General features: G+C 37.8%; 2 protein-coding genes across 6 annotated transcripts; both read left to right on the plus strand.

Annotated features, from left to right (window-relative positions):
* The first annotated feature begins 26,687 nt into the window (after positions 1 to 26,687).
* On the plus strand, positions 26,688 to 49,047 carry LOC110701684 (cellular nucleic acid-binding protein homolog). Of its 5 annotated transcripts, none has more exons than XM_021879312.1 (5): positions 26,698 to 27,067; positions 27,538 to 27,610; positions 27,751 to 27,854; positions 37,017 to 37,109; positions 48,208 to 49,040. In XM_021879312.1, the coding sequence occupies exons 3-5, from the start codon at positions 27,763 to 27,765 to the stop codon at positions 48,791 to 48,793; spliced, it is 771 nt and encodes a 256-aa protein (XP_021735004.1). In that variant the 5' UTR covers positions 26,698 to 27,067; positions 27,538 to 27,610; positions 27,751 to 27,762; the 3' UTR covers positions 48,794 to 49,040. The 5 variants fall into 5 exon arrangements, with proteins under 5 accessions (XP_021735005.1, XP_021735004.1, XP_021735002.1 ...); XM_021879310.1 differs by having other exon boundaries at positions 26,699 to 27,067; positions 27,538 to 27,637; positions 27,744 to 27,854; XM_021879311.1 differs by having other exon boundaries at positions 26,699 to 27,067; positions 27,744 to 27,854.
* A 9,871-nt stretch (positions 49,048 to 58,918) lies between these two features.
* LOC110701661 lies at positions 58,919 to 60,238 on the plus strand. Its single transcript, XM_021879275.1, has 2 exons — positions 58,919 to 59,536; positions 59,840 to 60,238. Exons 1-2 carry the CDS (start codon positions 58,919 to 58,921, stop codon positions 60,236 to 60,238), a joined length of 1,017 nt encoding a protein of 338 aa, XP_021734967.1.
* Positions 60,239 to 60,948: the final 710 nt, after the last annotated feature.

A 60,948-nucleotide genomic window follows, 5' to 3' on the forward strand; every position in this document is an offset into this window, starting at 1 on the left:
TAAGAAAAATAAAAATAAAAAGAGAAGAGAGAGAGTGAAAGATGTACCATACGAACATGAGAACCTCCCCCCAAGCTAAATCAGACAATATCCTCATTGTCTTAAAGGGAAGCTAGTAGCCAAGGTGACTACTCTTCATCATCACCACATTAATTTCACCAAAGCCTCGAGGATTTCAATGCATCTCTTTGGAAAAAAAATTGGGCAAGAAAGAAACAAAGTGTTAGTGGGAAAAAGTTCAAATTTGAGTCAGGTGCACTATTCTGATCATAACGTTTGATATATAAATGATAATACAGTGATTCTAATTGCATTGAAAAATAGACTTGAATATCTTTCCAACGACAGGTCACATGTAAAACTTGGATAAGAATCGCAAAAGTTATGGCCTGTCGAAGTTGACAAAGTTTGCTGACGCGAACCCGCGCCCGACCGGGCGAGCTTAGCCGATCGAATGCGAGTGCAATTCAGCTTGTTCTTCTCCTTTTAAATCAGCCTTCTAGATCAAAATCTACACAAAAATAAACTCCCACAAGCATAAGATACATTCTCCTTACCTCTCTAAAACAAAAAACGAAAACACACAACAAAAAGAAAAGACTAAACTAAAAAAAACAATAAAATACGGGTTGCCTCCCGCAAAGCGCTAGTTTATCAAGGTCCCGCTCGACCATATTCCTCCTCTCAATCGGAGGAATTCAACGCCTTGAGTAACTTATCAAATGCTCCTGCAAACATTTCATTAAGCACTATATAGGACTTAATTGCAAGCACATTAATCCCTACAAAGACAAGGTTAGGAGCACATAAAGAGAACTCAAGGTAGAAGGAAAGATCAAAAGAAAGAGATGAAAATACACCACAACCTTCTACTTCCTCCGCTAAAAATTTAGAATTTATAGAACGAACATGGAGGTAGTCATTGTCTTTATCATCCAATAATGACTTGAAAATTTTACCCTCACAAATAACCTCATCATCAACAAAGGAATTTTCAACCACCATTTCTACAACTAATGATTTTTCAATCACCGATTCGTCAACCAATGATTTTTCAACCACAAATTCTATAACCAATGGTTCTTCATCCTCAATAACATTCTATTATTATAGTGTCCATAGACTTTTTCATCAAGAGTCTTCCAATAACTTTCATTAGCAACTAATCATTTTCGAATATGATCATATGTATATGGAAAGACTCTAAAATCATTAGGAGCACGCACGAAAAACTCATTATAAGGGCATTCAGGATTTTCATGACAAAGACGTTGACAACTACAGTAGTTAGGTGCTGCATAAAAATTATATAATTCTTGTAGTGACGAAGCATGGATATTTTCAACTCAAAAAAAAAATAATTAAAAATTAAAAAAAAATTAAAAATAATCTAGACTCTAATAATAATTAGAAATAAAAATAAACTCACTATAATAAAACTTGCCTAACTTCTACGTACTACTATTGCCTCCTTTTATAAGGAGTCAACTTCTAACCCCTAATCCCACTAAAACTCAAATTACTACTCCTCTAAACAATGTAAACCGAGTAAGTCAGCAAACAAAACTCAAACAACCGGCCCAATTTTTAGCCCATTAATTACTAACGCTGATGCGAGATCGGGCCCAGTCAGTCTTCAGTTTTCACGGCTAACAGCTTTAGGAGATTGGATCTTTCCCTTGAATTGGGCTTCTTAAGATTCAGGTCCAAAATACTTCTACTCACTACTTGATTCATGTTAGTTAATTGGACTTTCATAGCTTAGTCACTTAATCGAGTCCATAATCACCCAACCAAATTCCTTTAACTTGGTCTTGCACTTCAAATATACAGTCATAAATAACGTTCAAACTCCAATATCTTCGTAGTGGTTTAATAAGCTCGGTAATTTTCATAATTCTGCAAATTCCTACAAAATAATATCAACTTTACAAAAACACTAGAAAACGTATATTAGTAATAAAAATAGCTCTGCAGAGCTCAAGTAAGCTTAAATATGAGCATGGGACAAGGAATAAAAATATATATAAAATAGACTTATCAATACTATTATGAAGATGATGAAGGTTACAATGAACACTCTAGATTGGATGCTCTAGAAAGGAAGTTTGATAGACTTCTTGAGGCCTTGGAGAAAAGAAGAAGTCCTAGAAGGAGGAGAAGCCCTAGTGAAGAAGATGATTCTCACTCTCCTCACCGGAGAAGGGAACACCGCCAACGACACCATGAGGACAACCGTAACCGAGACATCAAGTTGGAATTTTCGGATTTTGAAGGTAATCTTGATCCTAATGAATTTCTTAATTGGGTTAGGAGTATGGAGAATATCTTTGAATAAAGGGGTTATAATGATGAAAAACGTTTCAAATTAGCATCCTTAAGCTTAAAAAACATGTTTTTTTGTGGTATGAGAACTTAAATAATCATAGGAGGAAAGATGGAAAATAAAAAATCACTTCTTGGGAGAAATTAAAAAAAACATATGAATAAGGCTTTTGTGCCTAGAGATTATTTGCAAGATGCTTATCTTAAGTTGAATTCTCCTAAGCAGGGGACTATGTCGGTAGAGAAGTAAACTAGGAAGTTTGAAAAACTCTCTATTATAAGTGGAATTGAAGAAGCACCGGAGCATAAGATTGCTAGGTATATTGGTGGTCTTGAGAGAAAGCTTGAGCAAAAGGTTGATGTGCATGCCCATGGAATTTTTGATCAAGTGGTGAAAAAGAATTTGAATTTTGAGAAGTATGACAAGATGAGTAGTGCTAGTGGGTATCCTAAACCTACCTTCAAGAATTCTTTTGCTCCAAAGGGTGAGATAAGCAAGCCCATTGCCAAGGATGACAAAGGCAAGGCTCCCATGCATTCTTCTAGCAAAGATGATCACAACAAGATGAGCAATAGGAAGACTTTCTACAAGTGTAGAGGCTATGGAAATTTTGCTAATGAGTGTCCAAATAGTAGAGCTATGATGATTCGTGAAGTGGATGATGATGAGTACGAAGATGAGAAGAAGGATTTAGGGACCCTATATATGATGAGGAAGATGAGATTTTAGTTGAAGCCGATGAGGGTCAAATCCTTGTTGGGAGAAGGGCACTTCACTCCATTTCCACCCCTTTAGCGAAGGAGAAAAGGGAAAACATTTTCCAAACTTGTTGCACCATCAAGGATCGAGTTTACAACCTTCTCATTGATAGTGCCTCTTTCACTATTGTGGCTTCAACAACATTAGTGAGAAAGATTAATCTTGAAACTACCGATCATCCTACTCCCTCTACAAGCTTCAATGGGGTGAAGGTAACAAAACAAGCTTTTCTTTTTTCTTCAGTTGGCAAACTATATAAGGATGAGGTGCTTTGTGATGTATTGCATATGGATGCTTGTCATGTATTACTTGGAAGACCTTGGAAATTTGATAGATATGTATTGCATGATGGAAGAAAGAACACTTATTAATTCGTGATGGACAAGAAAAAGATTGTACTCAACCCCTTGTCCCCCACAATTAAACACAAACAACCCTTGGGTACGGGAAACACAATCAAAGAGAACCTTCTCATTGGGGAAAATGAGATGGGAAAGGAGATATATCAAGGACACATTGTCTTTATTTATCTTCTTAGGGAAACATAAGAGAGTGAGCGAGAGAACCCAATCCACCCCCTTTACAAGGAAGTATTAGTTGAGTACCATGATGTTTTCCCCGATGATCTCCCACCCGGTTTGCCACCTATTAAGGCAATTTTAGCATCGAATTGATCTTATTCCTGGATCTCAACTCCCTAATAGACCGGCTTATAGGTGTACCCCCGATGAAGCAAGAGAGCTTCAAAAACAAGTTGGTGAGTTGATAGCAAGAGGATTCGTGAAGGAATCCCTTAGCCCTTGTTCGATTCCAGCTCTTTTGGTTCCAAAAAAGGATGGTACGTGGAGGATGTGTGTGGATAGTAGGGCCATCAATAACATCACCATCAAGTATCGCTTCCCTATTCCTCGACTTGATGATATGCTTGATGAGTTACATGGTTCCAAGGAGTTTTCAAAGATTGACTTGAGGATGGGGTACCATTAAATTTGCATGCGTGAAGGAGATGAGTGGAAGACCGCTTTCAAGACAAAGCAAGGCTTGTATGAGTGGCTAGTTATTCCATTTGGGCTCTCTAATGCTCCTAGCACTTTCATGAGACTCATGAACGATGTACTTCACCCTTTCATTGGTAAATTTGTTGTTATTTATTTTCATGACATAATTATTTATAGCAAATGTGAACTTGATCATGTGAAACATTTGAGGCAAGTATTTGAAACATTAAGGAGTAGGCGGCTTTTTGCCAAGTTAGAAAAATGTACTTTTATGGTGGATAGTATTGTTTTTCTTGGCTATGTGATTTCGAATGTAGGGATCTCAATGGACCCTAGTAAGGTGGAAGCCATTCAATCTTGGCCTACTCCTACCACTCTCACTCAAGTTAGGAGTTTCCATGGCCTAGCTTCTTTCTATCGGAGATTTGTGAAGAATTTTAGCACTATTTTGGCTCCGGTAACCGAATGCATGAAGAAGGGTACTTTTGAGTGGACACCATCGGCTCAAAGGGCTTTTGAGACTCTCAAGAAAAAGTTGTGTGAAGCTCCAGTCTTGGCTATTCCGAATTTTGATCAACCCTTTGAGGTTGAATGTGATGCTAGTGGGGTTGGAGTTGGGGCGGTTCTTGTTCAAGGATGGAGACCGGTAGCTTATTTTAGTGAGAATCTTGGTGGGGCAAGAATGAGATATAGCACCTATGGCAAGGAGTTCTATGCCATTGTGAGGGCTCTTGATCATTGGTCACATTACTTGAGGCCTAGACCATTTGTACTACATTCCGATCATGAATCTCTCAAGTACATCAATGGTTCTCATAAACTCAATGCAAGGCATGCCAAATGGGTTGAATTCCTCCAATCATTCACTTTCTCTTCTAAATACAAGGAAGGGAAGAGCAATGTTGTGGCCGATGCTCTTTCTAGGAAGCATTGTATGATTACTATTCTTGATGCAAAATTTTTAGGGTTTGAATTACTCAAAGAGTTGTATGGTGATTATGAGGATTTTGGTAGGTTGATGAAGAAGTGTGAGGAAGGGGTCGATGGCTCTTTTATGGTGCAAGAAGGTTTCCTTTTCAAGGGAAACAAGCTTTGTGTTTCGAAATGCTCTCATCGACGGTTACTTGTTAAAGAAGCTCATCAAGGAGGCCTAGCCGGAAACTTTGGGGTTGCAAAAACTTATGACATCCTTCGAGAACATTTTTATTGGCCTGAGATGTTTGGTGATGTGCAAAATGTAATAGCTCGTTGTGGGGCTTGTCACAAGGCTAAGAGTCAATTCCGTGAAGGACTCTACTCTCCTCTTCCGGTTCCTAGTCACCCACGGGATGATCTTAGTATGGATTTTGTGGTTGCTCTCCCTCGCACCCAAGGCAAAATGATTTCGTGTTTGTTGTGGTTGATCGTTTTAGTAAGATGGCTCACTTCATTCCTTGCCACAAGACCGATGACGCTTCTCATGTGGCTACCTTGTTCTTTAGAGAAGTGGTGAAGCTTCATAGCATTCCAAAAAGTATTGTGTCGGATCGAGATCCTAAGTTCTTGAGCTACTTTTGGAAGACCTTGTGGAAGTTAGTGAACCAAGATCTTATTTAGTACCTGTAGTCACCCTCAAACCGACGGCCAAACCGGGGTAACCAATCGTACGTCCACCGTTCTCCGAGCTATCATTAGCAAACACATGAAAGATTGAAATCTTAAACTTCCTCAAGTTGAATTTTCTTACAACCGCTCTCATTGCATATCTAATGGGAAAACACCATTTGAAGTAGTATATGGTTTCAATCCGCGCCTACCACTTGACTTGTTGCCTAGTATTCCTCAAGAGGAATTGAGCTTTAAGGCAAAAGATAGAGTTGAAACAATGAAAAAGCTTCATGAAGATGTCAAGAAGAGAATTGAGAAAGCAAATGAGAGTTATAAGGCAAGGGCGAACAAATTCAAGAAGTGAAGGGAATTCAACACTAGGTGAAAAAACAAAATTGGCACCAGTTCAAAACCCCTCGATGCCACCGGTTTTGAACCGGTGCCAATTTGGGGGGTGCCAATTAGTGTATGAAAAAGCCATCGGTTTGAACTGGTGGCAAAACTCGGAATTGGCTCCGGTTAACCGCTGCCAAAAAAGCCCAATTAAAATAAATTCAATGTTTCTGGCACCGGTTAACCGGTGCCAAAAATGTCCAAAAAATCAATTTTTTTTTGTCTTTTTTTCACTTTAGAATTAAATCTACTTAAATAAATAAGAACAACAAAATATAAATCGAATATCAATCAATATAATCGAGAATTTACAATATAAAATAAAAATAAATTACAATATAGATCAATTTCAACATATAGATAAAAAAAAATTACAACATCACAATAAAAAAAAACCCCGTACAACATCTAAATCAATATTCTTGCATCTTGATTCTTTGATTTAAGATCTAAATCCATATACCCGCACCAATTAAAAAAAACCAAAATAAATCGATTAAAATAAATTAGTTGCGAAAAAAATATAAAAAAAAACCCAGAAAATAAAAAAAAAAACCAGAAACTCAGTTAAAAAGAAGAAAAAAAACTCAGAAAAAAAAAATCAAAAAAAATATAAAAAAACCCAGAAAAAAAATCGATTAAAATAAAAACCAAAACCGAAAATCAGAAAAAAAAAATTAAAAATAATAAAAAAAAGCCCAGAAATTTAAAAAATCGATTAAAGTGGGCTAAAAAGATTAAAATAAATTAAAAACCTAGAAAATAAAAAAAAAATTGAATTAAAATAAGTTAAAAAATCGATTAAAACAAACCAGAAAATCAAAAATCACTTTTAAAAAATCAAATTAAAATTGATTAAAATAAAAAATAAATCGGTTAAAATAAAAAGAAAATTCGAAAATCAGTTAAAAACCCAGAAAAATAAAAAAATTGAATTAAAATCAAGAAATTATACCCTAACCTGGAATAATTTTGGATTAAACCCTAACATTGCTCATGCATGTGTTTGTGGTGGATTAAACCAAAAAAATTTCGATGAAACCCGTAAAAAATTTCAAAGACACCCAGAAAAATCAATTAAATCCAAAAATTACGAAGAAACCCATAAAAAATTTCAAAGAAACCCAGAAAAATCAATTAAATAAACCCAAAAATTTCGAAGAAACCCATAAAAAATTTCGAAGAAACCCGGCAAAATCAATTAAACCCAAAAATTTCGAGAGAATGAAAGATCAGATGAAAGAGAAAAGGATGAGAGAGAGAATAAGAGAGCAGCGAGAATTAAAGTGAGAAAGTGAATGAGTTAAGGTTTGAGTGATTTTATAAATGGATTCACTTACAACCCGTTTTTTTAAAAAAAAAAGGATTGGCACCGGTTCAAACCGGTGGGCTTTATTTTTTGCCACGAGTTTTAATTGAACCGGTACCATATTTCCTGGTTCATTAGGCAGCCAATTTTTTAGCCCATTTTTGCCACCGGTTTGGACTAAACTGGTTGCAATTAAGGGGTGCCTTTTTTATTTTTCTACTAGTGCAATGTAGGTGATCTTGTGTGGCTCCATCTTCGGAAGGAGAGATTTCCGGCTAAGAGAAAGAACAAACTCATGCCATGATCCGAAGGCCCCTTTAAAGTTGTGGAGAGGGTTGGACCTAATGCTTACAAGCTCAAATTACCAGGAGACTTTGGAGTTCATGCTACCTTTAATGTTGGTGATCTTGCTCCTTTTCTTTTTGAAGATGATATTGGTGTTGATGATCCGGAATTGAGGGCAATTCCTTTTGAAGAGGAGGGGTTTGACGCGGGTGCATAGAACTTGGTGGAAGAAGTGGAAGATGTGCCACGTAGTCGGGCCAAGCTCCTTGGTGGTCACCTCTCGTGGTTGACTATCATTACACTTGAAGATCGGAAGATTTGAAGTGGTGCGGCCGAACCAAGGAAGTCCGACCGAACTTCCTAGGCATTAGCAAACCAGATTTCAGCATTTTTGCAGGAGAGGTTGAACTCCAAAAGTTCGACCGAACCAGGAGTAGGGAAGTTCGATCGAACCTACCCTTGGTTTGACCGACCCTACCCAGTAATCCGACAGAAACAGGAGTAGGGAAGTTTGACCGAACCTGCCCTTGGTTTGACCGAACCTACCCAGTAGTCCGACCGAACCTACCCAGTGTTCGGCCGAACCTTTTCTCGTTTTTCAGTCAGTTATGTACAGACTATTTAAGTTTCTTTTGAGAACGTTTTGCATTAATTTTCATTTTGAACTTTTCTTGATTTTGTAATCAATGAGACTTTCTCTCTCTACCCATAATCTTTGTGATTATTTGCTTTCTTTGTGATTGCTATCTTGTAATATTTGTGGTTACACCTTAATCATAGGTTTATCTTGTTTTGTTGATTTGATATTGTTATTACTTGATTTCTCCTCCCCTTTTGTTTTTTTTCCTTGGTTATTTCATATCATGTCCCCTGGAAATAGCGACGCTGAGCGGTGTATTGCACAGCAAGCGCAGAAACGTCAAAATCGGCCCACAGCCAAAACTCTATGGTCGGCTCCTACAAAATGCATACTCATAAGATAAAATCCTACTAAAGGTAAAAAATAGGAGAGTATCTGAAGAACATAACGAGAGGATCAAATCTGGAATGCACCTAGAAGTGACGTCTCCACTGTGACGACCTCCCTAACCGACATCAATGGGGAGCTCGCGAGGTGACGGTCTCGTCGACGCAAGAGATGGAAAGTACTTGTAAAACCAGATCTACGAAAAATAAAGAAATGTCAACAAATGCCAAAGCAGATCTAGAGCTAACTTTAAAAAAAATAATAAATAAAGTGTACCTCTACGACTCTCCAAAAGCTGGAAAGCGCAATGTCTCCCTTAAAGGAGCTATGACGACTAGTAAGTCGCAACCCGAATAGGAAGTCCGCATATGCCAAGTTGGCCCAATCATATGACCTGACTGAAGCAAGGTCGCGAACAGCAGGCAGGTAGTATAGTAGCACTCGACTACCTCTGTCAGGTGAAAAGGTCCCTGACAACAAGATAGGAGCAAAAATGTGCACCTACTGCTCTGGGGTGGTCGTATGGTCCTGAAATGTTGTCGCAAGCGTGCTCCAGCGAATGCATCTAGTACTAAGCCGCGTCGGATCAGCCTCAGCACGAGCCCGAATAGTGATAGGGCCTAACGGCTCTAGTACCACTGGAGAAAAGACCGTGATCTCGCCGTCGAAAGGGAGCGGGACTGAAGTGAACTCCAATCTCGTAATGAGACTGAAGTTAGTGGGGGTAACGATCATCTCACCCCAAGGAAAATGGAAGGTGTTGGTGGTGTCCCAAAAGAACTCCACCAAAGCTCGGACTACGTAGTGGCTCTGTTCGAAAGAGTACATAGCCTGAGTGGCTCGCAGCAAAGGAGTCAAGCCACATGACTCCCACAGAAGATGTAGACCGGCATGGTCGCAGAAGTATGTATCATATAAAGAGTCGATGGTCATGTTGCCGGAACCATGGCTATGGACCCTCAGAATCCCTCGACGAACGCACTCTGAAATGTGAAACTCTGGCGCGAAATACAGAGTGTGCTCGTTCAACTTTGGAAACCTTCCTAGAGAAAAGGAGGTGCCTATGGGATCGTCCTCCCGATGAGCCTCCCTAGAACGAGAACGAGAACCCGAGCCTCGTCGTCTAGCCATGCTATATTATGCAAAATACCAGAAAATTAAGGTTCTAAAGTATCTAAGGTTCGCCTAACCGCATGATACTATGTTTGAAAAAACAGAGTACGTAGTACTAAAATAGAGTATAATTTCAATCCTAGCATAAATAGCAAATTTCAGCAGTCAAACAATTTCTTGCAATACTATAATAAATATTGTGAAAAATTTTGACAAAAATGGCTAGCAAAAACCCGAAGAACAGGTCACATTGTTCTCACGAACTTAAGGGGTTCAACAATGGCAATTTGCACATTTCTTCACCAAATTAAGTAAAAAAAGTCTCAAAGTGCTCTAAACATCATATATAAACATAATCCAGCAATTTCAAGGCATAAAATTCAATAAACAAAGCGAATTAGGCATAATTGGGTTCGATTTTTTCGAATACCCACGCGAAAATATCTTTGAATTCAGCAAAAATCGAGTTAAGTTTGGAAAAAAAACCTACATGGATCGGGAAAATAAATGAGACAAGCTTTGATTTGCAACAAATTTGAGCAAATTTGGTGGACAAACGAGCAAGAACGGTCGATTCAAAGTTTCGAGCGACAACAAGCATGTAGTAGCAGCAGTCGACAAGTAATGAGCCAGGTGCTGGTCTTCGTCGCCTGGCGATAGAGTAGAATTTCGGCGACAGTGCTTTCCAGCATGCGCTGGTGCGGCGACGGAATGTGTGGCCCTCATAAATGACTATGTGGACCTTATGCAGCAAATTTCGGGTTCCTTGGTGTGCCAGCTAGCCCCTGTAAGCAATTTGACATGATAAAGTAATCGGCTCGATTACAATCACAATAGGTGATCGGCCTGATAAAAGATCGTCTCACTTAGCTTAAAGCGCCTAAACATTGGCTCATCGTAAAGGCACCAACATAATGGTTCGTAAGCAGCCAAAGGCACCGACATAATGGTTCATAAGTAGCAGAAGGCACCGACGTAATTGTTCACAAACTGCAAAATGCGCCGACGTACTGGCACCGCAGAAATTTCAGCAAATATAGCAGCAGCAAAGTTCTAGCGAGCTTTAAGGATAGACAAGCGTTGGTCTTCAGTAATCTTCTTTGGAATATTATCATGACAGCTGAAGATGGCTGCAAGTGGAGTTATCTTCGACGGCGTTCCCTAGCTTGTGGAGAGTTGTCACAAATAATTGAGGATGGCTTCAAGCGAAGTGGTCTTTGACGGTGTTCCCTAGGATGTGGAAGGTTGTCAAAAGCAGGAGGTGATTTCAAGCGAAGTTATCTGTGATCGTGTTCCCTAGCTTGCGAAAGACGGTCAAAAAACGGTAGAAGGTCGTTTCAAGCGGAGCAATCTTTGATAGTGTTCCCTAGCTTGCGGATTATCACGGCGAAAATTCGAGATAGCTGCAAGCATGGTAGTCTTCAGGCGGTATCCCCTATCTTGAGGAAGATCGTCAAACAAACAAATCGGTTACTTTAGAGACGTGTGCTCGATGGTGCAAGATATGCGTTTCTAAACTCTTTTATCTGTTTTAACTAACGCTAGTTTGCAGGTATCAGCGTTACAAGAATGATTTAGGATCGCAGAACGTTCTGAATCATTCTCTGTCCCTATTGTTACTTTGACTTTTGTTTTCGGAACTTGCGTTTCTCCAAACTCAGTCAGAGTGGGGGCTTCTATAAACACCCAAATGTGTCTCCCCAAAACCAAACTCAGTGATGAATACCTTTCACGTCATTTGATTATCGAACGAAGTGAAAGTCTGGAAAGTCTAATGATGAGGATGTCTTTATTAAAATATTTCTCTCTCTGTTTTCAAAAAATATTTCTTTTCTTACCTTATTTATGAAAAATAGCCAGTCCAATTTCGTTTGGTCCATAATAAGGGTCCAATATTAGTGTAGTTGGATTGAGCTCGAAAAAAGCTTTCCAATGATATATTATAAGCCCAATTATGATGAATTATGAGGAAGTTATGGATTAAATTAAATTAGGCCCATTGTTTTAAAGGTGGCCCAATGATCTAGAGGAGGGCCTATTAATTATTATTCCTAAAGTGATTAGGATTGTTTTTAGTCTTCTAGGAATATCTAGAAGGTTCTCTATAATTCTAATAAGATTAGGATTGATAATTGTATTTTTAAGATGTTTTATTTAGAATAAAATATATTAAATCTGATTTTAAAGCTGCTTGGACGCATAATTACCTACAACCGGTTTGAAAGGTAATTACACGTGTAAAAGCACGTTGACTTTTGAACTAGCGCGAGACGATAGAGTCGTCGCCAGGCGCTGACTTTCGTCGTCAAGCGCTGACCTTCGTCGTCTGGCGCTGACTCATGTCGTTTGCGACAGGAGGTATTTTATTCCGAATATGATTTTCTTCGATCTCGTGCTATTTTTCCTATAAATAGGGGTCGTATCTCCCTGTTTTGAAATCATCAACACCCAGAATTCTCTATCTCTCTCTCTCTCTAAAAGCTAGAAGCTTTCTCTCTCTTTTCTTTTCTAAACCTTCCCTCTCTCAAAATTCCTCACTCATTAGCTCTAGAAACACCTAGCCAAGTTCGAAGTTGCCTTCGCCCTAGACGTGAAAGGTTTGATATTTCTGAGGGTTTGGTCCCGAATCTTTATTTTAATTATTTAATTTAATCATTTGATTTATTACTTTTCCTTGAAGTTACTAACGCGTGTATTTTGTTATTAGAAAGAGGTACGAGGCATCGAAGTAAGTACTTTAATTGTTTTATTGATCTTTTGATATAGAAATCATGCTTAGATTATTTTGTTGATTCTTAGTATCATGTTAGGATGTTTTATTGCTTCTTAGTATCATGTTTAGGGTAATAACTAAAATTTATAATATCATGTATGTTTTTATGATGCTTCCTATTTCTTTCCTAATATCATGTTTGTATCATGTTAGGGCTAAAGCTTTGATCTTTGATGTTTAGTGACATGCTAGTGTTTGTTATTAATCTTGTTAGTATCATGCCTAGGATCTTACTATTATTATGCTTTAACATAATTATTTTAATTATGATTACTTTGATTATGATTATAATTATTATGATTATTATGTTGCTTTATTTTTATTATTATTGTTGTTGCTTGATCACACCTTTTATGCATGTTCAAAGGGAATTTGTACTTGTAATCATGCTTAATAAGATAATTAATAATCTTGTTTAGGCTAATATGATTATAATTCAAGTGATCGTCAATAATAGTTTTGTTTGTGCATTAATCACTACGTGAAAAAATGAATTTGGCACCGGTTCAAACCCGGCCTAAGGCACCGGTTTGAACCGGTGCCAATGTGGGGGGTGCCAAAAAGGGGTTTAAAAAGGCACCGGTTCAAACCGATGCCATAACTTGAAATAGGCACCGGTTAACCGGTGCCAAAAATGGGTTTAAAAAATTTTGGAATTGTTTTTGGCACCGGTTAACCGGTGCCAAAAGTGCCAAATATTATAATTTTTTTTTTTAGAACATCAAACAATCAAAAATCGACTTAAATTATTTAGAACATCAAAATATAGATCGAATTTCAATCAACATAATAAAAAATTTACAATATATAATCAAAAAAATTTTACACATAGATCAATAAAATAGTAGTTCAATTACAACATATAAAAAAAAATTACAATATAAATAAAATAATAAACTCAATATTCTTCAGTCTTGATTCTTCCATTTAAGATCTAAATCAAGATACCTGCACTAATTAAAGCAAAAAAACGATTAATATAATTAAGCTTCCAAAAAAATTAAACCCAGAAAAAAATTTGAAATCGCCAAAAAATTAAATAAAAAAATACCCAGAAATAAAAAAAAAAACCCAGATAAAAAATACCCAGAAAGGGAAATAAATTGAAATCGAAAAAAAATATCAAAATTGAAATGGAAATAAATTGAAATCGAAAAAAACCCAGATAAAAAATATAAATTAAAAAAACACAGAAATCGAAAAACAAAAAATCAAAAAAAACAAAAAATCAAAATCGAAAAAATGTATTAAAATCGAATAAACAAGAAACAAAAATCAGAAAAAGAAAAAATCAAAATCGAAAACAAAATATATTAAAATTGAATAAACAAAAGCAAAAATCGAAAAAAAATTCAAAATCAAACATAAGAAAAAATATAATCCAGAAATCGAAAAATAAAAAATCAAAAACAAAAACAAAATATATTAAAATCGAATAAACAAAAATAGAAAAATAAATCAAAATTGAAATCAGAAAAAAAAATAACCAAGAAATCGAAAACACAATGTATTAAAATTGAAATAACAAGAAACAAAAATCAGAAAAAAAAAATCAAAATTGAATTCGGAAACAAAATAACCCAGAAATAGAAAACAAAAAAATCGAATTAAAATCAAGAAAATATACCCTAACCTTGCTCATGCATGTGTTCGTGGTGGATTAAACCAAAATATAATTCAAGTGATCGTCAATAATATTCAACCAACATAGATTAAACAGGTTTAGGGTAAATCTATTGATTGTATGTTAGTTAGAAAGCGCACATGAATACGAGACGAATAAAGTAGAGGCCTATTTTAGGGCAAGTTCAATCACTTTTAGGTTGGATTTGTACCTTCATCCCCGAATTTCCAGTCATGGTTCTTGTAGGCATTGCTCAAAGTGCACCTACGTTAAAGCATGTGTGAATATGCTTGGCACTCATAGGAAGTGGGAATTGACATATACAATTAGGGACAAATAAAGTAGGGAGACGCCAACAAGTTTTTAAGGAACTTGTAAACCGTTCACGGATCATTTAAGGCAACCCCGAATAAAGGGACAACAAAGGCAACAACGATTTACCCGTGAAGGTTACACCCCATTCATAATCCATGAGATTACTAACTCCATATGGTTCAAAACCACGAAAGGAGGATTGGGGATGATGGTACGAAGTGAGTCATGGAGTCACATTCGCCGGTATTGGACTCTACTCGATTCTTATAGTGAAAAGTGATTCCTGCAATCTCAAAGGCATGCAAACAAAGATTCAATTTGCTCCAAACTATTATTATGCTAAATTGGTTTAATATTAATGCAACATATAATTCAAAAATATTTGTGATCACTTGATTAAACAACAAGATTAAAAAGGATCCTAAACCGGTTGTCCAAATTATCTTATTAGGCATGATTTTCAATTACATATTCCCTTTAAACATGCAATATCGTGATCATAATAACAATATAATAAACATTAATATTTGAAGAAATTCAACAATAATAACGTTAGTCAAATCAAATAATAATAATAACTCGAATCATGATACTAGCAACAAGAATAAAAATAAAAGTAATTAAGTGAATCAATTACTCACTTTCCGCGTTTCCTTAAATTTCTACATCATGAATAAACCGTTAGTAACTTCAATAAAAATAAATCAAATGGAAATTAAATTCAATAAATGTAGATTTGATTTGGTCTAAACCCTCAATTAATTATACCTTTCACGCCTTGGTTAAAGTATAGAACTTTGGGTATTGTATGAACTCCTTGGAGTGCTTAAGGGAAGTATTTTAAGAGAATAGGGTGGCTAGTGTTTAGGCTAAAGAGAGAGAAGAGAATTATTTGATGATCAAGCTTGTTAATGATTGAAAAAGGGGAGATATGACCTCTATTTATAGAGAAAAAAGAAGGGTCGAAAAAACAAGATATGATCCGAATTAAATCGGAATAAAACTCGATAGACAGCAGTTTTTGCGGTTTTTGTTTTTATCATACCTTTGGATCCAGAAATCGGATTAAGATAAATAAGATATCTTTGGAAATATATTGAAGTCTTCTTTCTAAACCAATTATAATCAGATTAAAATATTTTATAAAATAAAAGATATGGCCGAAATAGTGAAAGGGTGTCAGTTTTAGATAGAGTTTGATATTTTATTCATATCTTTTCCGTTATAGCTCGGAATTGATATTATAATATATCATTGGAAAGATAATTTTAAGGGCTATCCAACCATATAAAATTTGGATAAAAAATATGAGGCACGAAAATCATATCTGACTATCTTTGAATGTTTTTCAATTCGAATAGAATTATGACTTTCAAAAAAAGAAAAGTTTTATTCAATTAAAGGCACGAAAAGAGGAAAATAAGTTATGGGTTGGGGAAATGGGATAGAAGTTGGGTTGGTTTATGAAATGAAAATATGGATTTAAGCACTCCGAGATTAAATACTCAAATCGACCAATAATGGCGGTGAAAGGTTGCTCGTCATCAGGTTTGGTTTTGGGGAGACATTTGTAGGTGTCTACAGAAGCCCCCACTTTGACTGAGTTTGTAGAAACGTCAGTTTCAAAAACGATAGTCAAAGTAGTTGGTAGGGGCAGAGAATGATTTAAGACAATCTGCAATCCTAAATCACTCTGTATACGCCGATACTTGTAGAAAAGTGTTAGTTCCGCATATAAACGAGTAAAGGGATAGAATGCTTATCTGACACCAGTGTATCGGTGACAAATGAGTTTGGTAGTTTCCTATGATTGAAGGAATCCACGGATGACGTTTGTTAAAATGATTTCCATGCCCGAGGAAAGCCGACTGAAGAGTTTGGTAGCTTTCTATGCTTGAAGAAATCTTCTGGATGATACTTTCCATGCTTGAGGAAAGTCGACATATGAATTTGGCGGTTTTCTATGCTTGAAGAAATCCACCGGATAATACTTTCCATGCTTGAGGAAAGCTGACATATGAATTTGGAAGTTTTCTATGCTTGAAGAAACCCACCAGTTGAGATACTTTCCATGCTTGAGGAAAGTCAACATATGATGTAATCGCTGAATTCTTCGCTTTAAGAGATGACAACGACCGACAATTTTCCATTCTCGAGGAAAAACTTGTCTAATAAGATTGCAAGTCTTGTGTATCGAGAACCTTGCGCCATGAAATGATGGTGGTTCGATTGTCCCCGAACGTGGGTTGTAAATGGTTTGCTTGTCCCCAAACGTGGGTTGTAGATGGTCCGCTTGTCCCCGAATGTGGGCTGTAATTGGTTCGTTTGTCCCCGAACGTGGGCTGTAAAAGGTTCGCTTGTCCCCGAACGTGGGATGTAATTGGTTCGCTTGTCCCTGAACGTAGGATGTGGATGGTTCGCTTGTCCCTGGACGTGGGCTACAGATGGTTCGATTATCCCCGAACGTGGGCTGTAGATGGTCCGCTTGTCCCCGGACGTGGGCTGTAATTGAGACCTGCAAAATAAAATTTGCCAAGGGACTCGTATAGACTATGATTGACTTGATCAACTGAATTGACCAAGCCTGACATGACATGTGTATAAATTGTGGTTGTGTGTGTATATGGTGTGTGTGTGTGTGCAAACACAAGCAACAGAAAATGCAAAAGCAAAAAATTTTCGTCATTTTTTTTTCATGAGACGAGTGGAAGGTACTAACTTTCTCCCGAAAAAAGAAAGACGTGAAAAATGAAGTTTTGTTTTCGAACTTCCCTCGATAAAAATTTTGAAATTTTTTTTGAACTTCCCCAAAAGAAAATAATGAAAAAGGGAAGAAGTTTTGAATTTCCTCCTTAAGCAAGACAAAATGAATTGTATGGATTGAATTGCTTGTCTTGAAAATAATGTATGCATGATGAATGTACTTAGGCCATGAGGCTAAGGACAATTACATCATGTGACACGATAAATGAATGAACTTAGGTCATGGAGCTAAGCATCATATATGGTGTAAAGAAGCGATCTTGAACATCACTTAGGTCTGGAAGCTAAGCACGTATATAGATGAAATGATTGATGAGTATTGCATAATGAATGTTTCTTAGGTCAAGGAGCTAAGAACGATATGCTTTGTATGATTAAAAATCATTGGTATATAAATTTTGCTCAGCACATTATGCGATGCATGAAACAATGAATATTGCTCAGGCAGGAAGCTAAGCAAGTATACAATGTTTCTTCTAATGAATGTTATCTTGAAAGATGATGAAGCATACACGGTAGGGAAACAAGATTTCATGATAAAGGGTTCCTAAAGGGAAGGATGATATGGATATGGATGTGTGAGTGAAGTGTGCGAATGTGATACTAAGACTGGCTGCAGGGGTTATGGTGATGGAATTATATATCAGAAGAGTCAAAGATGATGACTCTTTAGGCTGGGAGGCTAAATGATGTGTTTTCAAGCCCCCAATTCTAGCTCTAGATGGGTAAGGGTAAGCATTGGATATTCTTTGACTCGATCATGTATGGATATGAATATGAATGTGGCCGCACCTCAATGTGAGGTTGCCTACGTATCCGTTAGGAATCAGGCCGAACGTAGCTCTAACCAAACTTTGCACAAGTGTATGTACACCTTAAAGAGGTATTTCAAGGGTTGTAATGTGGTTAAGCTGATGGTTTAAGGAAGAAAGGGGTAAAAAGCTCAAGACCCGAGAGAAGCCCCCAAGATGTGTAACTGTGAATTGGACTTTGCAAGTTTTATTTTTAACATTTCTTTTTGCTTTGACTCTTTTTTTTTTAATCAATGTGGGCAATCTCAAATCATGCGGTCCATCACTCACTTAGCATTCATGTTTCTCAGGCACGGTACCAAGCACTCGATGAAAGACGCAATTTGAGACGTGTTCATATCAAAGACATTGGAACACTTGCCCTTAGACATTGTTTTTTTTGTTGCTTTTTTTTTACTTGCCTTTGAATGTTATACAAATTACACACCTTCCCATTCGAGGGCTAGGTGATTGTGGGTTGAATAAATAAGGCCAATCGTTAGACGAGGCTCAAAGTGGTTGATGAAGAAATAGATATGTGATTTAATGGTTAATGGGGAATGAATGGGTTGCAAAGGTACCTCAAATCATTGGTATACCTTGTGTTTAGTTCGACAATTATTTTTTATTTTTTGCGAATGACATGATCAAATGCAAAGGAAAGAAATGCTCGTTGATGGAACATGGCATATAGACATAAGGATAAGGAGAACCTATGCTAGACTTATTAGGGGAAAAGGGTTGAAACGAAAGGAAAAAAAAAAGCATGAAATATTGTATGGGAACTTGTCTTGTGCTTCGTCTTCATGGTTGCCTATGAATTACTTGTTACCGCCAAGAGGAACACGAAGTTTGTTATTGCTGATGCTTTGATTGGAAGAAAAGAAGGAAGGAATGACGTTCCCCTTATTCTTCCAACTCTTAACTAGTGATTCTTGAACTCGAGTACTGTGGAAAAAAATGAGCTCACTTAATGCATCTCCTCAATACTCGGATTGGAAAGGAAGAGTGTATGAAAGAATTTTGAAAACCAATGGGGAATACTCCACCCATTCCTATTACGACGGAAAATGACGCATGCATGGTCCTAGTTTACGATCATAAACAATATAGTGCATTACTCGAAGACAAAGTGTGTGCAACGACTCAACATGTGTGATTAGGTGAGTTTATTAAGACTCGTGGTATGATCGCATGGCTAGACATGAGGACGTTGTGAAAAACAAAGGACCCAATGACCAAATAGCATGGAAGACTAAGAGACAAACTAGCTTGATTAATTTTGCCCAATTTTAATGTTTATGCTATTTACTAGGTGAAACGGTCCATTGGCAATCATTAGTCATAAATAAGATCAACCACAATCAATGACAAAGAACACATGTTAAGGTTAGCACAAAAAATCACAAGAAACTAGGAAGAGGACTAGAATTCTAGAAGAGTTAGGACTCATGGGTATAAAAAAAATCTATAATCCTATGTTATACGAGTTGACACGGATTAAAGGACTTGGCTAAGACTAGCTTGACACGAAAAGATATAAAATAAAATAAAAAAACAAAAGATAGTTGACGCTAAAAAGACACCTAAACTGGACAGGCTGTAGTATATTGGTTATAACTTTTTATCTGTGACTCAGATTAGGATGAATCCTGCTCCAAATGAAAGATAAAACTCAGGGCTACAGATCTATAGGTTCCACGACACGTAACTCTTTCTAGAACTCTAGCTATGACCAAAACAAGTTGACTCTTGTGCAGTATACGAGAATAAAAATCCGGGTGACTCAAAAATTAAAAAAATCTATGGCTCGACTCTAATGAAAAAAAAGGTTTGATAAGAGAAAATAAATAAATAAAAAGTCAAAAAATGCACATATAAGCACATTGTAACGAATGATGCAATGAAATTCGCAACCTAAAGTCAAGTTCTATGTTCGACTATGGTCAAGCTTATTTGGGTGTCAAAGGGTACCATGGTTAAGAGTTTGGACGCGTTAGCAAGGTAGCCTCCCTTGAGGGTGTATTCTAATGGGTGGTTCCGCAAGTTTGTGATGAAATCGAACTTGACTCCATGGTTTGGGTGGATTTGAAAACTCGGATGAACCCTTATTGCCATGAGCGTTTTCGGGTTGATAGAGTTTAAATCCCCCGGGTTAGCCACATACGTAGAACACATACTATTGTGGCAAAATCGGTAACCTAAAAAGAATATGCATATGTGACAATGCCAATTAAATCGCAGGAATACAATTCAAGAATCTTTCAAGTCTCATCCACTCATCTCAATTAAATACCGATCACTCAAATCGATAAATAACCAAGAATCCTCCCCAGTGGAGTCGCCAAATTGTAGGCGTCGCTCGAAGTGGGCATACGTTAAAGCATGTGCGAATATGCTTGGCACACATAGGAACTGGGAATTGACATATACGATTAGGGAAAAATAAAGTAGGGAGCCGCCAACAAGTTTTTAAGGAACTTGTAAACCGTTCACGGATCATTTAAGGAAACCACGAATAAAGGGACAACAAAGGCAACAACGATTGACCTGTGAAGGTTACACCCCATTCATAATCCATGATATTACTAACTCCATATGGTTCGGAACCACAAAAGGAGGATCGGGGATGATGGTACGAAGTGAGTCATGGGGTCACATTCGCCCGTATTGGTGTCTACTCGATTCTTATAGTGAAAAGTGATTCCTGCGATCTCAGAGGCATGTAAACAAAGATTCAATTTGATCCTAACTATTATTATGCTAAATTGCTTTAATATTAATGCAACATATAATTCAAAAATATTTTTGATCACTTGATTAAACAACAAGGTTAAAAAGGATCCTAAACTGGTTGTCCAAATTATCTTATTAGGCGTGATTTTCAATTACATATTCCGTTTAAACATGCAATATGTTGATCATAATAACAATAGAATAAACATTAATATTGGAAGCAATTCAACAATAATAATGTTAGTCAAATCAAATAATAATAATAACCCTAATCATGATATTAGCAACAAGAATAAAAATAAGAGTAATTAAGTGAATCAATTACTCACTTTCCGCGTTTCCTTGAATCACTACATCATGAATAAACTGTTAGTAACTTTAATAAAAATAAATCAAATGGAAATTAAATTAAATAAATGTAGATTTGATTTGGTCCAAACCCTCAGTTAATTATACCTTTCACGCCTTGGTTAAAGTATATAACTTTGGGTATTGTATGAACTCCTTGGAGTGCTTAGGGGAAGTATTTTGAGAGAATAGGGTGGCTAGTGTTAAGGCTAAAGAGAGAGAAGAGAATTATTTTATGATCAAGCTTGTTGATGATTGAAAAGGGGAGATATGGCCTATATTTATAGAGAAAAAAGAAGGGTCGAAAAAACAAGATAAGATCCGAATTAAATCGGAATAAAACTCGATAGACAACAGTTTTTGCGGTTTTTGTTTTTATCATATCTTTTGATCCAGAAATAGGAATAAGATAAATAAGATATATTTGGAAAGCTCTTGAAGTCTACTTTCTAAATCAATTAAAATCAGATTAAAATATTTTGTAGAATAAAAGATATGGCCGAAATAGTGAAACGGTATCAGTTTTGGACAGAGTTTCATAGTTTATTCATATCTTTTCTGTTATAGCTCGGAATTGATATTATAATATATCATTGGAAAGATAATTTTAAGGGCTATCCAACCATATAAAATTTGGATAAAAAATATGAGGCACGAAAATCATATCTGACTATCTTTGAATGTCTTTCAATTCGAATAGAATTATGACTTTCAAAAAAAGAAAAGTTTTATTCAATTTCAAACTCTTTAATCTTATCTTTTCAAAAAGTATAATTAAGATATTTTAGAAACTTATAAAAGCTTATAATTAATCCTAATTGGTTTAGGAATGGGATTAAATAATTTGGACCCTCCACATGATCATTGGGTCGTAGGTAAGGTGGGCTTAGGTTCGGTTTGGGCTCGGCTTAATATTTTGGCTATAACTTATTCGTTATAACTTGGATTTGGGCTTATAATATATCGTTGGAAAGCTCTTTTCAAACACCATCCAAATATTCAATCATTGGACCCATATTATGGACCAAAATAAACTGGAATAAACGTTTTTTATAAAAGGGACATGAAATGAATGATTTTAAAGGACACGAAATGAATTATTTTGTGTTTTAAGGCACGAAAAGAGGAAAATAAGTTATGGTTTGGGGAAATGGGATAGAAGTTGGGTTGGTTTATGAAATGAAAATATGGATTTAAGCACTCTAAGATTAAATACTCAACCCGACCAATAATGACGGTGAAAGGTTGTTCGTCATCGGGTTTGGTTTTGGGGAGACATTTTTAGCTGTCTACAGTTCCAGACTTATTGGAGTTAATGATCTCTTGGATCGTTAAGGGGTGTAACCTTCACCCTGTGGACGGTTTACAAGTTCCTAAAACTTGTTGGCAACTCTTTTGCTCTAACTTCCTTCCCTTTGGACGCCACCATGCTTAAGTGTATGATCACAGTGGGGCTCAAGTGTGGGATGACTTGAAATATTCCCTGCAATAGGGTCCTAGGAAAACGTGTCCTACCCTAGGGTTTGATGACCTAGGGATTAGGGCAGCGCCTTTTTGTGACGCCTCTTAGGATTTGGGTCTTGAAGGCCGCCATTTCCAGGGGCATATTTGAGTGACACGTGTCGTCCATCTGGAGAGTCCATTTGGACGTCTCTCAAAGGGACACGTGTCGCTCTCTTATTGGTCCACTAGGGGTATTAAATACCCCAAATCAAATCCCATTTATGACTTATCCAACAATATGCCATACTTTGACATATCTTTGATGGGAATGGGTACAGAAACAAGTTTATCTTCATGCAATTGCACGTAAACTATGGCACGTGTCACATAACCTTAAATGAAGGAATATTTTTTCACTCTTTTAAGTATTTTACTTTTAAAAAATTATATAAACCTATTTTTCTTAGAGCACCAACCACAACACTTAACTTCATCCCCTACTGCTGCTATTAGGGCTTAGCAAAACTATTTAAAAATTCAAAATCCAATAATCCAATCCACATTTAATCCAAAAAATATGGATATCCGATCAAAAATTCTAATTCGAAAAAAATTGGATATCGAATTTATATATACAATATTGGTGCAGATATCCAGTATCCAAAAAATACATTAGAAAAAAAATCACATACTACATATTTTCCCTCATTTAGAGTTTAGACCCCCACCAAACTGGAAGAGATTCACTTATTTAATTATTTTCTTCATTTAGACCCCACCAAACCCTAAAATTTAGTTTCCCGCATTTAAACTCCCACCCCACCTCTCTTTCTTTTCTCTATTAATCCTAACTTTATCTTTTCTCTTCTCATATCAAATGTCAGCCTCTTAAAGTCTCATATCTCCTCCAACGACAAGCTTCTCATCTTCTTCCTCAATCTTTGCGGTTTCTTCCTCGCATTGGTCATTGGGGGGGTGTAGCAAGTGGGGGCGGTGGAGATTGTGGTTGGAGGAGGTGGCTATTGGGTTGGTTTTGGAGGTGGAGGAGGGAGGAGGTGGTTTCCGGTGGAGCAGGGGAAGAGGGGATGTGACTAGGGAAGAGAAAATGACTTCGATGGTCGGTGCTGGGAATGGGGTGGCAGATTGTTTCTTTTTTTAAGACCAATGAAAGTGTGACAAGGGGCATCTTTAGAATTTAAAAAAAAAAACCTTTTCAGGGATTTTCGAGATTCTTAGAATATAACGGATGTGAAAGTAGGGATTATAGCAGAATAAATGAAAGTTGAGATTATTCAAAACAAATCGACCAAAGTTGGAATTATTAAAGTATATTTATATCCCACAACTTATTATCTCAATAAATGTGAGGATTTGTTCGTTTGATGAGCAATCAGAGAATACATCTTATGTAATCGATTGTATAAAGGCTACTTCTATTAGATGGTGTTGCCTATATGTCATAGTTCACGATTTTTGTTTGGCATCGTTTTTTATTTTTTCTTTTTTAATTAAAAAAATTGGAAAAAAATGTGCTTTCACTTTTCAGTTGTCAATTTTCAAAATCATCGTGTTTTTAATAAGTTTGACTAATTTTTTATTCATTTTATGACATATATCATATGATTTTTATTGAAAAACAAAATACCAAAAAAAAAGTGAACCACAACGATACCAAACGAAAATTTTCATATATTATGACATAATATTTACATATCATGACGTAATATTTTTCTCACTAGACAATAAAATATGAATATAACAATTCAAGATCGCTCGAAATATTAACGATTTGATATTCCACAACGAAATGAAAACATGTACAGAGTGTTATATAACAAGTACATAGCAATCGATTATTTGTATCAACAATTATAATATTTTTTGTTAGCAAATAACAAAATATGGCCCGACTAAGGATGTGACACGTGGGTATAAAATGTGGGTCTCGCATCGCACCCGCCCTAGACCTAGTTGCGATGGGAATGGGTACAAACTTGGTGGGTATGGATACAAAAGCCATACTTACACGTGGGTAGGGGCGTTCAAAAATCGGTCCGGACTAAAAATGGAAAGACCTGCCGGGCTGAATTAATCTATCCGGTCTTTAGGTTGCAAAATTCATTTTTTCGGTCTTCGATTCGGTCTGGTCCAAGACTGGTCCAAAACCCAATAAAAACCGATCTTGGACGGGCCTAATTTTTTACTTAAAATATGCATAAAACCTTTAATAATGATTAAATTATCCTTATTATGCCTAGAAAAAAATTAATTTCATGAGCTTTTTATACTAATCTTACATAAAAAGACGTTACACAAAGTAATATTGTTTCTCCTTTATTTTTTCTAGTTTTCCATAAAAAAATCATAAAATCTTTCCAAAGCGATTGGTCCGGGTTTTGGACCGATTTTTTTCAATCCGGTCTGGGTTCAGCCCCATCTTAATCGGTTCGGTTTTCAGTTCTTAAAATTCTAAATTTCGGTCTTCGGTCTAGTCCGGGTTGGTTCGGTCCAGTCTTGAACCGATGAACAACCCTAATACTGGGTAGGTGGTGGATTTTGAGCTATACCCGCGCTATTATTCACATGACCCGCCCATTACCCCCTATTAACCCGCATAACCCGCCCATTACCCGCCTACTTACCTGCATAACCGCCCAAATACCCACATATTGCCTAGTATCATTATATATTATGCTATTATATATATTCACAACAATTTAAAGTGTATAATGACTAGTTATATAGGAAATATATTAAAAAGAATGTTGAGTTGGCGGGTAAAAGACAGGTGGTGGATATCCACTTAGGTGGTGGAGCAGGTATGAGTTTAGGTTTCTAAATGCTTAGGCGGGTGCGGGTGTTGAAATTTTACCTATCACGGGTGATGGGTATAAAATATTTTGGCAGGTGCGGGTATGGGGGAGGGGGTATCCGCACCCACGCCGCCCAATGAAATTTTATGGTACAATAGCCTGTACCTTGCTTGGTATAGATAAAAAAACCCAGAAAGAACATGTAGTTATTTTATAAAGAACAAATAGTTATTTTAATAAAGAACATATAGCTATTTTGTAAAGAACTTCTAATGTTATGTTTTTTTCTTTTCATTTTTTATATATAAGGAACATTTGTAATATTAATAAAGAACATGAAAATCAAGCCCGTATTTGAGATTTTGGTGGTCTAGGGCGAACATTTAGATTGGGGCCCTAATTAACAAGTATTATAATTTTTTTATATTATTATCATAATTATCGTCATCATCATCATCATCATTATTATTATTATTATTGAGGATTAAGGGTATGCAAAATGAAGATTAGCCTCCTTAAATCTAACTCATAATTACATATCAAATATGAAAACTAAAACACAATGAAAAGCTTGAAAACGTACTAGTTATATTGCGTCAATTGCATCACATTAATTTGTCTTAATTAAAAGCTTATTAAAATGTAGATTGTCCATTACAAATCTTACAAATTTCATATGGTTGAACACGATTTACCAATATTTTATTTTTTGTAAAAAATCAAGATATTAAGTAGATTTTTGAAAGGAAAAATATACAATTTTTTTTAACAAAGTTAGAGCTACGGGTTGTAATTGAAATTTTAGAAATATCAAAAAGGGGATTCATTTAGCAAATAACTACGGAGTACTCCATTAGAAGCAAAAATCAGGAGAATTGGAACCTTTAATTTGCTTTGAAAACTAACGAATTACACAAGATGACAAGACCTAAAATTGCTTTGAAAGCTGACGAATTACACTAGAATTGTATGGAGCATTAAGTAGTTTCAGAAATTTTTATTTTTCTTTTACCAGTAGTAATTTTGCGGCCCTTTTTTAACCAATTTTTGGACTTTACAATATTGGGCCCTGAGCGGTTGTCCCACCTGCCCCGCACCAATTACGGACCTTATGAAAATATTATGTAATGAACATTATTATATATACACCATAATAGGCAAAATTCAAAGAACAATACACAATAAGCAATGAAACATCATATTACAAATAATAGTAAATTACATTGACAATCAAAGAACATGAACATATGTTCTTTTCACTCCTTTTTGGTGCATATATGGTCTTTTTACTTTAGGTATATGTTCATTATATTTTCATAGTTTGTTCTTTTCATTACACTTGTACGTTCTTTACATTTGTACATCATGTTCTTTCCGCGAAACAACGGTAAGATACAAGGTACCCACGCCTGTAGTAACCACACACTGGCCGCCCAATTGCCACCCCTAGGCCCGACGTGCGGGCTCGAAAATTAACCCGATCCAACTTGACTCAACCCAATATGATCCGCCCCGAGCTTAACTTGACCCGATGAATTGTTGACCCAAAACCCAAACTGACTCGTCCCGAACCTGGGTAGTTTGCCAGGTTTACAAGTATGGTTAAAAAAAAAAAAACCGATGAACGTTGACCAAATGTCTTCCTCCTCTCTCTCAATTTCTCATTGAAGCGCACTCCACGTTCTCCATTGATATCTCTATCCTCCATTAAAGCAGCTTCTGAGGTAAGTTATTGTTCCTTTTTGCAATTATCGAATATCAATTTCACAATTTAGGGTTTATTGTTGATCTAATTTAATTTAATTGTCTGTATGAGTATAGTAAATTTAGGGTTCGAATTGGACTATTGGTTCTAATTACTAAGAGGTCTGAAAGGTCATAACGAGCGATTATGTTGCTAGAGAAGAAAATTATGAGCATAATTTGATATTTGAATCAAATATGCCCTTTTTCTCCCTAAAATTATGTGATTTTTGGAGCCTAATTTGATAATTGAATCAAATTTGCCTTTTCTCCTTAAAATTATGTGATTTTACGAGACTAATTTGATAATTGAATTAAATGTGCCTTAAAATTATGTGAATTTTCAAGCCTAATTTGATAATTGAATCAAATGTGCCATTCTCTTTAAATTGTGTGACTTTTCAATCCTAATTTGATAGTTGAATCAAATTTGGTTGCTAATGTATTGCAGAACCTTTCTAGGATTGAACTAGGAAATTGGACCTCTTAGCCTTGGCTGTGAGAATACTAAGAGAAACATTTGTGTAAGACCGCCTTACTAGACCACTTTTGTGAGTCACTACAATTCTATCCCAGGTCAAAAAAAAAAAAAAAACCCCTTCATTTAATAAGCATAGAAATCGGTTCTAATCCATGTTTATTAATTATTTTGGCTAGATTTTAGTCTTGGCGCATTATGGATGCAAACAGAGATTCAGGGGGTAGAATTTTCCGGAACAGAGAGCGGCCATCATATGCTCCATACCAAAAGGATCGTAGAGGTTTTAGGTAACCTCTCTTAATTTTTTTTTTTTTTTTTTTTTTTTTGGAGGGGGGGTGTGTGGGGTGGAGGCTAGCTTGTGTTATACCTTATACGTGTGTACACATACATATGTATTTTAAATTTCATGGTTGAACTTGTTCTAAAATTAGATATATGTAGACCTGGCTAACAGGTCATTCGGGTCGGGTCAATTTAGGTCGGGTCAAGTTCGGGTTAACAAATGTTCGGTTCAGGTTCGGGTCGAGTCGGGTCAATTCGGGTTTTAGCTCAAAATCGGGTCAAGTTCTGGTCGTGTCAATTCGGGTCAGGTCTGTTCGGGTCGGGTCAATTTTTAAGATCAATTTTCGGTTCAATTTCGAGTCGAGTCAAATTCGGATCGAGTCAATTCGGGTCGGGTCTATTCGGGTCAAGTTTGTGTCGGGTCACCAAATAAATTCACTTTTAAAAAATAGTTGGAAAAATAAAGTAAAATCGTTAAAAAAAAAATCATGAGTGCCTATTACGTAGGAAATAAAGAAGCCCAAAACTAAGTAATTCACTATTTCACCCTATTCACTTAGGATTCGGGTCAATTCGGGTCGGGTCACTACGGGTCAGGTCAGGTTAATCAATTTGGGTTAAAATTGGGTCTAGTCACTTCGGGTTTCGGGTCATTTCGGGTCGGGTAAAGTTCGTGTTTCGGGTCAATTTCGGGTCAGGTCATTCGAGTCGGGTCACTTCGGGTCATCGGGTCATGTTCGGGTCAACTCGGGTTCGGGTCGAGTCGGGTTAGTTCGGGTTCGGGTCATTTTCGGGTCAATGATTTCGGGTCAACTTTCGGGTTACGGGTCATGTCATTCGGGTCGGGGGTCAATCAGGTCAGGTCAAGATTGCCAAGTCTAGATATATGGAATTGTTTATATCTTGAGACTTATATAGAGCTGCATAATTAATTTTTCAAGTAAAGTATGCTTGTTACGTCGAGGTACATGAGAATTGACATTTGAATTAAGTGTGATATGTGTCATGTGCTAATGTCATGTTTGTTTGTTTTTTTCTTTAATGTATCATGAGATCAGGTTTTGGGACACACATGATATGTATAACATGCTTTCTTTATTAATTTGATGTCTTGCGTTCATGGCTGGCGCATGCTATGGATGTAATGCTTACATCTCTCAATTATGATGTGTCTTGTTTAGAAGAAATTAATAAAATGTGGAACCACCCTTTGTACCCAATTTTCAATGGTGGCATTACAATTTTGAGATGCTTTGTCCGCCCCCATAAGTGACTATAGAGAACTTTTTCTTTTGAAATTCTGAAAACTTGAATTTATTTGGGAATGAAGGAGCATATGCTAAACAGATTACCTGCTATGCTATCTAAGCAAGATAAAAGAGGGGGAGGGGTAGGGGGTTAGGTACATACTTTAGGCTCCTCTCTAAAGTTTTCTCACCTCCTCATGATAAGCGATTCTGTGACAGCCATTGTATGTAGTTTACAAGCCCTTCCGGTTGGTATGGAGAAATCATCAGCAACTTTAATTAGTATGAGGTTTATATGATAAAGTCTCCTGAAAATGGCAGCGTTAAGCGTGAATGTAATTGGCCTTGGCTAAAGCAGTAGCATAATGTTGCTATTATAGTTTAAAAGGACTGAGATATGATGTGTTCACTAGATGTAAGTTGCTGTCATTCAATGTTGCAGGGGCTTCACTGTTCAATTACCTTTATGTCTTGGTGGGTAGTCTGATGGTTGTTTTCAGTGGTGGATCTTAGTGTTTTTTGAATAATGATCAGCTAGGGCATTTCTTCAGGGGATAACTTTCCCAGGGTTTTTTTTTGTCCCCATTTATTTTTCATTTGTGGAAACAAAGGCAAATTAGGAGCAGTGGAAGAGAAGAACAAGGAGGTTTAGTTTGATGTTTTTTAGCGTACTTTGTGATTTTCTACACAACAGATACTCTTGGCTGTTACTTTGATCATTTTTAGAAGTTATCAACATATATGGACAATCAACTTCTGATTTAGTTCTGTAAGGACTATACTAACGGCCCGATTGGTAGCCGGTAATAAATGGTGGTAATTGAAATGAATTTTAAGTGCGATAATTGGAATGAATTTTAAGTGTAAATTAGGAGTGAAATTAACATTGTAATCTCCATGGTAATGCAATTTCAACATCAGGCATGTGTTCATCATTTTATTTTTCAATTGCCATCCATTACCACTTTAGAGGAGGTGTTAGGTTGAAATGAAAATTTCTAAAGGAAAATGGTCATTTTGGTGTAAGCTAGCATTATCATGGTCATGAACCTTGATTTTCCTTACAATTTTAAATACAAATTCATTTCTATTACCATCATTTATGCCACATACCAAACAGGCCGTAAATTTAATCTGCTGACTTGATTAGAATTGAAGGGGCAGTAAAATTTACAGCCTGAAGCAGCTCTAAGGACTGGAAGTTAATTAGTGGTTTGCCTGATTCTTAAATGGAAAGTGGAAAAGATTGAAGTTCCTTGAGGTTTTATTTTGGAACATAGAGTTGATTATTAGAATTACTAATTGTTCTGGAATGTTAATTTATTCATTTCCATGTCACAAATGTTTGGATAATTGGAAGAAATTTCACAGTTGTTTAATCCAAGTGCACTAATTGAAGAGGAATCAAAGATCAATAGAGTTATAAGATATAGGACAGAGAACATGCAAAGTTTAGGGCATGGGGCAATCAAAGATTTTACCCCTTGTGAACTATCATAAATTCATTATCATCATTTGTCAGCACTTCATTTTTCAAAAGTTACTCATGATTGGAGGGGAGTGGTTTGTGGTGGATTTTTTAGGAGAGTGCTTGAAATTGAATGAGAGTTTAAGTAAAGGTCTAAATTGACGATGTTGAAGCTGTTTTATGGCAAATTAAAAATGTACCCCCCCGGGGGCAGACCGTTAACTAAAAAAGGCGAATTATAACATGAAAGTGGTACATTTCCTTGCCTAATTTAACATATTAGGAAGCAAATTGTGGACTCATACCCAATCTCATATTAGCGAGCTAGGTAACTATGGTTGAAACTCAAATTACTTTAATGTCCCTGAAATATATTCCATTATAAAAACAAACGTTTGTTTGGTTGGCTTAATTTATGTTGCTTATTTGCTTAATATTATTGCTATTGTTACTGTTATTGTTATTATTAAATTGCTATATGTATCTCAGCTATGTGCATAGGCTAATCTCCCTTTTTTTTTCTTTGGTAAGTGAAAAAGCTGATTTTCATGTACAGTAATTGTTTGATATTATAAGATCATTTCATGCATTGTAAAAAATTAGTAAAAGTAGTATAATGATATATTATTTCTATGGCAATTGGACTTTTTGTTTTACATATTAACTACTCCCTCCATCCCTAAATAAAGGTCATAAGTCTTATTTGCCTTTAGCGCAAGTTTTTAGGAAGGTGATTAAAAAAAAGATTGAGGGTTTGGTTGATTAAAGGTGAATACTTAAAAAAAATAGTGTTTTGTTGATTAAAAGTGAATAAAAATAATTAGATAAAGGTGAAGTATGACTTATTTAGGAAAGGATTTTAGGTGAATGGGACTTTTATTTGGGTACAAAGGGAGTTTGCCTTTTATTTATTTTTGAAGAATTTAGTTATAATCATACTATATTTGAAGAATTGTCTTTGAAAGCTAGCTCATAAATTGCTCTAGTCATGGTTTACAACAATTATTTACCTAATTTATGTTTGGGCTATTTAACCGCATTGATTACTTAAAGCCCCAAGTTATCGAAAAAAGGCCATTTTCTTCTTTGATTTGGTTTTTCATTCGAATCTTTGATCAAGCTTATTTGACTTCTTAACAGATCCTCTGCTCCTCTAGTGATGCAAGTCTTGCAACATGGGGGAGTGCACACAATTTTAGATGTTGGATATTTCTAAATCAACAAATATAAACAAGTAAAAGTATATTGAGTATGTTTAGTGTGAAAGTAGATGTATGTTTTCATAAAGTGGGTATATACAAGATAAATGTTGCTATATATATTAGAAATGGATGAAGTATTATCATTCCAAAGTTTTCTTCTACCAAATCTTATGGTTAAATATTATAATCATATTGCATGTATAATAGTTAAGCTTATGTTATATGTACATGGCTAATAAAAGGTATTACGTAATTCGGACCCAAAAAATCTATAAGCTGTGTTTATTTTTTTTATATATACTTTTACTCTAAAATTTGTATAATTGCTAAATTGACATTTTCTTTGTGTCTGATACTTCTTAAATTATTATTGATTCTATCAACCGCCTCAACATGCCTAGTCGAGGGCTATGCCTCTATCATCTCCTCGGTATGCCTAGCCGGGGGATATGCTTCTATTAACCATCTCGGCATGCCTACTTGAGGGTTATGCCTCTATCATCTCCTCGGCCTTCTCGGCATGCCTGGCCGAGGACTATGCCTCTATCATCTCCTCAGCATGCCTAGTCGAAGGCCATGCTTTTATCAAGGCTATGCTTCCATTACCTCCTCAGCATGCTTAGCCGGGGGCTATTCTTCTATCAACCTCCTCGGCATGCCTAGCCGAGGGCTATGCCTCTATCGTCTCCTTGGCATGCCTAGCCGAGGGCTATGCTTCTATCCTTTCCTCGGCAAGCTTTTATCTATTCTCATCATTGCCTAGCCAAGGGATATGCATCTATCAACCCCTCATCATGCCTAGCCGAGGGCTATGCATCTATCAACCCCTCGGCATGTCTAGCCGAGGGATATGCTTCTATCAAGCCCTCGGCATGCCAAGCCGACTTAGCATGCCTACCTAAGGGTAATGCTAAGGTGCAAGCATCCCTCTTGAAGATGAACTTTACAAGATCAAGGAGGTTATTTACTCGAGGGTCTTCCACTCACAAATTCCAAATAGCAAGGCCCTCAGCTATCCTTCCCCATCTATCATGAATATCTACAAGGTGGAGCATGCAACCGATATGCTTGTAATGCGGACTTAAGATGTTGTGTCTAAGCAACTTCTCAAATAACAATGATGCCCTAGGGGCATCAGAGCTTATACTAGAAGATATTTCTTTTAATAGCGCATCACTTTCATTTTTCGGGTTGGTTATCTACATAGCTGCCTAAAGCTCTAAAATCTCGGGAATTCATTATCTTCTTAAAAAGCACCGGGCCTTCCTTCGTACAAGACACCCCGGGTCGCTAACTAACGTTATCAATAACAAATTTGTTCCAATGTTTGGGGCAAGATGCTAGCCTTATTTGAGATAGTGTCCTGGCAAATCGCTTGAATAACAAATGGCTCGTTTAGCCCTCAGCCTATCCCAAAAGATAGGATAGCCTAGCTCTCATACATCTTTAACTTTGGGCTCGATTAGCCCCTCATCCTATCCCAAAAGTTGGGATAGCCTAGCTCATATACATCTATAACTTAGGGTTCGTTCAACTCTCGGCCTATCCCAAAAGTTGGGATAGCCTAACTCTCATGCATATGATTTTGGGATCGTTTAGCTTATCCTAAATATTGGGATATTCTGTCTCTCATACATATATAACAAGGGGCTCGTTTAGCCCTCAGCCTATCCTAAATATTGGGATATTCTAAATATTGGGATATTATAAATATCCTAAATATTGGGATATCCTAAATATTGGGATATTCTAAATATTGGGAAAGCGTACTATTCATTCATTATTTTAACTTAGGGACTTATTCAACTCTCAGCCTATCTCAAGATTTGGGATAGTGTACCATTCACTCATTATCATAACATCAGGCTCGTTTAACCTTCAGCCTCAATGATGGAGATAGCGTATCGCTCATATATTATTATAACTTTGGGGCTCGTTTAACCCTTAGCTCATCTCAATATTTGAGATGAAGCAAGAATCAGCTCTCGCAAGAGGGTTAAATGCTAAAACATTAAGGCCGAAAGATCTCCTCAATGCAAGTCATGCGCACCCCAGGGACAAGTTCCTACAACTTCAACAAAATTCAAAAGTTTGAAATAATCATCAAGCCAAGCCCACATAACATTCAGCATATTTCAATTAGGAGAAAAAGAATTTTTTCTTGGGTTTGTGACAAACTCAAAAGCAAGACATACCCTAGGCTCTAGCGTTGCTATATAAGGCTCAGCTCCCGGCTTATCTATATCAACCCTTAACCTTGGGTTATTTTTAGCAAAGATTATGCATGCCGAGCTCTTGGCTAATTGGCCCGTGAAGCCAGGCCCTTGGCTTAGAGGAGGCTTGACCCTCACCATGACAAGTCAAGCCCTCAACGTCTCTCAACCTAGAGTTGGCTCTTTAGATTACTCCTTTCGCTCGGCCTATTCATCACTCTCTCAGCTTATCCTCCCTCTGCTCGGCTTATTCAATCACTCTCTTAGCATCGCCTCCCTTCGCCTGAGGTATAAAGTTCTTAGGGTTATTTTGAAAGAGTACCTCGGCTCGGGGTATAGAGCTTCTTGACTTTTTATTTCTCAAAGTACTCTCGCTTGGGGGTATTGGTCACTTGGTTTATTTCTCAAGATACCTCCGCCGCCTAGGGGTGTACAATACTTGGTTTATTTCTCAAGATACCAAAGCAATTGGTTTATTTCTCAAGGTACCTTCGCCTAGGGGTATAAAGCACTTGGGTTTGTTGTCAAAGCACCTTCGCTCGGGGTACAAAGTTTCTTAGGTTTTTATTCTCAAAGTTCCTCCCGGGTATAACCTCATCAACACCCAAGATCTTAGTCTATCCGCATAAAAGAAAGAAAACTCTCACCCCTTCGGCACTCGAGTGACCCCCTCGGCTTGTTACCAACCTCTTCAGCACTCGGATAAGCCGAATGCCCTAAGCTTAATAGAACTACAAAATTATCTTCCCTCCACTATTCCGTGTTTAATCCTCAAATTTTTCTTAGTAAAAGGACTTGTCTATTTAAGCACAATTTTCGGCTATGCCTAGCTATACTCGAGCCGAAATTCATGTCCATTGCATTTTCCAAGCCGGCTTACCTTACTCACCTTCGCCTACGGGTAGTAAGCCGGGCTAAGCCCTCGGCGCGCATCGACAACCCCTCGGCCAGGCATGACACCCCCTTGGCTTGACGTGACAACCCCTCGGCTCTCACACTTCAATAAGCTCAAATCTCTCATCTAAATCCTCACCCTCCACTCAGCTTTCTCATTTGCATCCCGTAAGCAAACCCCTTCGGCACATCCTTCAACCCCTCGGCCAGCACCTCCCTCGACTAGCCGAATGCGCTATCCTCGCACATCTACCGCCTCGGACATACCTCACCCTCTCGGCATCTCTCTTACCCAATCAGCATACCACAGCCAAGCAGAACGCTCGGCTTAGTTAAAGCCTCACTCTCTTTGCTCCCTCTGCCTCACTCATCCCTCATCAATCAATTCCCTTGGACTCTCAATGCTCCTCACTCAATCACTCCACCCCGCTTTGCTTCTCTCCTCACAACCCTTCGGCCTATACTACCATATCCCCAGACAATACATTCCCTCGGCCATGAAACCACGACCGAGCTTCAGCACCACAACTATTCTATCCTAGCACTGAAAATTCGACCCAGCTATGCCCCTATGAAATTCAAAAATTCCAAAGTGCGAAATCTAATTAAAACGCATATATAGCCGAAATTCATAGGCCAATCCCAAAATCGAAACACTTGAATTCGAAATTCGGAAAATTGCAAGTACATAAACACATATTCATGCATGCAGATCTACAAAAATCGAATAAAAAGGAACCCTTGGTAAAGATTTGGGCCAGCAAGCATCAAAATAGTGATGATAGCCTTCGGTCACTACGGGTCAGCTTTATCGGAATGTCCAAGCACTCAGTGCATTGTAATTCAAAGATACAAAAAGTAGTTCTTGTCTTCAGATATGCATAGCCACGTTCTCATACAAGCCTAACAAATGAAAGTTGGAATAATTGATGAAGAGCTTTAATTATTGGCATAAAACAAGTAAGACACGTGGGGTTCATGTGAAGGAATTAGAAGACAAGTGAATCACATCAAATCTTAAGCTAAATGGGCTTTATTGCTTACTTGAGCCCAAGTGTAGTAGGCATCACTTATCCTTCGCTTAGCTAACAATCAAGACAAGTCATGCTCTCCGCTAGGCATTGGGCTTACCTCTCATGATACTAAGCTCTCAGTTGTCCATAAGCCATCATTCATCATCCGGCTTAGCCCTCGGATATACTCTCAAAACTGCTCAGTTATATCTACTGAAGTACTTCTAATGCATTGCTTGGGGCTGGTCTTCACCCTTGCAAGTCGCTTTGGGGCTCTTTTTAGCCCCTAGGTACACTTGGGGCTCATTTTAGCCCTCGGGGATATGACAACTTCTATTATACTCATTCCGCATGACATCCGAACTTAATGCGTTCTTGTTCTCACATCACGCGTGGGGCTAAATGTTTGGGCCTAGTCCATTGTCCTAAGCCCATTGACCCTGGAATTACGAAAATACCCCTCCTTGATCCAGCCCATTATTAGTCAGAGCAAAGTATGGATTTACCCCTAATCTGTCCAATTAAGTACAACTTCTGAAAGTACATCTGTAAAAAGCTCTCCAATCATTAATGATGGTAACTTTTTTCTAATTCTCTAACCTTATCTCTCTACTTTCTCTCTCTAAAGTACTCTTTCTCTCTCTACTTTCTATCTCTAGAAAGTGCATTCGCTGACTTAAGCATCGGAGGGGTTTTCCCGGGTCACACCCCCGGGGAGTTAACCTTCTTTCTCTTTTGCAGGCCTAGCTCTCGCACAACAAGGCATAGCTGAGGAGAATTCGGACATTCATTGGACATAGCTCTAGGACATCTTGATTTCATTACCCTAACACCGAGGAGTATTCTGCTTCTAGAAACATTTATTAACAAATTTCAACCTTTATATCATGTGGGATATTTGTTTGTTTTCCACTGTTGCCAATATTTATAATACATATTTAAAAATCTCATATTGGTTGATAAACCCCGTGTGCTAATTAATTGTATGTCTTTCCAACTTTTTAGGATTATTTTTTAAGTCTTTCTTTCTCAGATAAGCTTTCTGCTAATGACTGATTTTTTGTTTTTCCTATCCTTGTTTTTATTCCACCATTACTAGTTACTGCTATTAATATAAATTACTTTTCCAGGCAAAGTTATCTATGTAAGAACTGTAAGCGGCCTGGGCATTTTGCTAAAGAATGTCCAAATGATTCTGTGTGCAACAACTGTGGGCAACCTGGGTAAGTATATGAACCTTTGTTGCATAATGAGTTCAATTTATCTAATAAGGTACATTGGTCATTTGTTTTGTTCTGCTTTAACTGAGTGTGAGATTATCTTTGCAAAAATCATTGTCAAAATAATTGTGCTATGATTTTCTTTTGATTTTTGAATTTTCTATGTCCTTAATCAACAGGAAGAGGGAAAGGGCTAGGGGATGATTAGTTTTGACTTAATATCTGGAAACCCTGTGTCTACCTGTGCGAATGATGCCTCCCGCACATAATCAGAGAACCCTGACTTGACTTTATGGTGTGGAGGGAAATGATCCTTTTTGAAAGTTTGTTGACTGATTTGTCTAGATTTTACAAAACCCTGAAGTCATATGCTTAGTAAGCAATCAGGCCATGATCAGTATTTTGATTCCTGGAATTACTGTTAGAGCTCTTAAAGGTTCGGGTAGGAAACCAATTTATGTATAATTAGGCTAATCTCTGCATGAGGTTTGCCAGAAGTCCAGAACTATAATTTAAAGGAAACCAATAGTCTGTTCTCTACGACGATTGCACCCGGAGGGGTGTCGCCGGACGCCTTTGTCCATGTTGGGACAAGCGGTTTTGTAAAATAAGCAACCATCCGACCATACTAGCCTTCGGTCTTGTTTGAGACCGGTTGTATAGCCACTAAGCGTTTTTGTGCCCAGTTTTTACGCAAACTTAGTTGGTTGAACAAATAAACCCCAGACGGATAAGCAATTGATAATTACACCAAGTATCAAACGTTATTAATTAAACAAAGAGTCCATCTGAGCCTTACTCAGGCGGACTAATAATTATTAAATTACACCAAGTATCAAACTTAGTGATTCAAACAGAGAGTCTGTCTGAGTTTTACCCGGGCGGACTAGCAATTATAATGTTCAACTAAACTAAGTATCAAACTTAGTTAGTTAAACTCCGGGTGCGTCTGAGCATTGCCCAGGCGGACGAACAATAATAATGGCAAAATAAATCTGCAAACAAAGCCTGAATTTTCATTAATTGACTATCGTTTACAAAAAATACATTCTCAGAAGTAGTACTTTTTTAGATTGTCTACATTCCAAGTTTCAGGCAGACGGCGACCGTCTGGGGTTTCCAGACGGTAGGTGCCGTTCCTGACTTCTTCATAAATCCGATAGGGGCCTTCCCAGTTAGGGGTTAGCTTCCCAGCCTCATTGGCCCTACCGGTTGCCTCCATTTTTCGTAACACAAAGTCATCCACTTTCAGAGGGCTCTTGTGCACTTTCTTGTTATAAGCTCTGGTCATTCTCAGACGGTATATCTCATGACGCAGGGCAGTGTTGCCCCTGCGTTCCGGGAGGGAGTCCAATGCCAGCCGCATGGCCTCCCAATTTGCCTCTTCATCATATAGCATGACTCTAAGAGTCGGCTCGTAATGTTCGATGGGCAAGACGGCTTCAGCACCGTAAACCATGAGAAATGGGGTTTCACCGGTTGCACCTTTAGCAGTAGTCCGGATGGCCCATAGGACATGAATTAACTCTTCTGGCCATAAACCACCGGCTCTTTTAATTTTCTTTTTTATGCCGTCTGAGATGAGTTTGTTGAAGGCTTCAACCTGGCCGTTTGCCTAGGGTCAGCCGACTGATGCAAAACAATGTGAGATACCCGGATCCCCTAACCAAGTCTTGAGCTGTGGGGTCTCAAACTGAGGGCCATTATCAAACACCATAGACATAGGTACCCCAAACCGGGTGATGATGTTCTTCCAGATGAAAGAGATGACATCCGTTGTCTTGATGTTCTTAACCGGCTCAGCTTCTACCCATTTGGTTAAATAATCCACAGCCACTAAAATGTAGCGCTTTCCGCCTGGAGCAGGCGTATAAGGTCCTAAGATATCCATGCCCCATTTGGCGAATGGGACTGGACTGTGGATTGCCGTCAGATCAGTAGCCGGGCGGCGAATAAGAGGGCCAAACCTTTGGCATTTGTCACATCTTTTGACTAACTCTTTAGCGTCTGCTTCAAGAGTAGGCCAAAAGTAATGCCGCCTGGCTCTGACGGCTAGGGACCTATCGCCTATATGAGAGGCGCAGTACCCAACATGTAATTTTTCGAGAACTTCTTTCCCCTTTTCTGGGGTAATACACTTCAATAGAGGTTTAAGGAAACCCGCCTTGAAGAGTTCTCCGTTCCTCAACTCGAAGTTTGCTGCTCGCTTTTTCATGACTGCTGCCTCCTGTGGTGAATCAGGAATTTTGGCGTCTGCCAAATATGCCCGGATGCCATCCATCCAGGTAGAACTTCGGTCAAAGATTCCAATGGGCTCTTCATGTATGCTTCTCTTTTCAAAAACTTCCCAAAAGACCGAACGAGGAGTATCACAGCAGGCAGATGAAGCCAATTTGGACAACGCATCCGCCTGGTTGTTGTCTGACCTAGGCACTTGATTCAGACGGAATTCCTCAAGTGGGCCCGCCTCTGCTTTTACTGCCCGAAGATATTTGATCATAGCCGGATGAGTTGCCTCATATGCTCCCTCATACTGGCTGACGACCAACTGTGAATTAGAATAGGCGTCGATTTTAGTTGCCCTTGCTGCCTTACACATGCGGATTCCGGCTAGCAGGGCTTCATACTCCGCCTGGTTGTTTGAGGCTTAAAACTTAAACCGCAATGCATATTCAAATTTGTCCCCCTCAGGAGACTCATATATAATTCCTGCACCACAGCCGTTCTTCGTTGAACTTCCGTCTACATACACTTTCCAAACCTGGTCAACATTATCCGGTTGCACCGGTCGAGTCATTTCAACAATGAAGTCGGCAAACGCCTGACCTTTCAGTGCCTTTCTAGGTTCAAAAGTGATTTCAAGACTTTGCATTTCAATAGCCCATTTCAACATTCTACCGGATGACTCCAAAGTAGACATTGGCCGGTTGAGGGGCTGGTCGGTGTAGATTACAACCGGATGAGCCAGAAAATAAGGTTTTAATTTCTTGAAGGCCATATACAGGGCAAGGCCAAATTTTTCTACCATGGGGTACCGGAGCTCAACATTTTTTAGAACATGGCTAATGAAATAGACCGAAAGCTGAACACTGTCTCTCTCAGCAAGGAGGAGAACGACACTGAGGGCATGATCCGAGACGGCTAGGTACATGTATAACACCTCTCTAGGCAGTGGGCTAACAAGCCTTGGCAAGGAGTGCAAGTGTTCTTTCAGCCCAACGGCTGCCTCAGCATCATCCATCTATTCAAATCTGGCCTTCTTCCTGATTGCTTGGAAGAAGTAAAGGCATTTGTCACCAAGGCGGCCTGGCAACCGGTTAGTCTCTGTGCTTCCTTGACAGTGCGGGGTGACTTAATGTCAATCACCGCCTGTATCTTCTCAGGGTTAGCCTCTATCCCCCTTTGATCAATCAGGAATCCGAGAAACTTCCCAGACTCAACACCAAAGACACATTTCTTAGGATTTAACATAACCTTATGCTGCCTGAGTGTGGTGAAGGTTTCTCGGAGATCAGCAAGGTGATCTGCCTGCTGCTTGGATTTGACTATCATGTCATCAATGTACGCCTCTACATTCCTCCCAATTTGATTAATAAAGACCGTATTAATCATCCGTTGGAACGTAGCCGACGCATATTTCAAGCCAAACGACATCACAATGTAGCAGAATAACCCCTGATCAGTGACGAAGGCCGTCTTTTCTTGATCTTTCTTCCACAGGGGTATCTGATGGAAGCTGGAGTAGGCATCCATAAAGCTCATCAAGGCATGCCCGGCTGTCGAATCGACCAGACTGTCGATCTTAGGAAGCGGATAATTGTCCTTGGGACATGCCTTGTTGAGATCTGTGTAATCAACACACATACGCCAGGTACCATTCGACTTTTTTACAAGCACAACATTCGCCACCTAGTCGGGGAAATTACATGGCCGAATGAACCTAGCATCCAACAACTTTTTGACTTCGGCAGCTGTCGCCTGACTTCTTTCCTCGCCGTGATTTCTTTTCTTCTGCTGGATGGGCTTCTTTTTAGGATCCACGGCGAGTTTGTGGACAGTAAGATCCGGGCTGACGCCTGACATCTCTTCCACTTCAAAGGCAAAAATGTCTTTGAATTCTTTAGCAGCAGGTGCAAGTCTGCACCCAATTTTGCAAAAGCAACCGTCCCAACCTTCACGGTACGCTCCGGACGGCTGTCGTCCAGAGGTATATCAATATGTTCACCAGCCGGTTGGGGACGGAGCTCATCTGACTGTTCACCGGTCAGTGATTGCTATTTTTTCTCTTTCTTCACCTCCACCAGCATAGGTGCCTTTCTTTTCTTCCCGGCTGCTGGTGGGGCTGGTACTGGATATCAACATCCTTGACATTGTCAAGGTCTATTGGTTCCTGGCCGTCTTGGGCCACGGTATCTATGACGGCTGAGAGATAGCACCTTGGGCCGTCTTCTGATCCTCATTCAAGGAACCAACAGAGCCGTCATCCCTCTCATACTTAATGAGCATGAGGGAAGGGATGATTACAGCCTTGGATTCGTTGAGGGTTGGCCAGCCCAAGATAATGTTGTAGGCGGTCAACTCCTCAACGACCAAAAACTTGACGACCAGGTGTCGCCCTTTTCCTTTCTCACCCAGCCGGATGGGTAGATCAACCCTTCCGACTGGGTAAACCATTCCACCCCAAAGCCAACTAAGGGGTGGGTAACCGGATGCAAGCTGCTGGCATTGTATTTCAGCTTCTGCAAGCACCGGAGACTGATGATGTCTGATGAGCAGCCGGTGTCAATAAGGATCCGTCCAACCAATTGGTTGGCAACCTTACATTCAATGACGACCGGGTCATCATGTGGGCGGCGAACACTACCCCTATCCTTCTCGGTGATCATGTAGGGCCACCACATGAGAACCCGCCTGCTATTGTGTAAACCGGCTCCTTGTCGGTATCCGAGCTACTAGCAGGCTTGGGGGTAGTCTCAGACCCTTATTCTTCTTCTTTGCCCCGGCTGGGGACTTAGAAATGTAGGAGCCCGTTGAAGGCTGAAGCAGTCGTTGGTATCATGGCCAACTTCCTCATGGTATTGGCAAAATTTATTTTTGTTCCTTGATTGAATGGAACTTTTCATTGGATTTGGCTTCTTTAGGGACAGCCGGTCCTTAATCTCCATGAAGATGGAGTTGCAGTCCTTGTTAAACTCGTACCTTGGGATGTACGGTTTAAATTCTTTCTTCTTCTGGGACGGCTAGTCAAAATCACTAACCGCCCAGATTTCTTTTCTCTTTTTGCTCTCTCCTTTCTTTTTGGCCGGCTGGCAGGCCGGCTGTCTTCTGCTTGTCGGACTTCTTGGAGTCCGACTGGTTACCAGGCGAGCAGAGGTCAGTAGCTTGAATGTAGCTTTCCGCTTCCCTCAGAGCCGCCTGTAAAGTGAAGGCCCCTTTTCTGACTAGGTCGAACTTAAAAGTCGACCCGTCTCCCAGACCTTTAAAAAAGTCTGTAAAGGCTACCTCGTCAGACAGTCCTTGAATCTGAATTCTAATCAGATTGAACCGCCTGACATAGGAGCGCAACCCTTCTCTCTCCCCCTGCTTAATGGTGCTCAAGTCCGATCTTGTTTTCTTAGCAGGGATGTTCATTGAGAAGTTGGAAGCAAATAGGAAGGTAAGCTTCCTAAAACTATCGATGGACCCGGCTGGCAGATTACTAAACCATTGTTGGGCAATTCCCTTCAATGTAGTCGGGAAGCACCGACACCAAGTGGCATCATCCAACCCCTGCAGATACATGAGGTTGGTGTAAGCCATGAGGTGGTCTTCCGGATTGGTGGTACCATCATAGGTACCAACAAATACATTCTTAACCTTGGCCGGCTGGGCCGCCTCGGTTATCGCAGAAGGTTGTTCACCCAGGCATAGCAGACGAAGCTGCCAGTCCAGTGGCTGGACATTGTGATATGCCGCCTGACCTCCGAAGAGAGCCGGCTGCATATAGTAAGGTGGGTACTGACCATAGACCTGAGAAGGTACATAAGGTGCAGCCCCAATCATCTGAGGGCCAGAGTGGACGGTATTACCGCCTGACTCTCATGCAAGGAAGGTGCGTTCCCCGCAGAAGTATTGTTAAAGCTGTCTGGAAAATTCGACGTAGAAGTCGATTCAGACAACTGCTGATTTCTCTTCCGATTGATAATCTCCCGGGCATCAGGAGTTGATTTTTTACTTCTCACCGGCTGTTGAGTCCGGCGAGTGTTGTTGGTATTCTTCTTTGGGAGAAGAATTTTCGACTAATCAATGGTCCCGGCTGTCGCTCTCTGACTGACTTCCCCTTTTCGAGAGGAGTCTTCTTGGCCGACTGGCCTTTACTTGGGCCAACCCGGCTCTGGGTGATCAGCTCTTTAATTTCACTCTTGAAATTTGTCATGAATCTCATGAGTTCGTCTCGGGTGACAGGTGCTGATCCAGTGGCCGTATGGGTTTACCCCTCCGGCTGCCCAAGGGGCCGACTTGTACCCGCCTCGGAGGCACCCCGCTCCAGAATATCTCTGGGCCGGATGCTCTTGTTTCTGAGCGAGCCATCATCGGCTGTAAAGGTTTCGACCTGAGGATCCTCATCCTCCTGGTCTGTAAAGACTTCTGGGTCATCGCCCAGACGGTTAGAGGATGGTACAGACTCTTGAACCATCTTCGAGGTACTCTCCCCACAGACGGCGCCAAATGTTTAAGGTGTTTTTGTCCCTTGGGAGAGTTACGTCACGAAGCCTGATCCGGAGGAGTTGTACCTGCAAAATAACGGAGACACCGGTTGGGTGGTGCTCCGCCTCCGACGCACAAGTTAGTAACTTGAACGAGAATAGAGAGAACGGAAATTTAGGTGGGTATATGCTCGGATTCCAAGCTCAGGTCTTTCTCTGATGTGAGAGAATGCAGGTGTAATAAATGATTGAATGTGTCCGCCAAAGTGGGGAAATACCTCCCTATTTATAGGGTCCTTGGAGAGCGTGCCCCTAGTTAGGTCACTTGACCTAACTTTCAGTGGGCTGCGCCGTAAAACGGTGCTTCTAGGGATTTGGGCCCTTGAAGGCCGCAATTTCAGAGATATATCTGAGGGCGCCAAGTGTCAAGAGGATGTTAGGCCACGTGGGCCATCCTGAGCTAGACACGTGGCTTCCTCTCATTGGTCCATGTGTCTAGGGTATTTTTACCCTAAACAAGGTGTGTTGTACATAACTAAAAAGTTCTGGATGAAAGCAACAATGTTTGTATTCACTTGGTTGCTCATATTCTTTTTTGCTAGTTATGAGACCAGTTGCTAGATACTGCCAGCCATTCTAAAGTAGTGGGGACTTGCAAAGTTTTGATATGATAAATGGAGTGTAGATAAACTTTTGCAATAGGGTTTATGCCCTGTTTTGAGGGTGGTAATAAATGTTAGTTATGAGAATGAGTTTGTATGTAAATATGGCCCGTTAGATTTAGGCACATATATCAAGGAAGGGTGGAAAATAATGTCAAAAGACAACTTTACCCCTGCCAACTAACCCCTACCCCCTTCCCCACTACCGACATCATTACCATAGCCACCTACACCGCCAGGTCCGCCACCATCCAGACCACTGAAAAAAAGCGCTTCCCTTCACCGCCAAAGTAGAGAAACAAGAGGAGAGAGACTAGACCCACCCTCCAACAACCACCACCAAAATAGACGTCGACGATGCAGTAAGACCAATCATCTCACAGGTAATACTGCTCCAATACGTTGTCGTATTTCTCACCACAGTCCATACCACCACCAAAGTAAACATACGAGAGGAAATTGAAAATACCCACTCTCCACCAACCACCGTTACGTAGGAGCAAAGTTTTAAGAAATTGAGAGCTTCTAGGTCAAATTTGGTTATGATGGTTTCAGATTTGAGATAGCCGGCCAAATTCGACCACCATGGCCTTGGGTTTGATAAACTTTGAGAACTTCTACAATTGACGGCGATGGCGATGGTGCGAAGGTGAAAAGAGAGGGTGTGAGCCTATGAGGGAAGGAGGGTGGAGGCCTTGGAGGGCTTTGCCGGTGAAGATGAGAGATAAGTGTGGTGATTAATGTTTGCTGGTGTTTCAATAATAAGGGTGGTGGTGATGGTAGTTGCCATGGATAACTTTTGGGGGGGGGGGGGAGGAGTCTTGGGTGACGGACTTGTTAAACGACACTACGGTTCAAAAATTTTAAATTTACTAAGCGTGTATTCTATTTGCCTAATTTTCACCTATTTAAACTTATTTGAACCTATATGAACTTATCAAAACTTATTTTAGTTGTAATTTATACTTGGGTAGTTGGGTGACCCTTATCAAAACTTATTTTAGTTGTAATTTTTACGTGAATTGGGTGACCCTTATCAAAACTTATTTCTTTATGAACTTAACTTATCTAAATTTGTTAGACCTTACAAAAGTGAAAATAAGGTGAACAAAAATTAGTTTAATCTTACTTTACGAATTGAAGTAGTAGATTTGTTTGCCCTATATTTGTGTTTTTGCTCATTATCATCATTCAAATTACTTTTTGGATCCAAATTTTTCTAACTATAGAAGATTATTTAATAAAATAAACAAGTAAAACTACAAATCATAATAATCATATAAATCACATAAAAGAATGTATTAATTTAATGAAAAAAAAAAAAAACCCTGGAGGAAGAACTCCATACTTTGTTGAACTTGACCTCCAACTTTTATTTTTTTAAAAAAAAATTAGTTGTCGGATTATGTTTTTAGGTTTATTTGGGCCATACCATCAGGCCAACAACAACCCACATCAATAATCATGTGGTTGTAAAAATACTATGTTAAGGAAGGACTTGATCCTGCGTCTCTTGGGTAAGAGCTTCAAGTTTTAACCAATGTGACAGACATTGGAATATCTAATTTATTCAATTTTAATGTTATATATAATATTTTTATGGGGGCCAGTCTATAAAAATTACAAGTGGCAGATTTGGGCCGGGGAGGTCGGGCCTCCACCAGCCCCCCCGTCCCTTCGCCTCTGGATGAGTGATTGAGGTGAGAGAGGAGGGAAGGTGATAAGTATATTGTGGGTTAATGTTGTTGAAAAGGTGAGGGTAAATCATTCCGAGTGTAGTGTTAAAGTTGCCTAAAAAAGGAAACAGGTGAAGTAATAAGAAACTCCGAAAAAGGAATACAGGTCTAGTAATTAAGAACGTAGGAAGTAATTCGCTGTGCTAGATTCTCAAGTTGAGCTACTAAGCGCTGACATAGGATTTTAGAGTTGGTTCTCATTCATTTACACGCACACGAAAGAAAGAAATAAGGGTATAAAAATTGCACACCCGCACACACACACCGAAGAATAAAGAAATAAAAGTATAAAACACACACACACACACAGAAGAAAATAGAAATTTGATCAAGAAAAGATATAAAATTCACAATTTTGCTTTCTAACCCGGCCCAAGTTTTCGTTCTCTTCACTCTTCATAGCTCCTCTCTTTAACAGCTCCTCTTCTTTGCCTTCACCCACCAAGGCAGCAGGCACATCATGTGGCAGTGGTGCACTTGATTTCTGTTAAAATTTCACCGGACAATAGTGGCTTGATTTTCATCTTTCAGCCTCTTGGACCATCTGGAGAATTGTCCCTTCTCGAATCTCTCTTCCTGAACTTTCCTGTCCGATCTCTCCCTCCCATAATTTTTTAATGTTTACTTTCCCTGAATTTCACTGTGCTTACTGGCCCTACTTGTGTTGCTCTTGAATAATAACATTACTGAGCTGCCTGCCATGACTTATCATTGCACTAATTCAGTGAAATAAGCATCTAGTCGTTGTGGGACATATGTGAATAGCATAAATGTTTTATATATTTGATGGAATGTTTTTCTAAAAGGCTGTTTTGCTGACATTCTTAAGTCAGGAAAATGAATGTTTTTTTCCCTATTTTCTGAATTTTTTTTCTAATATTTGATATATTTCATTTCTAATATCAACCTCCCCATTGTTGAAGGGAAAAATTTTGAGTTCCCAAATTAGATTTGGCCTGAGGATAAGCAATGCTTGGAATTCATAAGCTAAGTCATGTTGGTAAATGTTAGTCCTGTCTGAGCGCATTAAGTTTCGCTAGGCATACTTCTGTGATCTGTTTGCCAAGCTCCCTGTCTGACCGCATTAAGTTTCGCTAGGCATGCTTCTGTGATCTGTTGGTCAAGCTCTTTAAGCCTTCTGAGTTGCGAAGAAGATGCTTGTGCTTTGTGTATCATTTGATGTGTAGTTAACACTACACTTAGAAAGCAACATTGTCTCGTTGGTGTCTGTCTATTTGATGGTGATTCCAAAAAGTTTTGGATGTTTGAAACCAGGACAACTTTAAAGCCACTGCTGTCTCTAATAGGAATCGTTAAGGGATTGTACTTGGTTTAATAAAAAAACATGATATTTACGCTCTTATCTTTCCGAAAATATATACTACCTCCGTTAACTATTATTTGCAACAAAGGAATATTTTATATCTCACAAATAATACCTCTTTGTTGCAAATAATAGTTAACGAAGGTAGTATAAAAGATATGCTTATTTTGTCTGCCAGTTGTAGCATACAAGTACAACTTATAGTACTCCTTTTCTCTCTTTGTAGCCTAAGTAAGTTTCCTTTACTTTTTTCTCTGAAGTTGGGCTCAATGCCCATCTGGCATCCGCGCACTCTCTTTAAATCTATTTTCTCTTTATCTTTGTGCCTTTCTCTTATGTTAACTTTTAACAGAGATAGGAATAGCTTATTAATGTTCTGTAAAATTTTAAATCTGGCCCCTTACATCTCCCCTCGGTTTTTTAATGTTATACGGAATAATCACTTTTGGTTTGTGTAGCTGATCGCACTCATGGATTAAGGCTTTGATTAATTGATTTGGAAAATTGTTGAATCATCTTCAGTACATTTGTGGGTGTAAGCTTCTCAGTGATAGGGTTTCCTGCTAATGGATATATGCATAAATGCATGATACATGGTGCACCAACCTGTGGAACTTTTTTTTTATTTTTCTGGCACTCTGGCTTATCATTATAAAGCTCCACTTGGTTAATAGTAGTTTTCATGGATTTTAGGCACATGGCTGCTGAATGTAACTCAAAAACAATGTGTTGGAACTGCAAAGAACCAGGTCATCTATCTGCTGAATGCAAGAATCAACCTATTTGCCACTCCTGTGGGAAGATGGGTCATCTGGCCCGAGAGTGTCCTAAATCAAGCGATCCAAGAGTTTGCAGCAATTGTTTCCAGCCAGGCCATTTGACAGCAGACTGTATGAATGAAAAAGCATGCAACAAGTGCCGAAAACCTGGCCACCTTGCTCGTGATTGTCTCAATGAGCCTATTTGCAACTCCTGCAATTTGACTGGACATATGGCCCGCTATTGTCCTAATCTAACTTTCCCGCCACCATATCCACCACCATTGATGTTTAGGGGCCCTCCACCCATGCTTGGTGGCCCACCACCTATTCCTCCGCCCATTGCTGGGGGTCAATTGTATGATATCTTCTGTCAAAATTGTGGACGTCCAGGACACATAAGTCATCAATGCATATACATGATTATGTGTGGTGCCTGTGGTGGCCGTGGTCATCGATCATTTGAATGCCCATCAGGTCCAATGCTTGATATGAATCATATGATCTATCGGCGATTTTGACAATTTACTGATATATGAAAAGTTCATTTATAGATTTACAAATTTTTGCTGAATACATCGTAGTATACTTATTGAACTTGGTCTTTTGAAAGAAATTGTATGTTCTATCATCACCCCTAATTCTCTGATCGTTCAGGTATGATGATTTTACATATTGGCCCTTTTGGATTGGTTTGGTTTGTTTTTCCTTTTTTCGGTTGGGAACAAACCATCATTAAAATAAGGGAGCAAAAAATTAGTTTCAAGTTTCATACGATGCTTTGGATTGTTCGGCCCAAAAATGCCAATATCTGGTTATTTTTGCTGACCAAGGAAATAATTTAGTTCGAGTGTACGACTTTTGTTTTTTGAAATTGGAGCATAGGGTAAACCAATTTTGTTAGGATCCACTAGACCTGGCAATCCTGATCCAGACCCGATGACCCGATTCGATGATCTGACCCATGATCCGAAATTGACCCGAAAACAATGACTCAAAACCCGGAATTGATCCGATCCATACCCGACCCAATGTGGAGTTGACCCGACCTTGACTCGAAACCCGAAGTTGACCCGACTCGATTATACCCAACCCAATGTTGACCCGATACCCAAATTGACCCGACCTGAAATTGACTCGATAACCGAAATGACCTGACCTCCGACCCGAATTTGACCTGATACTCGAAATGACCCGACCCTAATCGACCTGATAACCGAATCAACTTGACCTGAATTTAAACCGAATTAATTAACTCGAACATATCCAAAACCTAAATTGACCCGAACTAAAACTACCTTATATGCAAAATGACCTAAATCGATTTAAGCCTGTACTATGTGTGTGACCCGAACACGACTAAATCGAAATAGCTTGAAACCGACTTGGTTATTAAATGTGTAACATTGTAAGTAAATAATTTACATATATTTTGTATTCCTTTTCCACCATTGTGTTTAAACTTATAACAAATTGGTAAAATGATTGAAAATTTAAGGCCATACTATAAGATCCATACATCAAACTTGTGGAGTTTCAGTGTTTCAACACAAGGTTAATAAAAATTTACTAAAATTTCAGTGAATAATTGTATGCATAAATTAACCTGAAATCAAGCTTCAAAACATTTTCAATAGCAAATTAATGCTAATTACTAATTAGTCACAACTTTCACAAGTGTTGAAATAAAAGTGGGCCAATTGACCAGATTGGTAAATAAAAAAGATCTCTAGCGACAATTTGGTAAAAAAACTTACTCCAGCGACAGTTTGGTAAGAAAAAACTAACAATATACGACAATTTGGTAAAAATAATAAACTCCGGCGACATTTAGACCAAAAAATCTATTTTTTCCCGACAAACTCTTTAAAAATCCTATTTTAATTTGTTTTTGTGTTCTTAAATTTATTTTTTCCATTTAAAATTTTGAATTTACATGTCATCCCTTTTTATTTCCAACCCCTTTTTAAAAAAATTTCATTAATAAGAGGTATGAAACTTAAGTGAAAATTGATACTTAACGTTTTTTTCTTCAAATTGTTATTTCCGTAAAAAAGGTTGGTAAAATAACAAGAAAAACGAACTGTATTAAGCATTCGCGAGTAATTTATCGGAAATTTTTGTATTTTTTGGGTTAATTGTCGCCTGAGATTATTTTATTTACCAAATTGTCGCTTAAGGTTAGTTTTTTTTTTACCAAATTGTCGCCGAAGTAAGTTCTTTTACCAAATTATCGCTAAGGGTCTTTTTTATTTACCAATCTGGTCAATTGGTCAATAAAAATGTAATTTCTACATCAACGTGTTCATAACAAAATGTTCAATACTACAAGATCTCATTGAAAAAGATAGCAACCACACTAATATTCTAACTATCCGATACTATCGTACTCCAATATTCCACCCTTAAATTTTTTGACATCAAGCACGTGTTTCAGTTGGAGCCCAATCCACATAAGAACCAACAAATCCATCATCTTTTTTTGCTACATAAATATAAAAACAAAAATTAGTATAAATATAACGTAAAATATATAATTTAAAATCAATAATATAACCAAATACACTGTGTAAGTCTATAAGTGCAACAATAAAGGAACATATGTTTTAAAAAAAAGAGTAAAAAATACTTACTTTCATAAGAGAATATCCAACTACGAGTTGTTATTAAAGCCTCCACATTTTCACGAATGTAAGAACTTTTCCATTTATTCAATATTCGACTTCTTATGCTAAAAGTTGATTCCGAAGCAACGATTCGCTCCACACCTGAAATCAAGACTGCTTAACCAAAATGGTAAACAGGGCGAATTAAAACAAAAAGGAAAACAGATTAGCAAAAACGCTAAGTATGTATGATGTGTCTATTTTATATAGTATTTTACCCCTGTCCCTTGGTCATAATTAGTAGTGTTTTTGGCTCTTTAGAGACACTTTTATTACTAATTGGGGTTTTCTAGTGTTTTCGTAGATTTGGTTGACTTTTGCAGGGATTTATGCTTTTGGAGTATTTTCCCGAGATATTTTGGAGCAATCACGAGCATTGGAGAAACACGACCAGATTTTATAGCCCAGGGCCGGTTAGAGCCATCGAACCGGTGATTAAGGGCTCGGTATAGGTGATACCGGGGCATTTGGACCGAGTATTCAAGACCCAAAGAGGAAACCCAGATTGGCCCGAAGAATTGGAGCCCAATCGTAGTCCAAATAGTGGCCCAAGAGAGCCGCCCGGCCAAAAAGGCTGGCGCCCAGAGGCGCGCCCGGCCGGGCGGGAGAAGCAAAGGTCGGCGCCAGGCCAAAAAGGCTGGCGCCCGGAGGCGCGCCTGGCCGGGCGAGAGAAGCAAAGGCTGGCGCCCGAAGGCGTGCCTGATCGGGTGGTGCCTCGCCCGATCGGGCGCGTGTATTTCTTAGGAGATGTTTAACGTAGTTTTAATTTGTTTTAATTTAGGATTTTGTACGGAGTATGAATACTCCTCCGTAATACGATTTGAGGACCTCTTCTTCCTCTCCTCTTTACTTTCTTTACTCTCTTAATTATTCTCTTAGAATTCTCTCTCTAAACCTTTGTTCTTAATTCTACTTTTAATTCTAGATTTATTTTGGTAACGATTCCTCTTCTCTTAATCTTAGTTATTTATTCTTCCTTTAATCATGTCTTATTTTATTGCTTTGATTTGTTTAGTTTTTAATATGTGTCAGTAGTTTAATTTCTAGGTTTTTGGGGATCTAATAAATAATATGAAGGGGTAATTTACTATTGTTAATTATCAATGTTAGATTAATTTCCTATTGATTGATTTAATGCTCTGTGACTAGATTAGGCCTATCTTTTATGCATGAGTTTGACAATATTGATTCAAGATTCGAGAGATGAGAATTAATGTTTAGGTCTAGTTTCAATAGGCAGATTAATTTATAAATGGTTAAGTCGAGATTCGAGAGATGAGATTTAATATCGGTAGATTAATTCTGTGATTGTAATACGTAGCGAAAGCCCTTTACAATCTGGTTAATTGATGCATTGATGATTGACTATTATTGATTATTGATATTGCATGATAATTTCAAATTGAATTGTTTTAATGTTTTACAATTGCGGCTTGTAAAAGTATAGCAATATTAAATTGATGAATCGAGCAGATGTTAATTTGATATTAAAGGCTATTTTCAATAAGAAATTAGATCTAGTAAATTGTGAGAGCCTGTTAGATCTATGTTGATTAATAAATTGCGAGAGCCTGTTAATCATGTTATTTATGCAATGTCAATGATTGATTACTATGTTTTACCCTGGAGTATTATTTATTGGTGAACCTATGCCCTAGATCCTTTTATATATTGTTTTCTCCCTATTCCTATTCTTTGTAGTTTAGTTTCATACTCAAATATAAATATTGGTTACTTAGATAATTTAGATTATAATAATTAATTAGGAGTAAAAAGACTTGTTTCCCTGTGGAGATCGACCCTACTTCCCTGTCTACTTTAGTTAGAGGATTTCGGTATTTACTTTTGATTAGGGGATACGACTTTACCCTGTCAATGTACAAGTGCAAGGCATGTAAATACTTTTATTAGTCAAACATGCTTTCGAAATAACCATTTAACTTGTCACAAGTCACTTTCAAAATTACACTTTCTAAAATTAAACCTTCCAAGGGTAGTATGTTCATCAATAAAAGCTTTCCAAACCAATAGATTTCCAATTTATAAACTTCCAATTTTAAAATATAATTCCAAACCAATTTTCCTCACCTAAGTGAAGGAAAAACGTGTATCTTTGGGTGAGTAAGAGAGGCAATTTCTGATGTTTTTTTTTTTTTTTTTTTTTTTTTTTTTTTTTTTTTTTTTGTGTGAGTAATTGAGGAGGATTGTGGGTCTATATATAGTCTTTATAGAGTGGAAAAGATAGAACTGAAGGTATGAAAAATAAGATAAGTTTTGGGGTTCATTAAAGTACTTGGATCAAATTGAGTCTAGGTTAGTAGTTGATTAGAAGATGAGAAGAAACTTGGATAAACACACATATGGTTGGAAGTATGAAGATAGGAAGTAAAATGGACAATGAAGAAGAAGGCTAGAGGTTAATAAAATCATTAAATTAAAGCCATGGTTTTAGCTAGCTTCACGTTGTAGGGAATATTTCAAGCATTACCCCTAGCTTGAACCCCACTGTGATCATACACTTAAGTACGGTGGCGTCCAAAGGGAAAGAAGATAGAGCAAAAGAGTCACCAACAAGTTTTAGAAACTTGTAAACCGTTCACAGGGTGAAGGTTACACCCCTTAACGATCCAGGAGATCGTCAACTCCAATAGGTCTAGAACCATGACTGGTAGTTCGGGATGAAGGTACAAATCCAACCTATAAGAGATTGAACCTGCCCTAATAATAGGCCTCTACTTTATTCTGATCGTATTCATGTGCGCTTTCTGACTAAAATGCAATCAATAGGATTAACCCTAAACCTGTTTATCTATGTTGGTTGAATATCAATGCACAAATAAATCTATTATTGGCGATCACTCGAATTATAATAAAATTAACCCTAAACAAGATATTAATTATCTTATTAAGCGTGATTACAAGTACAAATTCCCTTTAAACATGCATAAAAGGTGTGATCAAGCAATAATAATAATATATATCAAGCAACCTAAAAATAATCATAATAAAAATAATCATAATAATATTAATTATAATAATCATAATCATGTTAAAGCATAATAATGAAAGCAAGATCCTAGGCATGATACTAACAAGATTAATAACAAACCCCAGCATGTCACTAAGAAATAAAAATCAAAGCTTTAACCCTAACACTAATTATACTATTAGGAAAGACAATAAAAGGCATCACAGAAATCATAATTGACATAATATTCTTTACCCTAAACATGAATTCTATATCATAATATCAATAAAACAATTAAAGCACTTACTTGGATGCCTCGTATCTCTTTCTAATAACAAAATACACACGTTAGTAACTTCAAGGAAAATATAAAATCTACAATTAAATTAAATAAGTGAAAGAGAGATTTGGGACCAAACCCTCAGAAATTAAAATTTTTCACATCTAGGGCGAAGGGAACTTCGAATTTAGCTAGGTGTGTTTAGATCTTGTGAATGCGGAATTTTATATGTAAAAAAGTTGGTTTAGAAAGAGAGAGAGAATCAAGAAATTCTTGATGAGAGTTGGTGATAAGAATTGATGGTTGTTGAGAATTGATGATTGAAAACAGAATTTTAAGAGGCTATTTATAGAGAAAATAAGTCGGAAGAATAAAAAAACGAATCAGAGTTTTGACGAGAATAAAACACAATTAGCACCAGACGCTGGACATTAGCGCCAGGAGCTGAAGGTTAGCGCCAGACGCTAATGCTTGTCGTCAGGCGCTAATAATCAGTTTCATGCACTTTTGTTTTTATCATATCTTTTGATCCAAAAGTTTAAATAAGGCATATAATATGTCGTTAGAAAGCTCTTGAAGTCTACTTTCCAACCCAATTGGAATAAGATTAAAATATGTTTTTAGATAGAAAGATATGGCCGAAATAGTTGGACGGTGTCAGTTTTTGATAGATTTTCATATTCCATTCATATCTTTTTTGTTATAGCTCGGATTTAATATTATAATATATCATTGGAAAGATAATTTCAAGATCTATCTAACGATATAAAATTATGATAAATATTATGAGGGACAAAAATAAAATCTGACTATATTCCACTTCGTACAAAACAAGGATTCTAAAAAGGAGTAGTTTTATTCAATTTCAAACTCTTTGAAACATAATTATCAATCCTAACTCCATTAGGATTTAAAAGAACCTTCTAGAATATTCTAGAAGTCTATAATCAATCCTAATAGCTTTAGGAATGATAATTAATAATAGGCCCTCCTCTAGATCATTGGGCCACATATAAAAACGAAACCGGACCTAGTTTAGTATTTTCGCCATAACTTCCTCATTATTCATCGGAATTGGGCTTATAATATATTGTTGGAAAGGTATTTTCAAGCCACATCCAACTACACCATTATTGGACCCTTATCATGTACCAAAATAAACTGGAATGCACGTTTTTCAAAAATAGGGTAAGAAAAGAAATATTTTCAAAAACAGAAAGAAGAGATATTTTAAAAAAACATCTTCATCGCTAGACTTTTCACACTTTCTCTCTGTTTGATAATCAAACGACATGTTAAAACAGAAGCCTCCACTTTGACTGAGTTTGGAGAAACCCAAGTTTCGAAAACAAAAGTCAAAGTATCGGTAGGGACGGAGAATGATTCAGAACGTTCTGCGATCCTAAATCATTCTTTTAATTCCAATACCTGCAAACTAGCGTTAGTTAAAACAGATAGTTAAGAAACGCGTATCTTGCTCCGTCGAGCACACGTCTCTGAGGGTAACCGATTTGTTGCTGTTGCATTGCTTGTAATACCCCATATTTTTAAAGTCGTTTACTAATTATTAAATATGGATTTTTCCGAAATATTTCATTATACAAAATACCTATTTAAGTCCATATATGATTTTACAAAGATATAATTTTATTACGCTTTATAATTATATGAGTCAACTCAAAGTTGTCGAAATTTCAACCTCCAGTATTTTGCTTCCAAGTCAAACTAACAAGTACTAAATTATTTCTCCTTCCGTAATCAAAGTCAACCCTTATACTACTCATATTCACAAAATTTATTAGGCCGACAGCATTTATTGGGTCAGCAGCATTTATTGGGCCAACTGCATTTATTAGGCCAACAACATTTATTAGGTTGGCTGCATTAATTGGGTTGGCAGTATTTATGAAATCGGTTGGAATAGTGCCTGAGTTGGGGTTATATATACCCATGGATGGAGGCCATTGTAACCATACCATCTCCTCCTCCCTTCCATTTCCTCCTCCCTTCCATTTCCTCCTTTATATTCACCTTCCCTAAACTTTCATATAGTGGTCGTGAACTCCACCGCGAGCACCACTTGTCGCAATCTGGCCACCCACTACCGGCAGCCACAGACCACCAAAGGTGACACCATCCACTCCTTACTTCTTCCTTAATTATTTCATCTCTAAGCTTAATCTCCACTAGTTTTAAATACTAATAACTAGGTACTACCTCTAATTTAAGTACTACTACAATGCATGATGATTATTAATATTAATAGTATTATTATTGTTGTGGTTGTTGATTTTATTCCAACTATATGCTACTACTACTCTCAACTACACTAATACTACTACTACAACTATTCCTTCTATGTTGTACGTACTACTACTACTTCCTATTATTATTATTATTATTATTATTATTATTATTATTATTATTATTATTATTATTATTATTATTATTACTACTACTACTACTACTACTACTACTACTACTGCTACTACTACTACTGCTACTACTACTACTGTTGTTATGATTATTGTTGTTGTTATCGTAGTTGTTGCTGTTGATGTTTGCTATTATTATTACTACTAGCTACAACAAATACTTGCACAAATTACTACTACTACTACTATTCACATATATAAGCACTACTTACTTGCTTACGTATAGTACTACTAATTCCTGTTATTATTATTCTTATTATTATTATGGATTATTAAAGATAGTTTCATAAATACAAGTGTTGATTTTATAAAAAGGTTATGATAATAAATTGTTCATGCACAACTAGTCAAAGTCGATAGTCTAAGGCCTTGTGTCTATGGGTTGAAAAGTATTTATTAGAAATATTGGTTTGTTATAGGAGGAATTTCGGGTTTGAAATTAGGAGCTCCGTAATTTTGTTCAAAGATCAAGGTACGTACACGTGGCTAGATCTTTTAAAGTGACTTTTATATGCAATGTGATTTACATGTTAAATGATTTCGAACCATGTTTAAATGTTCGTGAAATATATTTTGGTGAAACATGTTTTAAGTGTTTGATCTAAAATGTTTAAATATTTCATACGGTTGATTATAAACTTGTACTGATATTCAAGATGTTTTAAAAAGGAAGCTTTATTGTTTAAATTATCCCGAGTATGGGATATTGGAAGGTCTATTTAACAGGATTTACCCCTTGGATCTTTGGATTTTAACTCCCACTATGCGGAGTAAGTTGAAGACTATGGACTTTGTATGACCTAGTCTTTCTCCTTGATAGCACTACGTAAAGGAGTTACTAGCTTGGGGGGTGTGCACACTGAGATGGGAAAATGATTTATGAAAACATGAACTAATCCATCCTATTCGGAATTATCTTCGGAAAGCTGGTTATTTCGGAAATTGGTTCTTTGAGAAGTTTTTATACATGAATTTCTATTCAGGAATGGTTTGGATAAATTCTGATTTATTAAAGTTAAATCTCTTCGAAAGCATGTTTAATTAATTAAATTGATTTTACATGTCTAGCATTTGTTTGTACTTATCATTTTGGCTAATACATATTTGTTTTGTTTTGGCTTGGCCCTACTTATAATTTTGATAAGTAGATAGGTGATGACGATCGGACAACGTAAACTATATGCTGCATTGGGAATGATGGGCGGTGAAGCCGGTGATCACCTAGTTTAATTTAGTAAACATAGTATCAGTAGTTACTTTTGTAGTCACTTTGAAAGTGTATCAAACTATTATTATTACTATTATTATTAATGAAAGACAAGTACTATTTTCCGCTGCAAAACTCTGTTAAGCCTTGCATAATCACGTGGCGGTAATACTCCCAATTTACTCCCTAAAGTTGGATTATTATTGTTAATATTAGAGAGTAATTTGGGTGTGTTACAAAGTGGTATCAATTTTCGGGTCTTAAAAAGATTAAAAAAAAAATTGAAATATAAAACTGATGGGTAGACCTATGAGGGGCATATAAGATAGAGTTTCGCATTTGTTTTCTGAAAGTATATATTAAGTATATATTTAAGTAAAAACTACTTTCCATTTTAATATGACGAAAGATTAATAGTGGGGATTATTTGATTGGCAATGAGCTCTGGCTAGGCAGGACTTGGGCTCAGGGCAACGTCGTCCCTAACCTCTCCTACCTGGGATCTCATTGGTCCAATTAATCCACATTATGAATCAAGTATTCAAATTATAACTATACATATATAATATTTCCTAAATTAAAGAGTTTGAAACGTATTCAAAAATGATTTCGAACTTTACGTGAATTATGTGCATATGGACTAAGCAAACGTCTAAACTATGTTTTAGTATATAAAGGTTCGAATTAAAATTTGAATTGCATTGAGATTGATAGACTTTTGGGAATTTTATATTCCAAGGTATATTAGTGAAGGTTTATGAATTATTATTAGATAATTATTCCTAACTTGGAAAAGGATTGGAAGGTGAATTGCACTCTTATGCGATGAATTATATGGTGAAGTAGTGTTTGTTGATTTGTGTGATATAATTGTATGCAAATTATGATAAATCTTGTGATGATTTTTTTTTGAGACCTTACTTAGAGTTGCTTCTAAAATGGCAATTTAGACTTTCTAGTTAAATTGATGAACGTTTAGTATTCAAGATATTTTGTGAACAGTAAAGTTATCTCATCTCTGAGTCTTTGTTGGATGGATGAGTAATTTGTTTGTAAATTCATGTGTATAATTACCACATTATTCAGGATCATGTCTCTAAGGCAACGAATTAAGAAAGAGCGTAGTTCCAAGGTCAACTCTGTCATCAAAAGGCTAACCAAAATAACCGAAAACATAGCTGGTATTGTCTCAAACCAGGGAAAAGCTCATAATGACCTTAATGCTTTTGGGAAAGTTTTTAAAAGAATAGCTGCGGCCAATCCACCCACTTACCTTGGCAAATTAGACCCTGCGAGCTTAGAAAATTGGGTGAGAGAATTTGATAAACTTTTTGATGCTATTAATTGCCCTGAGGAATTAAATGTCAATAATGCTGTTTATTACCTTAGAGAGGAAGCCGATTTGTGGTGGAGTCAAAGGAGAGATGACTTGTTGAGTAATCCTAACTTTGGGTGGGCTCAATTAAAGGAAGCTTTGAGAGAGAAGTTTTACCCTGCCTATTTGAGGAAACAAAAGTGTATGGAGTTTACAAACCTTAGAATGGGGAACATGACAATTAATGAGTATTATAGCAAGTTCATTGAGTTAATGAGATTTTCACCTGAGGTAGTGCCAACTGAGGCGCTTAAGGCCCAAAGGTTTGAGCAAGGTTTGACTTTAACCCTTCAAGGGAAATTGGGAGGAGTGACTTTTGAGACCTTAGATGAGGTTTACAGGAGGGCAGCGCACCTTTATGGGATCAAAGGGTGAGAGCTAGAGGGAAACTATTCTGGGGAGAAGAGGAAGCCTAGTGGAGCTTTCAATGGGAGTGAGAAGAAACCCAAGGTTTAGGGGAACCCGAGTGGGAATTTTAATAGGAAAAGGGACAACAGGGGTAATTTTGAAAGAGGGAATGGGAACCGTGGGAATGGAGACAAACCCAAGAGAACCTATTTTTGCAAGAGATGTGCGAAAAACCACCTAGGAAGGGATTGTGAGGGAATCCTAGTGACTTGTCGCTACTGCCAAAAGCTAGGCCACCGTGAGTATGAGTGTTACAAGAAGGTTTCAAATGAGAAATTGGGTAAACCCCAAGATGAACCCAAGCTAATTCAGCCCAGCGGATTCAATCCTAAGCCTGGACCCAACAACAACAGTGGAGCTGCTCCCAAGGGTCGTGTGTTCGAGATGAACAGCCGTGAGGCTGCAACTGCTTCTGATGTGGTAATTGGCAATTTCTTTATTTGTTCTATGTCTACTAAAGTCTTGTTTGATTTAGGGGCGTCTCACTCTTTTATTTCTAGAACTTTAGTAGATAGACTCAAGTTAGAGAGTCTGGTGTCTGTTTCCTTAGATATTGCTATCCCATCAGGGGAAGTGGTAGTTGCACAAAAATGCATCAGAGTGTACCTCTTGTTATTTCAAATGTAGAGTTTCCGTCAGACTTAATCGAGCTTGACTTATAAGATCTCGATATTATTTTGGGGATGGACTGGTTGGGCAAGTACAAGGCCCAAATTGATTGTGAGGCCCAAAAGGTCACATTGTGTGGCTCGGGCAAGGTTAGAGTAACTTATCGAAGGAAGGGGAGGAAATCAGGGTTAAAAATCATATCTGCTTTGCAACTTAAGAAGTGTGTAGCAAAGGGACATCCACTGTATTTGTGTAGCGTCCAAAGGATAGAAGAAGGAGGTAGAGATGATGGGAAAAATATTCCAGTAGTAAATGAATGTCTTGACGTTTTCCCCGAAAAAATTCCAGGGATGCCACCTGTGAGGGATGTTGAGTTTACTATAGACTTAGTGCCCGGGACAGGACCTATTTCAAAGGCTCCATATAGGATGGCCCTGGCTGAGATGAAAGAGTTTAAGACCAAGTTAGACGACTTGCTGGAGAAAGGATACATTCGACCAAGTTCATCACCATGGGGTGCACCGGTGTTGTTCGTAAAGAAGAAGGATGGAAGCTTGAGGCTATGTATAGATTTCCGAGAGTTGAATAATATGACAGTAAAAAATTAAGTACCCTTTACCTAGGATTGATGATTTGTTCGACCAGTTAAAAGGGGCGGGAATATTTTTGAAGATCGATTTGAGGTCAGGGTATCATCAGTTGAGGATAGCAGAGTCGGACATTGCAAA

The sequence above is a fragment of the Chenopodium quinoa genome, unplaced genomic scaffold, assembly GCF_001683475.1.
Source record: "Chenopodium quinoa cultivar QQ74 unplaced genomic scaffold, ASM168347v1, whole genome shotgun sequence".
In the NCBI taxonomy this organism is placed as follows: domain Eukaryota; kingdom Viridiplantae; phylum Streptophyta; class Magnoliopsida; order Caryophyllales; family Amaranthaceae; genus Chenopodium; species Chenopodium quinoa.

Excerpts from the sequence above, each read along its gene's own strand:
- LOC110701684 (XM_021879312.1), top strand. The coding sequence starts at position 27,763 with ATGGATGCAAACAGAGATTCAGGGGGTAGAATTTTCCGGAACAGAGAG. Across the intron at positions 27,855-37,016 it reads AAGGATCGTAGAGGTTTTAG|GCAAAGTTATCTATGTAAGA; the intron begins GTAACCTCTCTT and ends TTACTTTTCCAG. Across the intron at positions 37,110-48,207 it reads AACAACTGTGGGCAACCTGG|GCACATGGCTGCTGAATGTA; the intron begins GTAAGTATATGA and ends CATGGATTTTAG.
- LOC110701661 (XM_021879275.1), top strand. The coding sequence starts at position 58,919 with ATGTCTCTAAGGCAACGAATTAAGAAAGAGCGTAGTTCCAAGGTCAAC. Across the intron at positions 59,537-59,839 it reads CTTTTGAGACCTTAGATGAG|CTAGGCCACCGTGAGTATGA; the intron begins GTTTACAGGAGG and ends TACTGCCAAAAG.